The 71,260-nt window shown below is 36.4% G+C and overlaps 5 protein-coding genes across 12 annotated transcripts; 2 read left to right on the plus strand and 3 right to left on the minus strand.

Annotated features, from left to right (window-relative positions):
* Positions 1-12,781: 12,781 nt before the first annotated feature.
* Positions 12,782-15,341, plus strand: LOC112275840 (SKP1-like protein 1A). 2 transcript variants are annotated; one of them, XM_073532241.2, is made up of 4 exons: positions 12,782-12,917; positions 13,727-13,838; positions 14,103-14,414; positions 14,728-15,341. In XM_073532241.2, the coding sequence occupies exons 3-4, from the start codon at positions 14,115-14,117 to the stop codon at positions 14,899-14,901; spliced, it is 474 nt and encodes a 157-aa protein (XP_073388342.1). In that variant the 5' UTR covers positions 12,782-12,917; positions 13,727-13,838; positions 14,103-14,114; the 3' UTR covers positions 14,902-15,341. The 2 variants fall into 2 exon arrangements, with proteins under 2 accessions (XP_073388342.1, XP_024362290.1); XM_024506522.3 differs by lacking the exon at positions 13,727-13,838.
* Positions 15,342-15,583: 242 nt separating this feature from the next.
* Positions 15,584-20,070, minus strand: LOC112275829 (uncharacterized). The gene is made up of 11 exons (XM_024506510.3): positions 19,880-20,070; positions 19,282-19,550; positions 19,006-19,077; positions 18,574-18,651; positions 18,293-18,412; positions 17,928-18,004; positions 17,574-17,643; positions 17,101-17,178; positions 16,639-16,791; positions 16,277-16,385; positions 15,584-15,947 (listed from the first exon to the last, which is right to left on the minus strand). The coding sequence occupies exons 1-11, from the start codon at positions 19,932-19,934 to the stop codon at positions 15,862-15,864; spliced, it is 1,167 nt and encodes a 388-aa protein (XP_024362278.1). The 5' UTR covers positions 19,935-20,070; the 3' UTR covers positions 15,584-15,861.
* A 3,370-nt stretch (positions 20,071-23,440) lies between these two features.
* On the plus strand, positions 23,441-27,336 carry LOC112274044 (uncharacterized). Of its 3 annotated transcripts, none has more exons than XM_024503204.3 (3): positions 23,441-23,797; positions 24,950-25,828; positions 26,129-27,336. In XM_024503204.3, the coding sequence occupies exons 2-3, from the start codon at positions 25,682-25,684 to the stop codon at positions 27,248-27,250; spliced, it is 1,269 nt and encodes a 422-aa protein (XP_024358972.1). In that variant the 5' UTR covers positions 23,441-23,797; positions 24,950-25,681; the 3' UTR covers positions 27,251-27,336. The 3 variants fall into 3 exon arrangements, with proteins under 3 accessions (XP_024358972.1, XP_090100079.1, XP_090100074.1); XM_090243953.1 differs by having other exon boundaries at positions 23,468-23,820; XM_090243948.1 differs by having other exon boundaries at positions 23,539-23,931.
* An 813-nt stretch (positions 27,337-28,149) lies between these two features.
* On the minus strand, positions 28,150-34,675 carry LOC112274035 (uncharacterized). Of its 2 annotated transcripts, none has more exons than XM_024503180.3 (15): positions 34,468-34,675; positions 33,565-33,730; positions 33,228-33,470; positions 32,873-32,982; positions 32,212-32,713; positions 31,818-31,913; positions 31,342-31,535; positions 31,045-31,155; positions 30,693-30,752; positions 30,452-30,509; positions 30,127-30,185; positions 29,609-29,695; positions 29,305-29,430; positions 29,022-29,069; positions 28,150-28,790 (listed from the first exon to the last, which is right to left on the minus strand). In XM_024503180.3, exons 1-15 carry the CDS (start codon positions 34,519-34,521, stop codon positions 28,332-28,334), a joined length of 2,373 nt encoding a protein of 790 aa, XP_024358948.1. In that variant the 5' UTR covers positions 34,522-34,675; the 3' UTR covers positions 28,150-28,331. The 2 variants fall into 2 exon arrangements, with proteins under 2 accessions (XP_024358948.1, XP_024358939.1); XM_024503171.3 differs by having other exon boundaries at positions 32,873-33,057.
* A 1,581-nt stretch (positions 34,676-36,256) lies between these two features.
* Positions 36,257-57,003, minus strand: LOC112295119 (uncharacterized). Of its 4 annotated transcripts, none has more exons than XM_090243960.1 (25): positions 56,277-57,003; positions 55,269-55,985; positions 53,092-55,040; positions 51,580-52,904; positions 50,874-51,320; positions 49,751-50,691; positions 49,410-49,544; positions 47,914-49,167; positions 47,043-47,671; positions 46,625-46,849; positions 46,338-46,446; positions 46,085-46,204; positions 45,373-45,894; positions 45,052-45,200; positions 44,335-44,787; positions 43,756-43,918; positions 43,485-43,598; positions 42,931-43,256; positions 40,133-42,638; positions 39,687-39,951; positions 38,664-39,420; positions 38,184-38,478; positions 37,694-37,858; positions 36,807-37,421; positions 36,257-36,686 (listed from the first exon to the last, which is right to left on the minus strand). In XM_090243960.1, exons 2-25 carry the CDS (start codon positions 55,887-55,889, stop codon positions 36,660-36,662), a joined length of 14,112 nt encoding a protein of 4,703 aa, XP_090100086.1. In that variant the 5' UTR covers positions 55,890-55,985; positions 56,277-57,003; the 3' UTR covers positions 36,257-36,659. The 4 variants fall into 4 exon arrangements, with proteins under 4 accessions (XP_090100086.1, XP_024402103.1, XP_090100083.1 ...); XM_024546335.3 differs by having other exon boundaries at positions 36,807-37,505; XM_090243957.1 differs by having other exon boundaries at positions 42,931-43,259.
* Between the last annotated feature and the right edge of the window lie 14,257 nt (positions 57,004-71,260).

Consider the following 71,260-nt stretch of genomic DNA (forward strand, 5'->3'; position numbering starts at 1 on the left):
ATTATTTTCTTATGAAGAATTATGATTGAGAGAAGTATTGTTGACATTGTGATTAGAATATTATAGAATATGACTTTGGACTGACAGTTTTGGAGAAAATCTATGACCTTGAGAATTGAGATTATCAAATTATGTTGTGTTAAGTAAAGATATTGAATTTTGTGTGGTGAATTGAGAAACTAAATATAATAAGTAAGCTAGAGATCAGTAATTGAATATATATAAATCGCAAAGAGAGTAAGTGGGAGATGAACTGATAAGAATATGGAAGTATTGTTGAATTGATATTCGTAGAATGGATTATATATTAAATTAAGATGGAAGTAGTAAGCCTTGGTGTTTTGTAGTTTGATTATTGATTTCAGATAGCTAGAGTACAGTCAATTGTGACACTAACAGACCCAATTCATATAACCATTCTTTTTCCATGTTCGAACCCACCTCTATTAGTTCAATTGCTTTGATATATTGAAGCTTGAACACAATGAGAACAATAGTCTTTTCCACAATAAAATCTCTCAATACCTTATTCATCTCATTCATCATATGCGCAATTGAGTTGGTTGCAACTTCAGGAAGAGTATACATTTTAACTAATTTAAGTAGTATTTTCATTGTTGTCATATCTCTACTTCCTTCTGTAAGTTGAAATTGATCATAGCCTGAATATAAATCACCCATTGAATAGATTGCCCTTCCTGCAAATGCCTTAGCAAATTCATCTATTATAGGCCCAATTCTTATATTTTTGCTTCATTAGTTGCATATCTTGAATAAAATGTAATGACTCATTTTTCTTAGGCATTGTAAACCATCGACTAAAATATGGTGCAAAAGAGGGCTCCAAAATCTTCATCATTATCTTTTCTTTTAATAATTCCACCAAGCTTGGTAAATATATCCTTGGTACTAGAATTGGCCTTAGATTCCAAGGTACATATGGTACAGTGAAAATAACCATAGGTGTTATAATATTTGGATCCACACACCCAGTTTCATAAGATTCAAAGACAAATGATCTATCTTGTTTTGTCAATATCTCTTTGAAACAAGTAATTTCCTCTGGAAATAAAGAACTATCAGAACCAATCTTCAATTCTTCAAAAGTCTCTTTAGTAAACTTGTAACAAATGTTCTTTGGATCTCTGAAGTTCCTCTCTCTTGATGCTTCTTCTATTTGTTCTTTAAAATCTTTTAGCAAAGGTCCGACAACCGGTTCAACTTTTTTATCTACTGTCTTATATTTTGGCTCAACTATAACCTCCGATGCTTGAAAAGATTCAATCATATCATAAACTTTTCTTGAATGAATTGATATAACTTTATTATTATTACCTAATCCAATAGACGCAATCAATTACAAAGGATCTTCCAGTCCATTTTTTTTATAAATACTAGTAATCTTTTCATTATCTTCTAATATTCCTAACCTATGCAATTCTCTTTTAATAGTACTTAATTCTTTTTTTTATTATTTTTAAGTCATCAATCTTCTTATATATAATGCTTCTAATTTCAAAAACGCTAATAAATCTTCTATTAAAAGCACCTATATCTTGCGAGAGTACCTCTCTTTCAGTACTTCTATAATCTTGTTTTATAGCGGTACCTTCAAAAAATCCTTGAATTCTTCAACAACCCTTGGCAATGGATTTTCTCTCAATTTATCTCAATTCCGCTCATGATTTGGATGCATAATCAAAAACTGTACTACCCTCCTCCCATCCTCACTACAAATTCGTACATAAGCTAAACCATCATCAAGTATATTTGTTTCCATTCAAGTTGCAATAATATATAGTTGTCCCAAAATAAGAGGATAAGATGTTGTATTTTGAACAAAAAAATTCTACTCCATTGCAATATCACCAATCCAAATTTTTACATCCGGGTAAGTACCATATAACTCTCTACATGTATTATTGGCTGCCCGTATTGTCCACCCATGCTCCATGTCAATTAGCCACCTTTGCTTCATATAAAGATCTTTAGACATAAGCTTTACCTCTAAACCATGGTCAATCAAAGCAACAACCGATTCATCTATATTTCCAATCTTAACTAATACCTCTGTAGTTGCTCTAGCCCAATGCTTTCGAGTATAATGACTTAAAACCTCTCTATCTTTATTACCTTGATCATCAAAACGTACCCTTTGATTATAATTCCTCTTTTCACTTGTTGATTGTTTATAACAATTATCAAATACATCTTCTTCACCTTCGTATGTGTGTGCATCAATAACAAGATTTAATCCAACTTCTCCCATTAATTGCCTCTTTCATTTAATACTCTCAATAATGACATCATGGAATTCTTTCTTGATAATTTCTAAAATTTCTTTCAATATAAACTCAACCTTAGCATTGAGTACACGTTCCTCAAGCACTCCCTTTAAATCTGTTGTTGCTTCAATATGAGAGAGTAGTTTATAAGTTTTCAATTTATCTTTATCTTTCATCTCTATTACTTTTTCTTCTGATATTATTGAAGTATCCTTTGTTGAAAATTCTTATGAAGCTGATGCATGAGCCTTATCTCCTCGAGTTTGCCTTTTAGAAGAATTTTCTTCTCTTGAATCATCAAAATTTCCTCTTCTCTTTTCTTCCATTAAAGCTTCATGTTGGCTTTTAGAAAAATATGCATGTACTAACAAAGCTTCTACAAGATCCTCCCAACCCGTAGTACCACAAATTGTTGCAGTAATTTTTAATAAAGCTTCCTGTGGCATCTTTTCTTTTTGCATTGTAGAAATAGCACAAGACCAAAGTCCACTTGGTTGAACATTTCTAACAAAATTTTGTCTGCCATCATTATCCACCCTAGTTCCATAACTCACAGCTTCTATTGCTGCAATTTCATGTGTTGCCAAATAGTCTCTAACTTATGCTTTCATGCATCCTTTACCAAAGTTGGTTTAGAAAAGATCACCAGTATCTTTCAATAGAACCTTTCCATCTTTCCAATAAACAATGTCTTATTGAACCATCTCATCAAATTCACCACAATCTTTTCAAGAATGAAAATCATCATTATACCAAATACATCTTTATTCATACCCTTGTACTATAGCAAGTTCAAATAATTGAATCATCTCTTTCTCAGAAACGCAATTCAATTCCATTTCCCACACATAACATCTTAAATATTTGGAAATATCCCTCCTATCAAATTGGTCAACCTTGTTAACCACTGCTTGCAATGCTTTGGTTACCAAAGTCTCTTTGCGATCATTGCCCTGTTGCTGTTGGATAAATAATGTAAATGCTTGAAACATTTTTGCAATGTTTGGGTCAAGGTACATGCCTTGTTTACTAGTAGAAATTCTACTTGAAGTTGGGCTTGAAGATCCACTTGAAGCTCCATCCAAAGCTCCATTAAAAATTCCAAATTCAACCTTCTTCTCTTCTTGCGCCATCAATTTCAAATAACCACAAATATAATCCAATACCTTCCACCCCAAACTTTCACATCAGATTTACCACTTATGTCATATTACGTATTATATTATCGAGGAATATATTGGTATCGTATTGTAATATGACTATATAGTGAAAATATAAATAAAAAAGATTTTATTAATATTTAATCATCTTGGATGTTAGAAACAATGGCAAATTCGAGTACCAATATTCAAGGGCCAGTTAATGACATCTCATTGTAAGCTATACCATCGAACGTGATATCAGTAATATATTCCACCGGCATCATCAAACCAAGTACCCTCTGTATCAACAGGACAACCATGATCATTTTCTAATCCTACATAGAACAAGCCTAGTAGGTATATATCGATGGAGATACCCAATATGCATGATGGGGGTATAAGAAGACGACTTCGTTGTTTCCGATACAAACAAATTGGTCATTATACTAATGAATGTTCCAATCCCAGAGCCAATGATGATTACACGTCAGTGTGTGGAAATTGCAAGCAGTCGAGGCATACTTATCAGCAATGTAATGTTCCGTTCAATTTTAATAATCGAGATCAATAGATCAAAAGCCAAGAAAAAAATTGAAGAGATAAATCGAGGTCCTCAAGATTCTCTACTAAAATGGGTGGAATGTGTCCAAGCCATTCTTACAAGGAGTCGGCAAAAGGGGAAAGGACCAATTCAACATTTGGATGAGCCTGATGCGAAGGGCCAATTTGATCCAATTTCGAGGACATCCAATCTAAGTCTTGTTACGAGCTTCTTATCCAGTATGGGACCTGACTCGGTTGGGCAACCCAATGAGGTCCCGATCATAGAGGCTTCAGTTCTATTTCAAGCTATTCCGTTCTCTATGCCGTTTTGAGGAAATGTCCTTTCCGTAGAAAGATCCTCTTAGAGGCGAAATTCCAAAGAAGCACGATCTGCTATTCCAATTCAGAAGTCCAGGGCAGAAGAATAGAGGATTTGGGATCGAAGAGCTAGCTTCAAGCTCCTTTGAAAGATGTAAGACTTGGTTTCATAGAGTTTGGCAAGACTTTGCAATCATTGTTGAAAGTCAGTGTTTGTATTGGTGATTTGGGTTTTTTGCAATAAAGTTAGGGATAGTACTCTTGACTGTTTTGTAAAATTGGAGAAACATCTGCGATTGAAATTTTAGAGGTATCTAGATGGTTGAGTATGCCAAGCACATGCAAAAAATTGTGTTAATCTAATAGTATGGATAGAGGATATTTGATCGTTAGTGTAAAGAGATATCAGAAGTTGGCAGATTGGGGCTGTTTAGGATTTTTGTGATATCTGGAGATCTACTAGCTGGAATAAGGTAAATTTTAGTGTGGTAAGTTGGGGACTTAAAGGCGGAGCTGCACACAAAGTTTGAATGAGAATTAATGGTTGAGGAAGGTAAAATTACAATTCAAAGTTCGTCATCAACTTTCTGGGCGGCAGTCAAGGGACATCAGTGTGGATTTATGGCGTTTTCTTGCAATCTGGAAGTTGGATTGGATTAAAACTTCTTGAGCATTTAGAAGACTTACAAAGACACTAATGGTAGAAGTTTTACAATAATTAAATAGAGCGATTAAGAATAACAGCTTGTCGAAGCTCGCTGTCTAGAGTTAGGATTTTAAAATTAAAAAATAAAATAATAAAATAATAATAATAATAAAAATTAAATTAAATTAACAAATAAAAAAAATTTGTGCTTATAATATCTTAAAGTTATAAAAAAATAGTATTTCCAAGCACTTTGTATTGAGATTAAGCTTTTACATTGCAATCCAAAATAGTTTATATTTAGATGGTTGAAATCCACCAGACTACTTGGATACTTCCAAAATATTATTTTATCTTCCACAGCCAGACACTTGGTGCATTCTTAAACAAGATAGCATGTAATACGACACCACGCACTTAGTTGTAGAAGGTGAGATTATGTTTTACAAGTAACCAAGAAATCCTAATAGGTTTCATCCATGCGAGAAGAATATAATCTGAATTTCAATTCAAAAGTATTTAAAACACTCTTTTTAGTAGTCTTAACCATACATAAATCCCAATTACCTTCTTACTTTCATATTTAAGCAATTTAGATTTTTCTTATAAGTTCCAATCCTAATAAGTGAACTTTAACAAGCTGTAACATCCAATCCGATCGTCCACTTGATGTAGAATTTTGCATGCAATTATCAATATAAGTCTTCTAAATGCTCAAGAATTTTTAGCCCAATGCAACTTACAGATTGTGAGAAAACCTCCAAAAATTGCACCAATGTCACTCGGCTGCCAACTTAAAAAATGAAGCAGAAATCCTAGCAATGATTTCTCCCTTTTCAATTGTTAACTTTGTCTCAAAATTGGTGTGTAGCTTGATCTTCAAGTCCTACAACACCATGCCAATTTTCACTTTAATCCAATTAATAGATCTTCAAATATCATAGAAATCCTATCCAACTTCAAACTGCCACTTTCTAAAACCCTCTTAAACTAAAAACTAGATATCTCTAAACTACGCCGTTACATTATTACAAAATTTGTATATACTTAGCACATCCAATAATCCAAATAGTATCAAATTTTTAATTGTAGATGTCACACCAATTGTACGAACTAGCCAAAATTACTAGCCCTAATTATATTATGTAAAATCCAAATCACTGATACAAACCCTGATTTTGAACAAAAAATTTTAAGTCCTCTAAAACCTTGTCAAAAAAATTCTTATGTCTCTAGAGAGAACTTCAAGCTAGCTCTCAAACTCAAACCTTTGATCTTTGAATGAAACCCTATTTTTCCCTAGGCCGTCATTTTAGTAGCTAGAGGTTTGATTTCGACCTTGTCTCACAAATAGTTGACCCTCGGATATCAATCTATCATATCTTAAGGATTTTTTAGCCCAATCCTACTTTTAACTTAATCCTAGTATCAATTACACTAATTATTTATCTATTAGGATTGTTGACATGTTGTCGTGATGTAAATAATTATAACTATATCACTACATCACGACAACATGTCAACATGAAATACTTGAGATTCTTGTGATTTGTATATACTAAGACTGGACTTCAAGCATCTTCTAAATAATGAGGCCATTCTTGAAATGAATCTACAATTACAAGAAGTTCTTTGTTGTAGATTTCATAGTTAATCTTTGTTGCTAAAAATTTCTTAGAACGGAAAGCTATTAAATTGAATTTATCATTTGTTCCCATTTGTCACAATATTGCACCAAAGGCAAAGTTTGATGCATATGTTTATTCTAGTTCTCTATAAAATAAAAATCTCTACAAAGAATGCTTTGAAAAAGTCAATACAATACAAAATTGATAGAGAAGTAAATTCCTTCTTCAAAGCAAAAAATGATGCTTTGGCTTCTTTATTCCACTCAAGTTTGTCTTTACAAGTCAAACTTGTAAGTGGAGCTGCAATTTAAAAAAAATACTTGATAAAGATTTGATAATAAGTGGCAAAGCTCAAAAAGCATTACAAATCTCTTGCTGTTCTTGAGATCTTTCAATCTATGATAGTTTGAATCTTCTTTGAATCCATTATAAGGCCTTCATTAGAAATATTGTCTTTCAAGTATCTCTTAAAAAATCATAAGACAGAAAAATCAAAAACTATAATAACTGATGTTAGAAAATGAATTAATTGAGCCACTCAAAGAAATTCCAATAATGAAGGCATTGGACTTTGACCTTGACTCTATAAAATTCTTCGAATGATGTTGGTCCAAAATATAAATTGATATGCTCTAGTTAGTTATTAAAGCAATAGCCAACGGAGATCTATTACAATAATTCAATACTAGTAGAATTACTTTTGTCTCCAAATCTAAAGACCTATTTTATATCACCAATTATAAGTCAATCTCTATGATCAATATCATATACAAGATTATAGCAAAAATCTTAGTAAATTTTTAATTAAACAATCTTTAAAGATAGATACATAAATTACAAACATGCTTTGTAGGAAGATGTTGTATCTTTGATAAGCTTTACTTGGCATTCAAATCTATGGCATGGATTAAAGAAAGTAATCAAGAAATAATACTAATACTACTAGACTTTAAAAAAGCATATGATCACATTAGCTTAAGCTTTCTTAAAGCAATACTAATAAGACTTGGATTCTTAAACAACTAGATCAATATAATTATGATGTTAAATAAAGAAGCAGCTACAACAATTATTATAAATAGCGAATAAGGTCCAATGTTTAATCTAAAGCACTCAATGTGTTCTTGTATGGTAATACAATTGTATGGTGACAAATAAAAATATAGATGTTATTATAGAAGAATCTAATAAAAAGATATAATAAAAATAAAAATAAAAAATAAAAAATAAAAAGATAATAAGAACTTTAATCTTAATACTATTTTTAATAAAAGAGTTTCTATTTATTTTGTAGGGCCATAAATGAACCAAATCAAAATAAATAAGATATATAATTAATATAGACGTGCTTAAAAAAAGATTAAAAATAAGTTATAATAAAAATTATCTAAAAATATGAAGAATTGATGCGCAAAGAGGACCAGTTGTGAACCAAGATCAAAATCAGACCCTCATGCACAAAACCATGTACCTACGGTGACTCCAAGGTTCTTTGATTGATCAAAGAGTGGGATTTGAGAGCAGATAGGAAAGAGGATTTTTGAATGTTAGTTTTTAGTAATTTGAGTGCGTAACAACTTTGTAAAGGATTTGTAAAAGTAGAGTTGTTTTTAATTGACTTTGGATTTTGAAAAATTCAAAGAATTTGTACTTTTGACAATTGTTTGAAATTTGTAAATGATCTATAAGTAAAATTTTGTGATTAAGTAATAATTATTATGTATAATTTTTTTTACAAGCTTGTTCTAATAGTTTGTTTAATATTTATTGAAGCTCAAACATATTGAAGTCTCAAGAATTAGGATTTAAAAGACCAATGAGGATTTCTAACATATTTGTCAATCTACTAATTAGATTGAAATAAAGTTTTGTATATAAGTAATAAATATGACTTCCAAAAATTATGCAAAGTTTGATACCTATTAAATAGTGAAATTAAGAGATTTTGGCTTTAGAATATCAATATCAAGGTAGGAGAAAGAGATTGACTAACATCCAAGCAAGTTTTAGAGATTATCTTTTTTTTTGGTATATTTGATCTTTTTCAAATATTTTTGTTCTTATTTATAATTTAATTATTAAAAAGTATACAAATTAATAATTAAAATAAATGATTAAATTATTAATTATTGAAATTTTAATTCATTATAATATTATTAAGAATTTGTCTAAGATTTAGAATTTAATTAGGATTCACTAAGATTTTATTAGAATTTAATTAAAATTGATCTATGGTTTAAGAATTAATTAAGATTTAATTAGGATTTTATTAAGATTTATTTTATATTTATTTAATATTTATTTAAGTTTTCTATTATTTTTATTATTTCTTTTAATATTTTTTATTATTTTTTTAAATTTTATATTTATAATATTTTTAAAATATTATTGTTATTTCTTTAAGATTTTATTTTTATAAATTTTTAAGATGTTTTTTTTTAGATTAATTATGACTTCTTTATGTTTCTTTAAAATTTCTTTTAAAAAACATTTGGAGTGGATAAAGTTTAATTAAATTTTTTTAAAATTAATTGAGGTTTATTTAAGACTATTAGATTTGATAGGATTTTGCTGTTGCATTTCTACTTACCTTCCACAACTAAGTACCTGATATATTTTTAAGGAAGAATACATGTAATATGACAATATTAAGATTGCTTCTTAGTACCATATTTATTTTTATTTGCAACATATATTATATGCTATATATTATAGGAACTCAAATAAAATTTATATGAACTACAACTACCAAACAACTCAATAATGAATAACTAGATATTTGTCAATAATATTAGCTTATTTCTTACAAAAGACTTAGATAACCTTACTAAAGTAATGCTAGTACCTAATTGGTATTGTGAAGCCTCAAATATCAAAGCCAATTGATATAAGACATATGCAATTTAGACCTCTTCAAAACAATGTATATAGCAATGACATACAAACCTCAATCTAATATAAAAAATGGAGGGAGAAATGATAAAATACTTTGAATTCTTAATTAGATACAAAATAAAAGAAGAAGACCATGGCAACAAAGTTGTACAATATATCACAAGATAATAAGTAAAATAAGAATCCAAGAAACTTTTTTTAATTGAAAAACTTCTAACCATAAATCAAATGATATTGGCTTCTATATAATACATGGTTTCATGTTCAAGTATTGTTGAGAAGATCTTCAAACAAGTACAAGCCCTCATACACAACTACCTATAAAGTAGCATAATTACAAGAATAGCAAGGACTAAAATTAAATAGAATATCACTATCAAACTAACAACCTATGGAAGATTAAAGATCTTTGATTCAAAGATCTAAATCAAAGCCTTCCTAGCAAAATATGTAGCAAGGAGGCTCACTGTTGAGATGGAACTATAGAAAATCTTCCTCTAATGTAGAATAAATTCAACTCATTACTTTAAATACAAAACTTGGCACTTCAATATATATTGGATGATTAAAATTAACTTATCAATTAATTTATAACGCTCCTTATTATAGTAGAATGCAAGCAAGGCTTAGCAGAGCCTATAATTTAATCTCATCTTTATTCTTCCAAAGTATACAGTCAAATATTTGTTAATAAACATATAACAACTCATAAATATTAGACATAGAAGGCTACATGTAGAAAAAAGACAAAGCTTATTGACTTATACTCTAGTATCAAAAGGAGTTTATTCCATCTTTGGCATCTAAAACAAATACATATATGATTAGTTCACTATAGCCCAATTCAAATGCTAAATTGGAAACAATACAACAAAATTATAACTATATCAAAACTTTAATTTCATATTTTGATATCTAAATAATGCAATATCTTACTTGCCATGGAATTGGTGGAATTGGCATATTTGGTGCTATTAATGCGCAAAGAAACATAATCAAAGTGTATCACATATAAGAACTCATAAAAGGCAAATTAAATGGTACCAAATACATAGTTACATCATTAAAGAAACTTAAATCAATACATGAATGAGTCTTATACTTCAATGAAAGAAAACTACTGAGGATATAAGTAGCTTTAAAGAATGCAAAATATAAAATCATAGGTTTTAATCTAAACAAGCCACTCCTATCCCAACAACTCCTATAGTTCATAAGAAAACACCTAATTTAGCATATAACCTTTGATTTAAGAAAATAGCATTGATAGAATCAAAATAACATCAAGACCATACATATATATAACTACATAATACAAAGATGATATAGAATTGGCAGCATCAACATGAAAGTAATATTAAAAAAAGAATATAACCTTAGAGCTCATTATTTTAAAAATGAACATTATAGGTTGTTTTACAAAGTACTATGACATCCATAGCTACATCGAAAGAGTGATCCATCATATGATCACTCTAAGAGAAGATATATTAATAGATGCCTTGTGCCAAGTTATGAGAATGGACCTTTAATGTTGCCTTTGCAATACAAGAGCCATAGAAACAATTCAACATGCCTTTTGGAACTGCCATGCCATCAAGTTAGAATGGAACTTATATAACAACCTTTGCAACTCAAACTAGCTATCCCCTCTCAACAGTTAGGACAATGTGCTATACATCACCCTCCATCCTACAACTTTGATAAACCACTCAGCCCTCACATACATGGTAAGAATTACCACAGCCACCTCCTAGAACATTTTTAAGACGCTCATATTGTGGAATGTTTCGTGAGCCAAATGTAGCTTTGATAGGAACCAGGCATCCTACCACACTAGCCAGGTGCTCTACTAATTCTGAAAAATGACAGTACGAATTGGCTTCAAAGCTTGCAGGGAGCTCCACCATCATGCTAGACCCCCATTAGAACAGCACCAAAAAGTCAAACTATTTTGCGCCACATAGACCAAGTACAATACCTTTGCCAGCCCAAAACCGCTCACATACGCCCAGTTTCAGTACGATTGCAACTGGTCCAGCTCTAGCCTCTTATTCAGCGCATTTATAGGTTAACAGCGATTGCTAGAACACTGGTGTGCGTTCATATTGTGGACGCTACTGCAAGTTTGAACACCAAAGAGATGGCTGCTGCCTAATCAGAAATCCCACCATCGTGAGCGGCTCCAAAACACTTCTTCCCCGCTCGAAGAATACCCGGGCATTCTTCAACCTCTCGTCAGAGGTAGCGAGAACAACTCAGAGGGTATGTACTCAATCAGGCTCATCCTTGATTCAGAACGAGAGCACAAAATCCCATCCAGAAAACTGGAGCACCAAAAACCAGTTCCTGAGCTGTCGAACCATGTTCTGCAGAGCCTAAGGAAAGCATTTGATCAATGCACCGAAAAGCACGATTATCGCGGGCAAAAGAAGACGAAAAATATTCTAGAAGGATCTAGTGAATCAATAACGTTCGTCACAATGAACATCAGACAACTAACAGACTGAACAGAAACCTACTGTGACAAGTTGGGACTACTTCAACTCCACTCAGACACGAGTCAGTGTAGAGATGGGAAATGAAGGGTATCGAACACTCCTGTCTATGAAAAACAGACAAAGAGCATGCACCGCTGAAGTAATCGCTTATCGATCAAGCAACAATTCGAGTACTGTTGACTGGAATGGAAGACTGGTGGCATCAGAAGCAACCATCTCATCTCGTGTGCTCAGTGTCACAGACATCTCACACACTCATCATTCTGTTTGACTCTTTTTTCGTGCTGCTTCTCTACCACTTTGTTCGTCTGCAAACCACCGAATGAACGATGCTTGAAGCGGCAGCCTGCACCCCCAAAGCTCGTCTGGTTTCTTTCGGTATCAACTCTCGTGTCAACTCTGATGTTTATTATTATTATTATTATTATTATTTTGGTTTAAAGTTTTGGCGTATGGTGTTCCCTGATTTTTTTGAGGAAAAAGTAGAAGAAAAATGAAAAAGAAACAATTTGAACACAAGTATTTTTTATTTTTTTATTTTTTTTGTTGTTGTTGTATTAAGCATTATTCCACACAGATAGGCGTTTAGATTAGTCCAAGGTTTAGAAACTAACAATGTGATGAAAAGGGACCAAAGAAATCTTCATTTCAATTAGATTTTAGGATCATGCTCAAGATGGTTTTCGTGGAAGACAAAGGCACGGTTGAAGATGGGACTCAGCGACCGAAAACCGCGCCCGTGACTCAGGTGGGGGGGGGTGCAAAGCCGCAGGAGGAACGAGTCATTGCTCGAGCTTTCTCCTTCCTCGGTCTTCCTTGTCTGGTGCTTCCTTCTCCGTCTTCGGTTCAGTGATATAGAGGTCGATCTCCCTCTTCACCGCCCCCACACTTTAAGCGTGCAGGGTTTCGCCGTGAACTCCTTCAGGAAAATCATTTGACGTGCAAGGCTTCCAACTAAGGTGCGTCATCCTTCATTTTTCCGGCTTACGAGCGTGCCCTCGAAATATTGTTTGTGCGCGTGCAGGTGTGGTGTTTTATGTTGTGGTGGAGTTATATTGAAACTGTCCGGCAAAGATGAGCACGGAAAGAAGGAATAAAAAGAACTGGGCACACTGTGTACGATATGCTTGTCGGTGCTGTGAGCGTTGTGGTGCGCTGTCGGTTTGCCTGTTAGGTGCTCCTCTGTGAGGGTTTCCTTTTCGGTGACGGAGGTCGTGGTTTCAGATAGCTTGCGGAGGAGGGATCATTGTCTGATTTGAAGGATTTGGAGATTTAAGTAGAGGTTAGGGTTCCTGTTTTTGCACTTATTTCAAGTTGGAGCTAATTTCAGCTCGGGTGTATGCTCTTAGGTCACGGGAATAGTTTCACTACGTGTTCAGGTGTTCGATTTGTCGTGGCACTCTGAGTTTCGACTAAGTTGGTGCAAATGTTTGGCAATTCTGCTCCGAATTTCAGTTAGCGCTTCCATGTAGTTTTTTTGTGCGACGGACAGTTTGAGGATGTACCTCGCGTCCGTTTCTTGTTTACAACGTTGATGTGAAGGTGTCATCAGCTATCGCCTCCGTTACTTTGCTGGTGATGATTAGTGCATGTATTTTGTGTGCTATTGGCACCACTGCGTGATCCTTTCCGGATTTGTTTCGTTTCTGTCAGGAGGGACATGCCATTATTTTTTCCTTGTAACGTTGGCTCGCGTTGCTCTCAAATTCTTCTAAGTTGACTCATCAATTCGTTATGAAATATTGATATATTCCGCATTATTGCTCAGAATAAAATCACGAGGTTTGTGGAAGTGTTCCAGTTATTCAGTATCTGCTCTTAAAGATTTCAGAATAGATCATCTTGAAGGGGGTGGGGGGAAGGAGATCCTTCAAGAAAGAGTAATTATCACTCTTCACAATTCTACCCTATTTTAGGATGAACTATTTCAAATCATCGTGATTCTGTGAGCAGCATATTAGCTGGTTGTCTGTGCATGCATTATGGTTAGTATTCGCGTTTGTCCCGGTGCTCACGTGTTAGTTATGTGTAAAGTGTGCACAAGTAGATAATAAAAGAATTTTTCAGAACTAGTTTTAGACTTCTGATTTATCGACAATTTGAGTGGGTATACCTGTTACTAACCCTATGCATAACTCCATTAGTTATCTTCAAATATGGCTGAGAAGCGCGTCAAGCTGAAGAGCTCTGATGATGAGATGTTCGAGGTCGATGAGGCCGTGGCGTTCGAGTCACAAGCTGTGAAGAACATGATAGAGGACACGGGTATAGACGCTCCAATCCCTCTACCTAACGTGTCTAGCAAGATCTTAGCAAAGGTAATTGAGTATTGCAAATATCATGTTGAAAACCAGAAGCCCAGTGATGACAAGCAAGCCACCCCCGAGGAAGAGATTAAAGCATGGGATGCCGATTTTGTCAAGGTCGATCAAGCAACCTTGTTCGACCTCATACTGGTATGAAACTTATGTCCAGTCTCAATATGCGAAGTTTTACCGCTCATGCTTTGGTGCGCTTCATACTTATGATGTTTATGAGTATTATGTTAGGGAGTAAACATTTTCCTATTATTATTATTTATTTATTTATTATGGTGATTCTTACACTTATCAAGATGACGCGATTAATGTTGGTTTGTATGGCTCATTGTAGCGGCGATTTATTGATTATTTAGAGCACGTCATGGCTGTCTTTTCTTAATGCCCTAGCGCTTTTGAATTTGTATCCTTGCTACCTAAATGAGGCTTAATGTTTCTTATTTGTGAACAGGCGGCCAATTACTTGAACATCAAGAATTTGTTAGATCTGACTTGCCAGACCGTAGCGGACATGATCAAGGGTAAGACCCCTGAGGAGATCCGTAAGACATTCAACATTAAGAACGATTTTACTCCGGAGGAGGAAGAGGAAGTTCGAAGAGAAAATCAGTGGGCCTTCGAGTAGGCTCCCAGCTTTTCAGATGCTCTGGAGTCAACATGTGATCTGGAATAATTCCAAATTTGTAGCTAAGCGTTCCATTCCCACATATCTAGAAGACTACTCAGGGAACTTAACGTCTTTGAGGTTAAAAATATGTCTCAAGAAGATTACACTTGTTGTGTCAATCTACTTCAACTGTATTCACAGTTTGTTACAGCTATGTGTGGTAAAGAATTTCTGTGAAAAAGTTTAGAGTGCAGTGTAAGTATGTATACTCATAATCATAGTAGTGATCGTTTTATCTGCGCCGTTCATGCGTAAAACATTTACGAATTCTATAGGGTGAATTTAGGCTCGGCGGAATCTCGAAAATATGCTGAAATATTTCTTCAGGTGGAAGAAATGATAGTTTCGGCGCTAAAGTACCGAATCCATAATCACCGTCTGGTGAGATGTTTATGTGACCTGTGTGCATATATGTCGATCAATATTTCCTGAGAATGGCTTTCGCTTATGGATTATGGCTGCTTTCCGCAGTCAGGAAACTTCTATCAACTTCTTGCCCATCTTAACCCTTAGCGGATATTTTATTCAAGTAGAATGGGATAAATATGGCGTTTGTGCGGGATGCAACGCCTACGGTAACATCGATGATATGAGGAAGCACTCGTAATTGTAGCAGCTAGACATGATATCCTTGCAAATGTTTCTTAAAACGCTCCAATGCAATTAGAATGAAATCAGTCAAAGTTGTACATCTTTACGACCTCCGTGTTGAGCATCATACGGGATCGCCACTGCTACCAGGTCCAGGAAACAACGGATCTATCTCCGAGTATCTTGAATGACAAGGAAATTATTGAAAGGCATCTTCTGTATGCTACACTACAAATGGTTGCTGCTAAAGCCGGTAATATCTTCTTCGAGTATTACTGAATGATGAATAAATAGCTCATAATCAAGAGTTTAAGGCCTCTGTGAATCTCATGCTGACAGCAAAACTTGCTGAAGGTCAGTCTCTTTGAACTGAACCAACTCATTACAAAACTCGCACTTAACTTCGATAGCACCTGCACCTTCAAAATCAACTTTCCATGAGTAATTTTTGGTAGAAGTAGTTGCACAAGCTGGCAACCAAGCAAAGCACACTGTATGCTATTATATCGATAGAATCACATTCTACAGAAATGTAGCGACGACGGTCGTAATTCTGAATGAAAACGGAGATGCCATCACTGAATTAATGTACAATAGCAAGGACCAGCCTCGAGTGTGACAATTTTCTGTTAGACCGTGATTCAAGAGGACATATCCATCACCTCCTTCGAACAAGCGCTGCAACATCTGACATAAGTTACTAATACAATATAAAAGTGCACAAAAGTAGGGTATTTCCCACCTTGCTCATCCAAAATCTCCCGGATTTCAGCCGGTTCCATGGATGCCACAGCGCGCAGCATACGGGGTTTCAGCTCTTCTACTCCACACGGTCCATACCTCGGAATTATCTGTTTGGGTACATCCATATAAATGAACTCATATCGCCAAAAGCCCCTTAATAAAACCAGTTCGATCTAATAATTTTATGATGGCATGTGAGTTCATGCCTAGTATGACACACCTCACGTCATATATGACATAAAGCTAAACGATACCCAGTACTTAACAGAGACAAAACCACGATAAAAACCTGGGAGATCATGCAAAGGATTCTGATCTTTCTAAAACTCGTCAATATGTTGAATAAGAAATATGACTTACTGTATCATTGTAGTCACCCGCACCAATACCATCAAGTATTGCTTCCGCAATGTCAGATGCCTTAAGTTCACTAGGAGAATCGGATAAAGGCTTCATTTTGAGGATGTTTTCTTCGAGCCTAGATAAGGTCTCCTCTGAACAAAATGGTAATACCTGCATTGTTAATCAGAATAAAAGCATCTATATCTTTGTGAGTACGAAGTGGTTAGAAGGAATCATAATAACATTCAGCATTAATACATCATAATTGAACAGGATATCTTAAAAACGTCAATCGAGGAATGCTTGAGGCCGGAACTTTCGTGCTACCGCAAGTATCATGATGCCAATGCATGTAGACCCGCCCAAGGAACGCAAAAACGCACTAAGTAGTTGGCGCAAAGCGCACTAAGATTGAACTCTGCGTGAAAAGGAAAGACATGGAGATCATGTACCGAGCATGGCAAGGATATCCAATCTTACCTGAACTAAATAGCCTCCAGCAAATCTAATTCCTACTTCCTTGTCAAATCCAATGCCTAGTCCCAACGCAGTGTTCATCTGTTATAAGCAATGGCATTATAATTAGGCATATGGGCCTAAAACTACCAGAAGCACCAGACATACATACATCAGCATGAACAGAATCCTTAGTTTGACTCATGATTATGAAAATATGTTAAAACAGGACAGCGAGCTTTATAAGGCATCTAATTTGACAGTCAAAGTTCAACAAGTCCTTCACATTCTGCACGTCAAGATCAGACGTACAGTTGGTACCAGACAACGAACTACAAGCTCACGTTAAATCAATTTTTTCGCACTTGCTAACATAATTGCAATTCGGTTGATAATATTATACGTGGTCCATTCAAAACCTATTAATTGAGAATTTAGGACAAATGTTCTTATTGAAACTAAGACCTTTAAAGATTCCAAGAGCGATTGATTCTGACCTGCTCACTATCTGCTAGGTAGTGTGCTATATCTTCTGCAATTTCACCAGAATAAATAGGTACCGTCCCTCTGTAATCAAGCACAACATTGTTAGGAACATATGAAATAATGCTGTGAAAACTTCCAAAAACGCTGTAGCACTGGCTCCCGAGCCCTGTGTGGTTCTGTTTGCTGACAGTCTAGTACAAGAAATTCACTGTCTTCACAAAGATTACCATCTTTTCTCTCAAAAAGTCGTTCTGAAGTATAATCTATCAACGACAATGTCATCATGGGCATTGATAAGTAACTAGAACACCAAAAACCATAAAAAATAAATCAAGGATGAAGAAAATGTCTGATTTGAACTTTACGTGTAAGGTTGCTTCCAGTTGCGGTTGTTGCGTACAACGCTAAGTACACCAGATCCAACTGCCAACCCCACATTCAGCTGCATACGAATCGCACAAGTAGCATGATTCAATCTCCAATAAGAATAGGATGCAACAACACAAATAGCAGTATCCCGTCTAATTTAATTCATTTTCCACCAAATGCCAACGGTGTACAACTGAAAAAAAAAAAAAAAAAAACAAACAAACAAACAAACAAAACAAAACAAAACAAAACAAGCTTCACGTTACGATACGAAACCACTACATTCATCATATCTAGAAATCACTACAACTCGTATTTAAGCTTTGACTCAACGATAAAAGACAGCAACATGAAGTTGTACCTTGCCATTATCCTTCAAGGGAGGATCACATGAGGGATTGACAACAAAGCCTTTTACATGACCTTCATCAGCAGAAATTGCAGTCATATTTCCTAGAGGACCATTTCCCCTAAAAAGCACCTGCAACAGAAAGTTCCATAAGTTCTTATATAAAACTTATAAACAAGTTCCTGCTGCATATGCTGTAGGTAACGTAGAACAAGATGTTTATATCACTTCACACAACTTCACCAACTGAAGTAAAATGTAACCAAATCAAATCACTTGGCGGGTTGGCATACCTGAACGGTTTCTGCATCACCTTTGAGTGCTCCTAGGAGAAGAGTACCCATTAGCGTACGTCCTAACGCTGCACATGCCTTCCCTTGCAATACCAAATTAGCGTTACTCTGATGATAATATACGATTCTTAAATGTAAACCTGTATAAAAGAGGACCGTGCAGATACCACGAAGATCAAAATAATAATAATAATATTAATAATAATAACAACAACACCAAAGTAATACAAACAAGGAAATGCTTACGAAGTACAATAAGGATGGCCTGAAAAACAGACCATAATTTAAACATGCCTTGATACAACAAGTTTCAGTACTATTAAATGACTAGGACTGAACCTATCTGTTGTTCATCAAACAGTCTCCACGCTTTAAGAATGCGATGTAAAGTGACACGAGATGATACAAAGGTTTGAAAACACTGGCACATACAGTTGGAGAAGTATTGTGTCGTTGCTGGGCCTCCCTCACGACTTCAGTAGCCACGAGGCTTAGTACTGACACCTGTTCTCATATGGCCATTACAAAGCAAATTCGTGATCACCATGTGCAACTTCAAAACCATTCGATGACATGAATTTTAACAACACTCTAAAACCCTAGGGTTTAACTCAAGAGCATGTTAACAGCTAATCACGACTGGATGAAGTCCTGAAGCCCAAGTTTTATTCCGCATATCATCTCGGAAGTTCGATTCGAAGAACTTGCCTCGGCGTCCTTGGAAATGACGCGCACGAGTTTATCGCCACCCCCTAGTGGATCCAAGTCTGCATTGTGCTCATTTTGAGAGGATCTAACACGTACATCATTCGATATCGACCTCCCTCTCTTCGGAATTACAGCCGGCGATTGTCTAATAGATAGACGCCCCCATTTAGAAGATTCAGTGAATTCTCTGCTAACGAACCGAACCGTGAAATTCCTTGAAATAAAAGGGCTACCACAGAAAATCCCTCGCAAATCATCTTTTCTAGTGCCTTCACACACCCATAAAACTCTGCAATGTCAGGATATGACAAGAATATGGTAGAATACTTAAGACAAGCCATAACCTGTACAACATACTCAATACCATCTCATTCCTGCCAAACATCCACTATACATTTCACTACACAATCGACAGACTGTTTATAAATAACCATCCACCTCGACCTAAAAATTATCCAAATTTGTCATACATGATCAGTTCCTAAACTTTAAATTTCCAGCCACAAACGACGCGTCAAATTACCAACTATGCGCAGAATTTTCAAAAAAAAAAAACAAAAAACAAAAAACACACACTAGGAAGGTAATGAGGACGGACCAGATAGAAGGGAAGTGAAGGCCGAAAGGCGGTGTGAGAGTGAAGGGGTAGACATTGCAACTATCCTTACTCAGACGATATGCAATCCCGAATCCTTGCAAAAACGCAGAGCAACGTTGAGGAAAAACAATTGTAACAAGACTAGCGAGGTACGAGCAGTCGAGAGGACAAGGTTAGAAGGGAGGAGAGGAACAAGAAAGCTTGTTCAGGACACTAGCTCGCACTACTGAAGAACACACTAACCCCGCATTCCAGCTACTTCGACCGCCAGTTGGCGCCCCACGGCGGCCGTAGCTGGTCGCTGACGCGCGGTGGAGGCAGAAGATAACAGTCTCCCGCGTCGGTTTTCCATCCAAAGGATTCATTCGTACAGAAGGATGAAATCATGAGATTTGACCTTTGTTAGGCTGGTGATAAAAGGGCACCCAACTGAACACTATAACCTCTTGGGAACTCATACCTTCATGGCTACAATGCAATGCAGCTGGATGTCTTTTGGGGAAGGGGGGGGGGGGGGGGGGGGGGGTTGGTTGAATGCATGTAATGGCTGTGGTCTAAGCTTATGGGTGAGAACCCCTCCTCAGTCTTATCCATTCTCATCAATGACAGGAATCCAAAGTAGCCTACAAGGTCTCATGTTGAACTTCACTGCCTTCCCACCCCATGTGGCAGACCCATCATGGCTTTTGCTTTGCTTTCAATTCATTCCAGAACATGGAAGGGTGGTAAAGTGGGTCAGAGAAATCTATGGTACCTTTCCAACATGTGTTGTGTTACAACTTATTAATGCAAAAAATATTCATTTCAATCAATTGGTTTTTCAGTGTCTTCTATTATTTGAAAAAAATTGATGTGAAATGTATGATAGATTGCACAACCAGATGAAAAGAAGTTATTTGTGTGTGAGTGTGTATATATATATATATATATGTATATATTCATAAGAAAAATATTAAACTTCTGACACATTACAGTTACTTATAATGTTAAAAAGTGTTGTCACTAATATATTTTTCTATTGTATCTACAAAACAGGGTGTATTAATATTTTTATAACGATGTTTTAATATATTAAAGATAGGATTTGCTAAAGCAAGACCCCTGTATTGTTAAAGCCACACATCACATGGATACATTATGGCTCTTCCCTCAACCCCGGCTCTCCCATGCCACTCTCATCCCTTGCTGCTCACCACTTATGTATACACACTAAATCATCACTCCCAATTCTTTTCCACATGAATGCAAGTATACGAAACAAGTGAACTTTTTCCTAAGTGTCTCCAAAGGAATTGCAAAGTGCAAACTCAAAAGGAATCACAATGCATGCAACCACATCTTTTGGGGTGTTGCTTGAGCATAAGGGTCCTTTTTCCTAATTGTGTAGAAATAAAAAAATTATATAGTTTAAAATTTTAAATTATATAGACAATTACAAGTTTAAATTTTAAAAATACAATAATTTCCTATTTTAAAAAAATAAAATATTTTTGTTATAATATGCTATTTTATAATACTATGAAAATATAAAATAGTAAAAAAAATAGATTTTATGTATGTATGTATGTATGTATTACATTTAATTATTTTTCAAAGTATTTTATAATCATTGTTTAAAGCCATTAAACTGATTTTTTAATGAATAAAAAAACCAAATAATTTTGAGGATATATATATATATATATATATATATATGTACACACATAATTTATCATTACTACTAAGATTATATCTGAAGTTTCTCAAGTTTGTTTTTAAATTGTTTCTATACAAAATAGTAGATGATTATGATAAAACAATAATCATACACATGCCATGCATCTAAAAATTGGTGTCTATACATATGCATACATATAGATATACATATGTATATCTACAATTTATATTTTGCTTAAAATTAGATTTTTAAAGGCTAAGTGATTGAATTTACTCAATTTCAATGTCTACAAATAGCAAGTATCATGATGTGACCTTATTATACCAAATAATATTATCTTTGTATGATTTTTTATCTAAAATAATCTCACAATTTTATGACATCTTATAGTCTATATTAAAATCATAATAACAATAATAAAATTATTCTTTTAATGAAATCATTTAGTTTAAATTGAAACCCTAGATTCCTCACACAAGGATGTCCACTTTGCCAACTCATAGGTATGTAAAAAATGGTTGGTGGTGAAACTACAATACCAACTATGTTAGTATGTGACTTCTATTTGTATCAATCATTCATTTGTATTGCAATCCATGAAAATGATTGGAAAGAAGTATTTATTCTAAAATACCTTTTGTAAGATTCAGTGAAAAAATAAAAAATAAACAATAAATGGTAGGTGAAAACTCAATTTGTTTTATTACCTTAATAATTGAAGAAATAGAACACTTATCTATTAGTAGTCTATAATGTTTTTTGGTTTTTAAGAGACAAGTTTATATTATTACTTTACCAAATATTATAACTCAAAAACATATATATATATATATATATATATATATTGTAGAAATATAAATATGAATAAATGAACATAAAATATTTATTTGAACATCTAGAAATTTTAGGATTAATTATTATTATTATTATTATTATTATTTATTTATTTTTCTTTTACACAGTATCAAAAAATATCATGTTACATAAGAAATTAATTATCATAAAATGGTTAATAATTTTTAAATTTAAATTTTTATTATAAGATTGCTATACTCAATAACATGTTGTAAAAGCTATGTTGATGATTGATAAGATAGATAGTTATATCATCTTAGAATTTTTATTTTATTTTATTTTATTTTTTGATTTTTGGTTTGTAAAAAGGTATGGCTAATGTCACCATAGTTTTTGCTACTATTGGCACATTTTATCATCCATCACAACTTGCCACCTACTTGATATATATATATATATATATATATATATATATATTTTCAATAAAAAAAACCTGTCAATATTTATAATATGTTTTTTTTATTGAAAAAAATGTATATATATATATATATATATATATATCTTTTGTTCTCAAATTTTAAAGTAAAATGTGTTGCAAGACCAATGTACAATATACATTAGAATTAACAAGATTTTAATGATTAAAATGTGTAAATCATTGCTACTGTCTTGGAGTAGATAATGAAGTGGGCTCGCAATATTCAAATGAGTTCCCTCAGCGTTTCCAGTGGCATTACCAAATGGTTCCCAACATTGGATCCAACTCTTCTAACACCCTACATATCATGGGCCTTAAATTTCGTAACCCACACTAATTATCTACACGAGAGCACGAAGGCTCAGAAAATTGGAGTAGGCTAGTAGTAGGAAATTATCCCCGAGGAAGGTCCGCTGGATCTTCGGGGGACCTGATTTGGAGTAAGCCGGACTAAGTTTAGAGTGTAAGGAATTCTTAGGGTAGCCCGACATCGTGGTCTACGAAAGATTAAGGGAGCTTAATTCGTGGATTATGAGCTAATAATACCGCGGAGGGAGCACTAATCAGGGAGGAGAAAGGGAGGCCGGGTGGGAAATGAATGCGAGGCGAGGCCGTGAATGGCCCGGTTACCAGTCAGCTTAGCTGTCTTCTCGCAGCGGCCCCGCCCCGAAGACTCGGCAAGTCAGTCCCCAACACCAAGGGCAACTACACCACGAGCAGACTACGACCATGTTATTGCGCCTCCCCGCATTCGATCCGCTGCGTCATCGTCTCGCCTGCCGCTCTCATCTCCTGGCCTATGTCTTCTCCTCCACGGAGGTCCAAGTTGCACAGAGAATGGTCGCCTGACGCCCCTGGTCGAGTCTTGCCCACGGGAGATTGCGTTGATTTAGAGGAGCTGTTGCCGCCCGTATTGGGAGAAGGGCGCCAAGAAAGCAAGGCTCCTGCGTGGATGTGAGCGACACTGCGGCTGTTTCGGCGTCGTGTGGTGCGTTTCCGGGTTTTGCAGGGGTAGTGCGTCTTGAAGAACGCTTAATTGCAGCTTTTTTGGCGCTTGTTCGGGGTGGATTTTAGGTTAGGTTACGGTGGAGGTGAAGAAGATATGTGAGAGTTGATTTATGTGTGCGTGCCTCACCATCTAGTTATTTTATTCTTGATAAAGTCTGAAGAGTCTCTTTACTAAGGTCGGAAGTGGAGGTCTAGTTGCGGAGTTCGTGGTGATCTAGGTTTTTGGTTATTTTTAGTTCACCTCAGAGTTTGTGGTGTTGAATTGGCACATTTTGTTGCTGTGCTGGTATTTTTCGTATGCGGGATATCTTTTTTGCTTCCACATGAAATCGGATTCTTGACATGCTGAATGTAGGGTTTGAAATTTTAAAGAGAGCTACAGTGTGAGTGGAGGACCTAAAATTTTCATTTTGGCGATTTAGGCATCTTGTATTAGTTTAAAAACAAAAATTCCGATCTGAGACGGTTTTCTTGGAAGGGAGTTCAAGGCTAGCCTCTCTATTTTAGACGGTGTAGATTTATTCAAGCAGGAAGAAGCGACTGACTTCAGATCTGAAGTGCCCTGTCTTCGCATTTTCCTGTTGTTTTCGTCGATTAGCTCAACACAGATCTTTCTAAAGTGTTCCAGTTGTCAGAGGCATTTACGTGAAGAGTTCTAGCTTGCAGCAGCCCTTAGGATTCCACTGGTTTACTTCAGATTTGCTTAAGAAGTTGATTGTTTTCGGGGATAATAACTATACTAATAACAGCAATAACAATTTAGTGGCTCCAAAACTGTAGCTTTCATGGCCCCGCTATGAGTTATTTTGTATTTGAATGAGCGCCATTTTTGTCTGATATATTACCAAATTAGGTTGTGGGCTGGCCCGTGTCGGTCCGAGAGAGGTAGATAATTCTTTACAGCAATAAACAGTATTGTTTTTATTGATTTTCTTCTGCTGGTATTGGAGATGGTTGGCGACGAAGTGATGCATCGTTGTTGAATATTCGCTTCAGCTTCCAAGGTTAAGCTTAGTAATGTCCCTTGAGTTTGAAAAATTGTACTTACCCGATGCCTTTCTTTACGAATTCCTATTTATTGCATTTTTCATATTCCATCTACTGAAACTTTTTACATTTGTTTTTTTTGCAGACGGTTAAGAAATGACAGATGCTGTGACGACAGAGGCTTTTGTCGAGGAGATTATCTCAGACATCTGGAGCCCCGTCGGTTATCTCATGTCTGAGTCAAAATTTAAAATGTCGAGATAATTACTTTTAGCGCTTATATCGAAATACTCGCATATTGACATCAGTGGGATCTTCTGGATAGTTGTTTTTTGATTCTGGAAGGCGTATGATTTGTTCTAGAAATGGAAGTTGAATTCGATTTGGTGACCAGTTTTTTCAACAGCCTTTTCATTAGTCCGAGTCGAAGGAGTTGACAAAGAAAGAGATTGTAATAAAGCAGCCTGAGAGTGTGGAAGGATGCAGGTTGGACTTGATGGTTCCAAACAATGGTCAAATAGGAGCACTATTAAGACATTTCAGAGTTCGATTTGGGTAGTGGGTGGTGCCACAAGGGCGCATACTTTTACGTCAAGCAAGGAATAGCAGAGTTAGTTTTTGGGCAGATGGTCCAGCTCGAGGAGATTCGACCTGTTTATTTGAAGAGATTGGAATTGAGCCTACCCGTTCATTTCCCGTACATCAATTTCTCGAGCTCTGTAATAGAGCTGGTGGACTCAGATTGTGAAGAAGTCCGTCGTAGAAGTGTAATCTTTGTAGGTGAAATCATTTCTTATGCTGATGGCTAGTAGGGTATAGAGTAGTCTTTAACGTGGAGAAGGTACACTGATGTACGGAGAAGAGAGGAGGTTGGGTGATGCCCCTGACCGGTTCAGCCGTGGATGTGCTTGGTGTTACGACTTTGGTCCTGGTCCTCCTGCTAGTCTGTGCAGGAATAGGATGTATTGCCTACGTCCTCTACTTTCGGGCCCGAATTCAGAAAGAACGTCTATCAGCATTACAGGTGCACAACTACGACATGTATACTCATTGATGTTAATTCAAACTTAATTCTACCTTAAATTTTATTTTCTTCGCTCAAGAAACGGTTATCACAATCTGGTTTCTATTGGCAAATTCTCTTAGACCCAGACAATGGCAGATCTCGTATGGTAGCAACTTGGTTTGTAAGTAGTTTCTAACTTCTGTCTTGGAAGTTTTATGCGAATTTGGTGACTACAGTAGGGTATCTAATCACTTTTCGTAAGGTTTTATCCAGAAGGATGGTCGGAATTAATGCTTATCTGTTACTGTGTACTTCCAGGACTTCAATTCGCTATGGATAGTCCGGATCATTCTCATAGGACTGGCGATTCTGTGGAGTCTAGTCGAGCTTTTACGCCTCCCTTTACTTCGGCGACCGAATTGGGTCCTACATTCTCTGAGCTTCAAATGGCAGGCCAATCTTTGTCGGTTACATATTCTTTCTTCTCTGGGTTTTCTGGAGCCATGCTTCTTCCTTACTGCACTATTCCTTGTACACGGTTCTCTTCGCAAGGCACCATTCACTCCTCGAAAAGATTGGAACGGCAAAGTTGTCGGTCTTATTCTTCTCTGCTGCCTCCCAGTGTTCCTGCTTCAACTTTTCTTTGTTTTCATTAGCCCAAGGGTTGAATTCAAGGGAGGCTCTGGTTATATTCTAGAAAACGAGGGCTATGGTGGTAAAGTCCCGTATTATTTTACCCAAGCATTCGAGAAAGTGATGGTGGATACCCAAGAGGTTGTTATGTGCCGTTATCCTCTTTGGAGCACTTTGGTTCTAGCTGGTTTTGGTATACTTTACTCTGCTTACTTTCTCCTACTTGGCTGGAGGATGGTTGGGGTCGTTATCAACAGATACCTACAAAGGAGATTATATAGCCTTCTAGGAGCACTCTTGCTCCTGCTTCCTTTACACGTGATATTCCTTGGGCTGTCAGTTCTATCGAAACCTACTCGCTTACCATTCGAGTTGCTGAGTTTCTTTGGGTTCATTATGGTGTTGCTTTGCAGCACTATTGGTGAAGGTATCCTTGTGATCAGGCCCATTGCGGATGCACTTGCGGTTACGTGGGTGGTTTATGCTCCGTCTGAATCAGGCCGGGACACTGATTTTCCTGAAGAAGGTCCAATGTCAGTTTCCATGTCGATATTTGGTAGTGACGACGACGAAGCCTCATTGGTTGGCAACGCAAGTCTATTTGCTAAATCTCAATCTCGAACTGCCGACGTTCAGGACAACGAGTACACCTCTGCAAGGAGTTTCTTAAGGCCGTTAGAACGAACAGGGAGTTTCTCTGAAAACAATGTGACCCCTTTCTTTAATCCAGATTCATCTGCGCTACCTGGGAAACCATTGATCGCTCATCATCAACCCCAGAACCCCGCATTCTACCCTTTCTTGTAGAGCATGTTGATTCATCATCGAGAGCAGCTTGTCTGCGCAATGTTGACCCTTCTACAGTAAATGAAAATGTGCTCAAGATTCTCTCATTTTGTTGAGTGGAAGTGTGAACCATGGAACTTTGTGGACAACACGTCATATTTCTGAGAAACATGAGGCGTTCATTTGCTTCAGGGTGTTCGTAACTTTCTGTCGAAGTACAGCAGGTTTTAGGGTTTAGGGTAGCTACATTTCGGCTTGTGTCTGAGCAGGGCTGTTTCACTGTGTGTTATAATCCACAAACATTGCCATAAAACGTATTTCACTAGTTTGCATTCGGTGGCCAGTCAGTGAATTTGGGTGGAAGTAACTTCACAATGAGTAAAAACAATGTACCAACGAAACTGAAACATATTGAGATTGGATGTCGGGTAGGTAAATATATCCTGATGGCAGTAACTCATTGAAAGGTAGCGTTGAGGGAGAGAAGTTTGTGATGTGTTAACAACAAAACCAGGTCCTCAAGGTGATATATACTAGTCATAAGCTGTCATGTGCTGTCATCTACTGTTTTAAGAAGGCTGCTCGAATCTCCAGGTGGAAGTTAGCAAAAGATTCTGAGATTCGCAGATGAGGATTTGGAAAAGCTTCCCAGATTTCCCAACATTCTTGTTCATCTGGGTGATCAACATTCTGTCATCGGCTAGAAGGTTGCAACGATCAATTCCTACCCTGAACAACTGCTTCACAGGCGAAGAGTAGTGGTAAATCGGCAGAACATGTTAGGTGTAGTAGTGAAATTAACTGTTGCTATTGGAATGGTGTGAAGTGTAGCTCGTGGAGATTTTAGGATTTGAATTATTGCGTTTTGCACAAATGAGGGAGTAATATCTATCTGCTCCAGACCCCAATTAATACCGAAATTGGAGATTGATTGCGTGGTATGTCTTATTGAAAAGAAGCCAAGTAAACATTATAGATTATGTCAAAGGCTATCAGCTATTTGATCGAGATATCTCTACATACAAAACTATACAGAATGTGATGGATTATCTTTTGACAATTAGAGAAAACCAAAAGCACCACCCAAAGAGAGCTAGAGTAATCACTGATTTAAAGCTGTGGAGTTCAACGTGAGTGTCAAGCTATCCAATGCGTTCACACCAGCTTGAACACTAGTCTCGGATGTTGCTCCAGAGCCACCAGATCGCGTGTGCATGAAAAGAATGAAGAGGAACCAAGAATGCAGAAGGAAAATGTAAAGCAAAGCAAGAGCGCGAGCAGAACCACTGGTTCGCAGAATTCTGGCGCCCCCTAGGAAGACAGAGTCCACCTGTCGTGCTAAATGCATCCATGGATGGGACCCCGGTGGCTGGTTGAGAATCATGTCCGGATCTGTACCCATAAAAGAGTATTTATCCTTGGAGCTGTAAGGTTTGCTTAATCCATACTCGAGGTCATCATCACATGAGGACCAATCTGTTGCGACGTTGGCACCTTTGCTGCGCTTTGATGCTCTTGATTGTGTCGCTGATTTTTCCATTCTCAAGGTATTTGAGATAGCCTGCATGCATGATTTAGTTAGATTGCTGTATGAGAAGCGTATTTGCTTCAACTAGTTCAAAATGAAGCTTATAAATGACATCTTCAACAGAACATGAAATTTGGAAACATCAACAGCGAAGGTGAGCAGCGGTTGAACAGATCATTTTACGTTGTTAAAAACCAACAATAAATGGATGAAGTATAAAATACTAAAATAGCTCATACTTAAGCTACTGATAGTTTTATTTACCTCAAGTCTGAAATGAAGGGTGGCTTTCTCAGTAGATAAAGCTTCTACCTGCAAACAATTATGACATAAATTGCTAACACTAGTTACATATCTGTAGTTACATCCGACTTCAAAGCCAACATGGCCAACGACTTAAACCTCCATTCTAACTCTAGTTGCAACTCCATAGAACCGTTTCCATGAAGTTGAAAATATTTTCAGGATAAAATGTTACGAAATACACGAACTTTTGACATTTGATTATGGTTCTGAACTAAACACACATCCTGAGCTTGTCTTTTACCTGAGACTGCTTCTGAATAAGGTGGTCCGTGAGCTGATTTAGTCGTGTCTCCAGCTCCAGTTCCATGACAGAAGGTGTGTAATGTGCATCTCTTGCTATGAAGATTTTTTCTTCAAGCTGCTTAGCCTGTTGAACATATTTCACAATTACCAATGACGCGTTTATACAGTTCTTCACGCAAAACAAAAACCACATTAAGAGACCTGAAAGAAACCTGTTGACAAAGGCTTGTACATGTACCGGTATGGAAAAGGAAGTAACCACATAACAACTGAGCAAGTTTATTAGTCTATGCTGCCCACACCTTATTTTGGTACTGCTCAAGTCTGGCAGTTAGCGTTGCATAATGCTCTTCAGCTACTTCACGTTCAATTTTGGTATCATGTAGTTCCTACGACCATCAATGCAGAGAAAACACCTTAATTTTAAGATAAAAGCATCAAAACTATGACCTGAAGATGTCCAGAATTTTCAGTATTATTTTTATATACTTGTATCTTATATTTTATAGCTTTTTGAGATGTCATTCACTATGAATTTAGTATGGATTAGCACTAGTTAAATATCCTAAAGAATGATACCCAGGAAGTGCTATGTACTCTTAACAGTACATGTGAAGTACATAAAGTCAGTTCATCCTACCGTCTACGTCGCAATCGTCTCAATATGGTCATGAGCAAACTACGTCACAACTGTTCAAGTTGTGAAAAAAATGTAGCACTATCGAGACAAGAACTCAAAAATCATGCACGACTTCAGCTGACGAGCTTCTAGTCTAAAGCTCGAACCGATTGAATAGTAAGAATATACTGAGATAATTACCTGGGATTGAGAGGGGGGTGAAAGTCGATATTCAAGAAGTAAGATCTTCCGCTGCAGATCTGCAGAAGAGCCGAGAAAAACCAATAATCTATTTAAATCCAGTATCAAGCCATACACAAATTCAAAGAGACCGATTAGGGCCCAAATGAAAAGCTGTTTCAGTGCTGGATACCAAACCAGGTTTCCCTGATAACTTAATTTAGCGTATCGTGACTACAAGAGACATTAAATCTACAAGACTGGCCGTTGAATAGTTGCGCTCGATACATCAGCGTTTCATAACATGAATCTGAACATCTGGAATTTAATAGGCCTAAATGGTTACCAGATTGTACGATCTCCCTGGCTTCCACCTTGCTACGTGCCAATGCCACTCTTGCACTCTGTACTTTCAAACATTAAATCATTAAGTCTGAAAGTCTTACAAAAATACGCAGCAGGTCTTCAGTCGCAAAATAAACCAGGTTAGACAGCAAAACACAACACAAGTGAACTATTCAAATACAAGTACATCTTGATGGAAGTGATATTGTAATGGGCATGAATGTCGAGAGTTAAAAGCGTACCTCATCTTCCAGATTCCTTTCTGCAGCAGCAAGGGCTTTTGCCAACTCCTGGTTCTTGGCCTGAGACCAAAGCCGGGCGGCTTAGTAGAGATTATTACTGATTAACAATTGGATCCCAAAGAAAAAAAAGAACAAAAGTGACAAATCATAAAAGAATGTAAAAGACTTCCATAGTTAGTGATTTCAGTTGAAGGAAAAAGCCACCAAAACTATCCAGTGCCAAAGACATTACACAGCAACTGGTCTCAAATTTCTACAACATACGCTGAAATGATTTGCAAGTGAAATAAAACCGCAAACTACAACCATCATGCAGCCTGCAACAAAGTGATTAGCGAATATGGAAATCAACCTCAAGTTGAGCTTCTCGAGCAAGTCCTTCACGACGTGTAACTGCATGACGTTGTCTTTCAACCTCCACTGCTTCAGATACCTCCTTCATGGTAAGGTTGAGCTCCTCTGCCTAAATAAATATCCAGGAATATAAGCATTTATAGAGTAGAAAACTTCACCTATTTACATTATGTAAACCAATTGATCTTAAATGGAACTCCGATACAAGAACAATGTGGCCTCTTCGGAATCCCATCACATCCTACATTAAATCCGGTGAGTTAGCTCCAAGCTTAGCTTTCCACAATGAACTTACCTCTTTGACCTGACGTTCTTCCCACTCAGCAAGAAGTTTTTCTAAATCCTCCTTTTCCTGCTCCAACTGGGCAACCAACTCCTCACGGTGTCTTATAGCTGCCCTAGCAGCCTCAGCAGCAGCCGCCTTTGCAGCACGCCGCTCTGCTAGTTCCTTTCTCCTCTCTCTCCTGCGTCTCACTCTCTCTTCATATTCTGGAAAAACCCAATTAGACAGACCCTGTAAGCATATTGTTTAATGGCTACAAACACAATAGAATGTGCTATGCGTCCGAAGAGGAATATAAATATCAGGAAATCCGCAGTATAGAAAATGTCAGCAGAACATCTGTCACATTCTAAATTCTGTACAACTCTGAACTCATACTCAGGACGAAGAACATATAGAGTTGGCAAAATCTACTAATGTTAACATTAGGTGTCCACTGTATGAAGCAGCATGAGTAAGGGACTTCGGTAATGGGAAAATAGCAGCACCTGAATCTGATTCACTACCACTTCCGCTTCGACTCTGCTCTTCACTTCCAGATAAACTAGAATCGCCTGAACTTTCACCACTTGCTTCGTCAACATCTGAATAAAAATATCCTGTCAGTGTCTAGAAAGAAGGCCACAAAGAAGAAACATACAGCCTCTTTTTAATCGACAGTCCCATCACCCACGACCAGAGTTGAGGATGAGAATGACATAATTCGGTGTCAAAAGCATTCTAGATACAGGATGGGCAATACAAATCAGCCACAGGCGAGACAGAATGTGCTATTGTTAATGCCACCAATTCACCACATGATCATCTCGTAATACATCACCGTAAGTTCAACATTGCAGAGGTAAGGATTGATTTGATAAAACTGAAATACTAGTATCTGACCTTGAACGTTCTGATCAACATATATCGGAACTTTGATTTCCTCATCGTTGCCGCGTTTGTCAAGAGGATGCTCCTGGTCACCGCCGCTCTGGCGAATGTTATTTCCAGCCTCAATTCCGACTCCGTGATTTTCTTTCTCATCAGTGGGAGGGACATCATCACTGTTTATTAGAGTTGAATGATCCCCACTCTTAATCTCGTCAACAAGGACTGGAGATTGTCGTGGCGAGATCAAAATTGAGTCAGGGACGATCTCAACAACATTGTCTCTTCCACTTTCTTCCAGGATTGTCTCCTTGGAATTCTTTGCATCTTCGGGCATAGAAAGTTCTAATTCAGTAAATTCTCCATCTTCGTAAGTGGGCTGAACAAATGGATCTACGACAATGTCCGCCTTACTAGTATGAGAGAACGTATCCTTAAGTAATTCATTCGGGTCATTTTCAACAGTCCCTTCAACGAACTGTGCACTGTATTCAAGTCTCCAAGGTACATTATCTTCCTGAAAAAACATTAGAATTATTAAAGCCAATGCTCATAAGCAACAGAACAGAAGCTGAATAACATTAAATAGGACGGCAATACAACAAGTAACTCAAAGAGCTTGGCGCAGGACTCGTCAGACTTGCATAGAAGGAAAACCAACAAACTATTGTCTCACCTCCTGGTGATTGTTTGCATTTCGGTGCACATCTGAAGCTCTGGCTTCCGTTACAAATTTACTCGGGCCTTTAGTCCGAGAAGTTTGCACAGAAGAAGGCTTAGAGGGCCCTGCCCCACCAAGGCTCATATCAGAAATTGGCGTGGATTCATTAGCCTGATACGAATTTGCGAACAATTTTCCCGCTGGAATGCGAAAAGCGAATACTGACATTATTCACTCGATCATTTTGCTAAATCCACGAGCAAATTTAACAATGGCATAAATAATAATAATAATAACAATTCATCTGACAATATGAAGTGTAACCAAGAGACGGCTGTCGTATACCCAAAAGCTTATGATAATTAATCACCTGTGTGAAAAGCTCGTTGCGACCCGCCCCTGGAAGCACTTTGAGAGCCCCCAAAGTCGGTGCTACCCACGCTACTAGAAGATTTTGATGCGGGAAGAGCTGGGGAGAGGTCATTGGATCCCAACAGCTCTGTCCAATCGTGCTTGCCAAAGTCATCCTGCTTTGATGGCCGAGGAACATCCTCACTATTCCTTGTTCCAATAGGTGGCTGATTACGTATGGAGGGTCGGTACTTCCCATTTCCTAAATTTAAAGAAGTTTAAAGGAGCGTGAGTACAAGAAACCAATGGTATACCTAGTACGAGCCGAAAACAACGTTCAGCTGATTACGAAATACCTGCATGGGAAGGTAGATTCAAGGTCTCAGGTCTTGAAGAATTTGCATCCTGTTGGTCGTTGTTTGCACGACGACCGACTCTCAATACTTCTGGACTAAGAAAGCTGGTGAGATCCTTATCAGAATTTTGAAGTTGTTCCTTTGTTATTGCTGCTTGTTGGTCAATCTGTGAAAGGCCACAGACCATATTTCAAACACTGCTACGAAGGCATCGGAAGTTCAATACTAAAACGGTCAACACAGACCACAGCCAGCGGCACTTGATTTGTAAGGAAACAGTCATCAAGGCAAATGAAATTTGCTCCTCCAGAGCGCAATGCTACAATTCAGCTAGAAAAACATGGAGGCAGTTCCTGAAGGAACACATAATTACAGGACCTCGTGTGTATGTATGCTTCAGATCCGTAACACAACAGCACTTACGAATCGAGAGAAATTACAATGTACACCAGCCCCCAAATAAGTTCCTCACACACCGGATCGGACAAGGGTTACCCAGACCTCCGTAAGCGCCTGAAACTATTGAATGCTACCCTCACTGTTCACTCTATCCAACCAAAATCTTCATGCGAAGAGGCAAAAATCATCAATGCGATTCCGCCACATAAAGCAATGTCTTTAGAAAAGCCCGAAACAACACGAAATGCTTCTGACTTCACAACCCAATACCAGCAACACGTAAGATTTCGCAAATACAAAATGCCATGGTAACAAACTTCAAAAACCTAAACAACACCAACACGAGGCTCGGGAACAGAATCGAAACTAGAACAATTCCCGACTTCTAACCCTCATACAAAACGCAGTGCTGTAAGATCAATTCAGGATTCTCGGATGCAATCCCCTCAAATACAACCCCGAATTGCAGGACGAGAGAGAGCGTCTGTGAGAATGAGACCCCACCTGCTGGAGGAGTTGCTCAGCGGCTTTGAGACGCGAGGAAAGCCAGCCAGCCATGGCGCAAATTGGACCTCGGGTGTGGGATCGACCCTTGGTAATGGAAAAGAGCTCACATTTGAATCTCACACTTGAATCTGCGACAACAGTTTGTTGCTTCTCGACGATGAATCTATGATCTTCGCGAACTTTGCAACCCTCGCTCGCTCGCTGGGGAATGAGACTGCGGCGGAGTGAGAGCAGCAATCCCTTTACACCCCCCCCCCCCACAGCGTATTTTCACTCGTTCATTCATCCACTTCTCATTCGTTCGTATTTCATTTCGTTACTGGATGAACGGTTTTCTCTCTGTCATTCTTCATTCATCCTCTTTCATTCTGTGGAGCTTTCGAGGATGCTTCTTTTGGTTTAATTTAGGATCATTTTTACGATTGAAAAAATCGTATTTTCATTTTGGAGCGTGAAGGTTTGGAACCTCTAATTCTCATATAATTTTTTTGGATTAATTTTTTTAAAAATAAAATAAAAGACAAAGTTTTGATGATGATTTTATTATTAGGTTTTTATTGAATGAAGGTGTGTTGGTTTTCAATCCGTTTTTTATTTATAATTTTATCTGTGGTTTTGGTGAAAATTCTTTTTGATGATGGATGGATATAAGAAGTTGTGACGTGTTTAAGAATTGGTAGATTTAAACAATGTAATTTTTTTTAAAACCATTTAGAATTTTGAAATTCCTTAGATCAAATTTCTTTTTTATGTTGTCGAAGTGTTTCATTTATTTATTTTTTCCTCTAAAATATATTTCTGAAATTTTCTTGAATAGTCGACAATGTGGTGGTGACATTGTTTTGTGTTCATTTTAATGTTTATTATAATTTATATGTTACAAAAGACAATAGAAAACAAACAAACAAAAAAAATAAAGAGTTTAATGAATTGATGTAAAAAGATTTCATTAACAATTTCTGTAATATATATTACAATCTATATCATGGAAAATCTGACGAAAAAATAAAGTTTCCTAAAGTTTTTTTAAAGTACGCTTTTGTTTTCATAAACAAGTATAACAATTTTTCTCTAAATATATATCTAAATATGAACACACACCACTATTTAAACATAATTAAGCAATGAGATATCGAAGTAGTTTATTTTAAAAATATTTAGGTCCCAGAGAATTCAAATACCTCTTATGCTTTCACTTTTAAAATATCATTTCATAAAATATTCCATTCTCAAGAAACCAAAATGAATATATAAGTATGTTTGAATGTATGCACTTTCTTTTACATTTACATATATTTTGATGATTACCTTTGAAATTCTTTTGGTGTTGATGTAATTCATCTTACAAATTTAACAATAAAAGAAAAATTATAACAATATATAGAACTCTATTGTATATTTATGTAATTTCGTCTCCATGATCTCATTCATGTTTCTATAGTTGCTATTCTTGCTTGTACATCTAAAATCGACATTCTCAATTATTTCCAAAACTGTTCCAAGCACATATATATATATATATATATATATATATCCTTCAAATGCTTCAAATCCCAACATGAGATAAAATGTAGCAATATAAAATTTAGCCGCAAATCACAATTATACTGCCATCATGGTAACAGCTACTATGAGCTAATTCCCAGTTTCATGTTCATGTGAACTTGCATCTAACCAACCGTATTCCTACCCAAGCATGTTCATCAATAAACAATATTAACAAAGGGATTCATGTAGCTTTATGGAAAAAGGAATAGTTGATTAGACAAGCCATGAGCATTGACTATAGGTTCATTCTCAAGACCTTTATTCAAATCTGCACTTCTCCACACAAGGACATAAAATGAAGTGTGCTTTTCTGGTGTCTGAACCAAGTTACTGCAAACTAATTTTGTCATTCTAATGCCAGCAATGGAGGGGACAATGAAGGCTCAATCAATAGTATTTTCAACTGTCAGGACTAGTGTTTTAATGTAACAAATTGAAGCTGTCAGTAAACATGAATCATTTACAGGAGAACCGGCTGTGGTAGTGTACATGTGGGCTCCCAAGAGACCCCTCCGAGCTTCGTGTAATGATCCTTCCAAACCTGCACTGTACAAAACTGGGTACCTTTGAGTTATGGAATCAAACCACCTTCTTCAGCAAGGCTCCAGCAGCAGATGGGTCCAAGGCAAAGTTTTAAGCTGTCATGTGGCGTTTCTTACATTCACCATCTGCATGATCACGAGCGACCGTCAGAAGCACACAAGTGCACATGTGAATCGGGTGATAAGAGCAAGACTTGCCCGTCAAATACAATTGAAGGCCAGCAAAGAAACAGGGATTAAACATACCTTGGAGAGGTACAAGAATGTAGCGTGTGAGTGCTTCACAAGAAGGCTAGGTGGGAAGACGTCATCCACAACATCCACGTCAACCTCAGGCCACTTCATCAGTCTAGGATCAGTGATATATATTGAAAGAGGGACGTCCGGATTCAGCTGATCGCCAATCAAGTGGCGAAGCATGAAGCGCCTGAGAATGCCGAAGAACAGTTCTGCAGAGATTTTGGGTTCCTCTGCATCTGAAGATTGTGTAGGATGTAGCCACGATCTTTTCAACTCCACAGATGAGTTCAGCTCTTCCTCTAAGTCCGGTGATAGGGGTGTCCGATAACGGAGGTTGACTAGAGCTTGAATATCAACACCAGCGAGGTCCTCTAAACCTTCGTACAAGCTTACAACATGTTGGAGCTCAACCATTTTAAGTGTATGCATTTGAATGAGATGAAAAGCTTGGTCCCCAAGCCACCGCCGGCAATAGCTCTCGAGCTTTTCAACAGGATCACCCCCTGTTCGTCGAAGAAAACCGAGGCAAACGTCGAGTATTACTAAGCATTGTCCTGCCCCCACGCCGTCATGCTCAATCTCATTCTGTATTTGGAGGAGAATCTCGGGTCCGAGTACAATCTGCGGTATAAGATTCCCGACATCCGATAGAATTGTCATGTGCTTGTGGAACGCCTCGAACTTGTATACGAACGGCTCCCATGCCTTCACAAATGCAGCCATTGAATTGACAAGTGGTTACAAGAGCCTCCCTCACTGACTGCTACGTTGATTACATGCTAATCATCTTTTAAATGCATTCACTGAAGTGTGATACTCTACAGCGCTTATTTTAAGGGCTTGTTGAATGAATCATGCTGAAACTCATGGTCAAAACACGAGGAAGGACTTACCTCAAGACGTGGTTTCTGATCTACAAGCTGATGTTGTAGCTTTTCCGCGATGGAGTGATAGTCATAGATAGGATTTTGGCCTCGGCTGTACTGAAGGTTGGCCATTGCTGTCTGACATACAATGCTCTGTAGCCAATGCTCGTCATAAAAGACAACCTCCTCTGCCTGTGGATAAATGAAGGTGATTGTTACATCATCAATACGGCTAACTGAACTTCCGATTTTCTTGTGATATTTCTTTTGTGGTGTTTGTCACGACAACACTTCATCTGATTGTGCCCTCAGTGTAACATTGAGATTAAAGTAAATGATCTAAATGGAGTCTTACATCATATTCAACAATCCAGGAAAAAGGGATAGTTCTTATCTCAGAACGTTAATGTTTCAAACAGATCCATGCCATTCGTGAAAGATGCTTTTAAAAGGCTATATAAGAACTTTTCAACAAAACAAACAAGGATTTCTTTGATAAAATCGATTGTGAGCCAACCTTACACATCTGAACTCGCAGAGAACGATGACTGCTCTCATCAGTGATTGCCTGGTTGGGCAGAACCAATGCCATGACTTCATCCAGGAACCTATTTTGTATCGCTCTAAGGTAATCCAGGATTGCTGCCAGGTATATTCCGAGATCCCGCGGCTCCACCAAACAGAAGCCAACACTAGAATCCAAATTCATGACAGGAATGCCTTGCTTAAATTGCGTGCACTCGAATGCTTCTACTTTGAATCGCATCACATTCCACGCTCTTGCAAATTCCGGAAAATACTTCCGAATATGCCTGCACATATCGAGTAAAAGGTCAATGACTGCTGGACCCTAAGAAGACATGTTACGGAACGGGAAAATTGACATTCGAGAACAGAACATGCACATCCTTGGCGCAGTAAGAGATATAAAGTCCTTTCGTGTGTCAGATATGATTCAAGTGAAAACTTAGTAAAAAACTGAAAAAATTCGACTTACTGGTCATTGTCACCGAGACCAGATAAATATTGGCCAATAGAGATAGATGATGCCTCAGGACGGGTAATTTTGGACCAAAGTTGCTCATTGACAGCTTTGGTGAAAGGCAGAAGACCCAGGAGTTGCTTCATTTCGCTCAATCTACTCATGTGGGCGAAGAATCGTTGAATGATGGGATATTTTATTTGTCTTGCTTCATCTTGCAAGTACATCGCCTCGAAGTTCTTCAAATCCGGCAGGGTAATGGTTCGCGCAAAATAAGTTGTTGCAACTGGAAGCGGAGGAACACGGCGCTCTTCTAACAGTTCTGCCAATTCATGCTTACCCCGATGTTTTCCAACATACTCCGCTGCTGCCTGATGCGCATTGTCTACTAACAGCGTTTTCACTATACGATCAAATTTCGTTTCCCATAAATTTCGTTTCTCTGGAGTTGATAAACTTTCATGTGATATATCAACTGAAAGCGCCATAGATGCCACAACACTATGCATGAATTGACATGTCACTCCATGATTGCAATTTAGAAGCTTGCCAAGCATCGCCAGGTCTTCTTCTATCATTTTTTCCATCTCTTTGAGCACAGATGACTCGGCCACGCTAAGTGCTGCTGCCAACTTGCTCGCATTCCGTCCCATGTACAAACCTAGCAAGAGGCAGTAATTTACGACGATTCGAAGGGTGCGATAAGACTTCATCTCAAGTCTCCGAACTGTGTGGTACGGATGGGACCTTGCATCGTGATCTGGTAAATAACCTGCCAATTCAAAACGACTTTAGAAATTTAAATTATTGCTGGAATAAGGGATTTTAGTACTTTTCTTAAGTGAATGCATGTGCAAGCATAGCCTACCGTAAACTTGGGAACAAATTGAAGAAGGTCATAAACGCATTTTTGACGATTTTTCCTCTAAAATGTCAAGCTCATTTGAATATAAATTAGCTTCTTTTTGAACACTTGCTACCTGCTGTCCTCTCAGTCTGGCGCTTTTACATACGATTCTAAGTTTTTAATGAGCATACCTGTGTTCATGGTGCCAATGTCGATCGCATGCTTCATGTTGCCCCGTACTGGCGTATGGCTCGATCCGCCAATCGTACCACCACACTGGGGGCATTTAGCAGATTGCATCGGCAGTGTACATTCACCGACCTCGTATATATAGCCACAGATATGTTTGTAGGTTCCAGCGGTCGAGATCGCTCCAATAAACGAAGAAAATACGTTATTTGGTGTGGCTAAGACGAAGTCTTTAACCATGTGCTTTTCATTTAAAGTCATGTACCCCTAGATAAGAGTGAGAAAATACCAATATACAACTTCAGTACTCGTAAAATTTCATGATAGGACATCTATCAGAAGAAATTTACATATTTATCAAAGATAACTTGTGGGGACCAGAAGTACCACCGTTTAGCTAAGAAATAAGATATCTACCAAGAGCTGTTCTACTGGATTAAGAGCTCACCTGAAGTGGAGAGTTGGATGGAAACGACGTCACTACCAGAAATATGTGAGCTGCGAGTGCTTTGGATTGCAATGATTCTGCGGTGGTCGTGTTACCACCGAGGCTAAGAGGGTTTGTGTCAATGAGAAAACGGATGGCATCTTTCCACTTCTCGTTCCAGCGCTGCAGAGTTGCTTTCTGTTGGAGCCAATTCACAACGGCCAATTCTGCATCATTAAGCTCACGTGAAGCCTGGACAAGAAAAATCTTGCTTGCAATCGCGCTTGCAAATGCACTTTGCTCAGTTGGGTGCAAATTATGTATCTGCAACTTCATCTTCTCCTGATTCTCACCTTCACTGTAAACGGTTTTCCAAAGTAGCACGTCGTTCTCACCATAGTTGGAGAATATGGACATAAATGGATTAAACCCTAGTGGATTATCCACTTCCTTCAGCATTTCCCGATCAAGAATATGCGAGTAGAGTTTGAGATGCTCATTCGTTTGGCATTCACACGCCAAGTGACTCATCATTTGTAGCGAGAGACCGCAGTGGTGATAAAGTACTTTCATCAAGTACTGCTTCATGGATATAACATTAACATGACACTTAGCGAAAAATTCACCCAAGACTTCGGAGGCGGCAGGAGCCAGGCCAGGATGGAAAATTCTAGGTTCCTTCTTCTGCACAGTCACCATGTCTCGCGCGAGAACTTCCATAATGCTGCGAAGAACTGCAAAGGCGCACGCAGCACGGAAGTTCAATCTTCCTGAGGGGAGCTTCACCACGCTTGTCACAACACGCAAACACTGGAGAAATTTGTTAAACTTGAATGCTTCTGTGTCCACTCCCGACAAAAGCTCCGGGGTGATGAAGCCCCGCACAGATTCGTAAATTACATCGCTGAGAAGTATGAATGGTTCATACACATCGCTTTCCCAAGCCTGTTCCTTGATCACATTACTGCAGTTAACGAAGCAAAGTTGCAGAAAATGGGGACAATCGAGTGTTGGCGTTGGTATCAGGAGCTGCACGACCGTCTTCAGAAAACGAAGCATGACGCCCTTCATCGAGCACGTTGGTGCTTTGAGATGAAAAATCACAGCACTGATTGTGGATATCACATCTTGAGATACGCTGTTTGAATCGAGGAGCAGGGAGAAAGTAGATGCAACGAACCGAAAGTACATTTTTCGGCGTAAACCTTGTTGAGTATTCAAGTCCGGCAAAAGACTTATGATTTTGGTGACGAGTAATTTACTACAAGGTTGTAGGTTGTGACGCAGAAACCAGTGTGACAAGCTGCATAGGTGTTCGGAAGCAACAGATAATGGCAAAATGATCAACTTCGCGAAATCCCGCACCACGCGAAGCATCAACATGATGGACACGTGCGTTGGCTCTTCAATATAAATGCTAGGAACCAGGCTGATCAGAGCTTCGAGCTGGTATAGCCAACGTTGTAAGCCTCCGGCCCTATCAATAACTTCTTTCTCCGACGGCAGCATCTTCAAAATACATTTTGAGGCAAATTTGTTATCGAAGTACTCCTTGAACACTTTGTCACGCTTGAGCAGTTCCACCTCATCTGATATCTCGTTTTCAGTGAAACATGACCCGGCCACAAGAGCTTGGGTTTTTAATTTCTCCAACTTGGTCCAAAGAAGCGCATGGAGCACCAAGGGTTTGGGATCAGGAGCTTTTCCCCTTAGCAGCCATTCAAACACTAATGCCTGCGGGGCAGTGCGAATCTTTGACTGGTATGGAGCGTATAGCATACAAAAATCATGACAATAGTCATCTGGGCTTGCTTGGATACATTCTTCTATTTCCCGCATTTTTGGATTATCTAAGAGTGACACAGTGACGTCCTTGGTCATACTCAATGCAAGAGAAACAACCTCTTTGTCCTGCTTGCCCGAAATACGAGCGAGAAAGACCTCCCGCATTTGCTTGTCTATATGTTCGGCATACAAGGAGCTGAAGGGGACATACAGGCTTACGGGATCCTTGATTGTATACCCTTCCGGGTGCATGGGCTCAGGAACATTTTCGATACTGACCATTTGCTGGTCCATGAAGACCGAGCGCCACAAGTCTTTTCTGGCGTCGGTCATGTTGAAGTAAGACCCCAGGGCAGAGTGACTCTCCAACACATAAATCAATCTCGCAATAGGCTCCCGGAGCTTCTCCTCGACGTACGTTATGAGCGCAGAGTGCAGGTTCAATGCAAGAGCTAATCGACCTGGGTTGCAAACAACTGAAGTCTGCCAGAACTTCCCTATCTCCTGTTCTTTCTTGGCGACCGCATCCAACCAAATCAGTGCTCGTTGAACAAAGCATTCGCATAAATGCTTATCATTGCAAATTCTCTGAACCATTTCCAGACAGTAGTTCGCGGATTGTTTCCCACGGGGATACTTGATGCATAAAAAACTCCATGTCAGAACTTTGACCATAAGGTTGTTACCTTCACGGAACCTCTCCGATCGAACTAGGTCGGCAATGCTCTTGTCCAAGTATTGCCTGCACAATTATTACAAAATATCTCGTCAATGAATTTGTTATAAGAATCACTTGTAACTTGATCAACGCATTGATATACATTACAGTTAAGTCGTCTGTAGAAGAACATCAAGAAGAGGGATAATTTTTCTCATACTCAGGCAAATAGCATACCAGAGCGAGAATTGCACGCCTCTGAGTTGTTCTGGTTATGAAGAAAATATCAAGTGATCAATTAAGCTTCAAGAACTTGCTCTAAAAGCGCGGCAACAACCACGGATGTTTAAGGTCAATGCAAGAGAATTAAAAATACCAGTATTCTGTATTCGCTTGATGTAGCAGGTCAAGAGTGAGTTGCTTCCATCCACTTAAAAAAGTAAATGATGACGCTATCTCTTGCTCTCCCCTATGACTGTGCAAGATAAAAACCACGTGTTTTGGTCTGGTATGGCTCTGGGCCTGAGCGAACAAATCAGCTCGTGTCCTTTCAACGTGAACCTTCGCTAGAGGTAGGTGGTCTTTGTCCAAAATAGTGTCTGATTGTACAATCAATAGTTCACTGTCGCTCTTTGACCAGCTTTGAATGGCTGCTACTAACTGCCTCTCAGCCGTGAAATCAGCAAGCTTGATTATTTGCAACTGCTAGAGAGAAGGCAATCCAAAATGAGTGCTGCGTTGCAGTTGAAAAACAAGTGAATAAGAGAGGATATGACTGACAAGAGTTGCATGATCCCAAACAGTAAACCCCAGGAATCATCCATATTTTCGGTTCATTTTTAAGACGAGGTAACTTATATGAAACAGTCAGAGGTTCAAAACATTCATGCCTTATTTACTTGTGCAAGTAACTTCCAGTGAAGGCCTTACCTTTAGGCAATGGAGGTCTTTCAAAACCAACCTAATGTTAGTGTGGACGTTGCATCGCGTCGTGACGACTAACTTAAAGCCTAAACTATTGTACCATAAGGTTTCATCACCAACCTGGATCAGACGAAGCAAATTAGTGGTACGTATATGTACAGGGTGATTTGCGAAGGTGTCAGCTCAAATACTTTGAAAGCCAAGAGTAAAACCAAGCACGAAAAATTATGACTCACGCAATTTTTGAGATTAAACTCAAGATGGAATCATTTCTTACATGCTGGCGAACCGCGTATTCAAGAGATTCTTGATTTATCATCCCCTGAAAGTAGTGCTTGGTCCATGTTTTCGCGTCCGGAGCATCCCGTAGACATGTCCTAGAGTAGTGTGCTCGCATCATACCATCTATGTATGCAGTTTGTAGTAATTCCTCTTTGCACCTGTCAAGAAAAACTTCTAGTTAACAACGATTGGAACTCTGCCTCACCGCGTCCATAGGCATCTGATCTATGTGTCGATAGTTGCGTACATGAACAAGCCTAACAAAATGCCCAATCATGCAAAAAATGTCGAATCTAAGAATATGACCCCACACAGTAGCAAGTGCTTTTACATCGTTGGATCTGTAAACACGAGAGCATTGACTTCAATGATCCATAAATTGCCGTTACACATATCTAAGTATAGAAAGGCGATCCAGAATTTGACATGCGTTGGATGGACTTGAAGATGATGCAAAATACCTGAATTCTATTGCAAACCGCGTCACGTTAATCGTTTCAGAATTTTGATGTGGTCTATATAGAGTAGAATACTGATAAAATTAAAAATATGAACTAAAAGGGAGCAACTGTACCTCTCAAGGAAACAAGTTCCTCCCGATATGGAGTATGTGTCCCAATTTAGCAATATCAGGGAGGCTAATGTATCAGTGGAATAACCGGCAAATAAGTCACTTTCGCAGAAAGAGATTCCTTCAATTTCACTGTCACCTTCGGATGTGCATGCCATCGCTTTTACCCATTTCTTGAGGAACAATACATTTTCCCTTTGCTCTGGTGATAACACGCTCTCCCAGGTCAAGACTTGCTTCTCAAATCGATTCAAGAATGGTGGGTCAAGACTCTCCACTTGATCCTGATCCACGACAGCGATGCAGCGAAAATTCTCGTGCACATAACACATTGGGTTGCTAAATGCCCCAATTGCAATACGACAATTCTGGCGACCTCCCACTGTTATGTAGTGCTGGTTCAGCATGTCATACAACGATGACCATATTCTTTCGACTCCCTTCAGCACTATGTGCCTGGAAATTCATAAGGTTTCATAGCGTGTAAACATTATCACGAAATATAAATCCAAAATTATATCCTCACGTCATGACGACAGAAGCAACCCTACTGCTAATGAGCAAGACTGCAAATGTCCACTAGTTTTTTGGAGCTATCAGCAACTACTCCAACCAAGTATGTCTGATTGTGGCATTAAGATCTGTCTTCAGCTAAGACGCAATAGAATAAACTGGCAACCTTCATCCCTTAAAATTGAGAATATCTGTGAGAAAATTCACCTCCCATGTTCCATGTGCAGGATTATGTTGCTCAGCATCATGTACGCATAATCATCATTGTAGTCATTCTTGAACTTGCTGCCTTGTATAATGATAAGCTTCTCCTTTAGCGGCAGCATAGTTTCTATGATCCCAATGCAAGACTCCCCCTGAACCGTATAACAGCCATAAAATATTCATAACGTCATCATGTTGCACGATGAAAATACTTGCTTCAATACGAAATGCTGCAGTTGTTAACAAACTTCAGACGCACCTAAAAAACAGAAGGACAACAACGGTTATGCTTAAGGAGGTTCTTAGTTCAAATGGGTAACGTACATTGCCAATCAACATCAGATGGCGAGCATGTTGGTCTTCAATATTCGCTTTCACCAAGTCCAATGTAGGAGGAGGTACAAATTGCCGATGCTTGAAGTACTCACAAAGGATGGATGTGAGAAGGGGAATGTCATTGAGAGATCCTCCGAAGTTCCTCCACACAGCTTGTTTCAAGCAATCGGGACTCCATTTCTTGGGATTCTTTTCATCACCCCGCAGAGACTTGATGAGCGAGTAAAAGTCACGAAGGCCGTGGAAGTCTGGCTTTGACTGACGAACATGGTATTCGTGATAGACCTTGGCTAACCATTTCATTTCTGTCATTTGGGCAACGCCAAAGAGACTACGCATCCCATAGCTGTCTAGAATTGCCTCGGCTGTGCCCACAAGATCATTTACGGATGGGTCGGGTTGTGAGATATGGATGGCTCGGTTCATTTTCGCTGCATCCAAGGACCAGTTGCTAATACCGATGACAGCAACTCGCTGTTCACCTTCAGGCTCCAAGAGAGAGTGCAATACCTGTATAGCCACTCACAGTGTATTCACCTAATGGTTTACATACCATGGATTTGAATGCCAAATGCTAAGAAAACATGACACATCATCGACAAAACGATTGTACGTTAGCTTTCATAGTATCGTGTTCATTCTTTAACATATCTGGATTAAAATTTTCAACCATGATATTTAGTTGGAACTCGGATGTTACCTTCAAGGGATTGCTGCTTGATATTTCAGCAAGACCAACCTCATCGAGTACTACCACAACTATTGCTTTCACATTCTTTTTCTTGTTGTCTTGTACACAGCGATGTGCCTTTTCGAAGACCTGCACAACTCGTACATAATACTTTCATACAAAGATAAAATGTGCGTGTGTTGTGCAGAAGAGGGGATGTTGAATCTGCAAGCTATGATGCATTTTAATGGCTGTAAGATGAAGAGGATTGCTATAGTATTACCTTAAGAATGCCTTCAGAAGTCGAACTTTCGGAGCCTTGATAAGAGAACATGAACATTGTGGGTTTCTCGCTGAAGTACGGGTCTTTCATCCCGCTTCCTCGCAAGTTGCTGCAAAGAACTTTCTGTGTTACTTTTAACTTTTTTGACAGCGTGATCAACCATCAAATCGGCAAATCAGAAGCCGTATGGTCCACTAATCATTAGGTCACACTCAAGCTTGAAAGCTGGCTTAATATATTGTATTGAGCTGCAACAATGACAAGGATGAATTCCTCTGGACAGATACCTGAAAATAAGCTGTAACGAGAGCGTCTTGCCAGACCCAGGCTTTCCCACCACAAATAGCGGTATCTTCAGCAAAATGCATGTCAGGGTGACAAAAATGTTCTCTCGGAGTGCCTGGTTCTTAGCAACTCCAGGTGGAATCTCCATGTGATCTAACAAATTCATCTGCTCCTCAAACAACTCTTTGTCGAACTTCTCAGTGTAAGATCGCCGCGCAAACCTCTTTCTGCAACTCAATCAACCCACTTAAAATCGTGGTCCTATCATGATATATGGATTTGAATGCAACTTTATTCCTAAAGCTGGAGCATGATGCAAACGTAGTTTCTCAAACTATCCTGAATGGTCTTCATCAGTCCTCCAGGCAATGTAAATATTGGATAGGATCGAATGTGCACGATTAAAGAGTAAAATATTACCTCCAATTATTCCCATTAATAGTCGTGATGTACTTCACCTTGTACTCAGCCCGCTCTTCGTCAGATGCGAGGCGGTAGTAGTAACAGTGGGCGAATGACAATAATGCAGCCCTTTTCGCCCTACATTCTGTAGGTAGCGACTGCGGTCGCCCCTCAAGATCTTCACTGAAATAATTAAACAGATCGACACATCGTCTTGCATCCCGCAGGCTAACACTTGCTTCACCACACTTTCCCCTCACGAATGCTTGGGACATCACAAGAAGCTTCGTAAAAGGGAAGGGCACAAATTTGAGCTTGGTGAACCTCAGCACAATGGCTTCGATGTAGGCTTGTTCATCTTTGACATTAAGTATGCCAAAGTCCTGTACATTCTCGACAAGTGCTTCTGGTAGAGGATGAACCGTGTATGCCTTCTCCAAATATTCCAAATTTCTAGATTTGAGCATCTCACGTGTAGACAAGCCTGCTCGTTGTCTCTTAAATTCATGCTTCCGATAAGGGTTACACGCTGCTACAATCTTGAGATTGCAGTGAAGTGGTTTGCCATCTACAAGATGGTGACATATTACGCCAACGAGGAATCCGAGATGGTTGCATGCATTTATCTCATCTAGCAACACCCAAACCTAGTGAAGCATGAACGTTTCAGAAGTCAGTGATGCAGAGAGATTTGATATGCAACTCTAAAAAAACAAACATAAGAATACTGACAGATCTAAGCAACTGCGAATCGAATTGTATTCATGATATACTAAATTATACTCTCACTCACGATGCAAGAAGACTAGATCAATCATTGTAGTTAAAGTCCAAAATTTGTTCAACAAGAACGCAACAAGCACAAAAATTGAAGTGAAAAATTGCTCACCAAATGGTTCTGAGATTTCTTTTCAGCTTTGCTCAAAAAGCTCCGAATCTCGTCTTCGGATGTTCCTGCATGCAGAGTGATGCTAAAGAAAATAACACAGCAGTAGTCAGCCAACTGACGCAACAGGCTTGTTTTGCCACAACCCGTCTCGCCCATAATAACAACCGGAATGCCTGCTTTCACCTTTGTGAAGATCAAGGCCATTTTTAGAAAATTATCAGCAGTGAGGACGTAGTGTTTATCCCTTACAGGCGGTTGAGTTTTGTGCAAAATGGACCAAAGGTTCTCATAGAGCTGATCAGAACTCAGTGATTCGTAATTTGTCAACTTGGCTCTTTGTTTCTGAAATAAATCCACGAGAGCAGTTGGAACGTGACTTAGCTCCCTGTAGAGAATAGCAGGTTGTGAAGATAACTTAAAAAATATCATTACGTGCTTGCTGTCGGACCAGCGTTGCATGTTTTCCATCCTAGCAGCCATCAGGACTTCTGCACTGGCCGACATGGTGACCCCCTGCTGTTCATCAAGCCAAGGTTTCACTGAGCGTGCTAAGAGTTCACGAGAAACCTCAAGGATAGATCTAACAATAACCGAGCGGGTATCTGATTGGGCGCCCATGAGGACCAGATTTTCTGGATAAAAGAAAGGGCACCCAGAAAACTCCCGCAACTGCTGAGCAAAGAATTTTGTAAACGTCTGTAATAAAGAAAATGAAATTGATTGCTCGTCCTTCAAGAAGTCCACAAAATGTCGTTGCAGAAGCCCATGACCCAGTCCACTGTCAATGAGAGAAAGATGACTGCGATTGCTTTTACCATCTGGATTCCATCTGTCCAAAATACCAGCCTCCATTGCAGCGAGGTAATTCCAAACATACTGGTCATCACTATTTAAATCCTTACTAGGTTGGAATTGTGCCATATTCCAAACCAGGTGCTCCGTTCGGAACCATTTGCAAACAGAGAGTTTCGATGCCAGATAATTATGATATGTGTTTGCCACTTCAATGGCCACCTTTCTGGTCTCCAAGTGAAACAAACCAGCTCGGTCAGACTTCAAGCAGCCCAGGACTAGAAGCTCAAATAGCAGACCATTCAAAGTCTCCGGGTTGCTAACAACTGAAACATCCAGATGGAGAATAAAAGAAGAAGTTTGTGTAGGATTAACTATATTGAACAGTTTCTTCAGTTGTCGAATCAACTGGTTGCGCGAAAGTTCTCCGCAAATTGTAAGGGTTCTGATGCTGTCGTTCGGCTGCAACAATTCATACAGAAACAACCACAACAGTAGGATCAAGCCCATACTTTCAACATTCACGCTACATTCCTTTCCAATCGGCCCAGAATATGTATGAAAGATGTTCAGGCCATTAAAGACGTGACCTAACAACATCGTGAATCCATGATGTTCTATACTGGTCTTCTTTCGGACAAAAGGTGAGTATGTAAATACTATCGTAACACACAACCACACTGAATAGAGGTAATATCACTTACGTGATCTGTTTCTGCAAACTCCCGCACAAATCTTGTTTTTCCCATGCCAGGAAGATCTGAGGTAATTACCCACATCCATTTTTTCTCTTTCTTAATAGCATCAGCTGTTCCAGCTGCTGGATGACGGACTTGAATCTGTTAATTTAGGTCGAAATTCATCAGTGATTTAAGCTGCAAGGTTTTTTTTCACACACTGCTAAAAACATCTACAAACCACTAGCAAGAATCACAGAACTCCTCAATGGTACAGGCCCCAAGAAGCAAGCGGATTATCACCTAATTTCAAGGACAGGAATTTCTGGGTTAAAAAGGAACACACCAGCTAGCAGAACTAACAATACCTGCAGACGTTGGGAAAGGGTGAGCAGGAACTTGCTACGAGAACAAGACACCAACGCTAACTCACTATCACCAACTGGACGTCTCTGAGCGATTTGCTCAAGCATTGCCAGCAACTGTGCCTGGCAATCATACGACAGCCTTTCAAGATAAACAACGCAGTAGAAGTTGTATTCCGATTCTTCATTATTGAGATAGCGCAGCAGGAGGAGGTAAAGATCCTCCCAAGCAGTGGAAAACTCACAAACAATTACATTGCTTGCACTCCCGTGAAGGTAAAGATCCCGTTCCGAAAATAAAGTTACGACCACATTCAGTTCATCTTGAGGATCATCGACATCAGCCAATATAATCCCATCAGAGTTTCTGGATTTACTGCGTGCAGCTTTAGCATCTGGGTTTCTCTGGAATATGATCGATTCTATCACAGAACTGAAGTCGCGCAAGCAGCTGTATATCAAGCTTTCTTCAGCAATATGTCTCAATTTGGCAATGCGGAAGACATTCTCGAGAACACCACGACTGGCAGCCTCCTCCTTAAAACCTGTTAAGTGTACAAGAGAAACCCTTGTCCACTTGAACAAATCCAAGCAATGCTCCAGCTTTTCACCAAACGGCGCTGTTTTCTGAAGCATAAGTACCTCGAGAATAAACCGGATTTCTACTGACCGAAAGAAGTTGAGGCACTGAAAATCCTTTCGAGCCCTCAACAACGCTGCCTTCCAAGTGGAAAGCTCACACTTTAGTTGATCATTAAGAATCTGTAAACTCGCAAAGTCAGACACAACCTTTTGAAATGTGGCGTACGAAAAATGACCACAATTGTGAAGCTCTGTTAATATTTCAACAAGATTCTCTGCAACATCAATGTGACTGATAAATGTGAGAGCATTTTTGTCAGTAGTGTCAATAGATTCGGCATCCGCTCCAGCCCAATCTGCCCCTGCATTATTTTGGCAAGGTTGCGGACGTTAAGCTTCCATAGAAGAGACAAGAGGATTTGTTCCAAATGAAGACAACGAATTTTCACATCTTAAAGAAAAGAAAGTGCGAAAAGAAAAGTTCCATGCACCAAGCTAACCTCGCTTGGGACAAACTAAGGGAAGAAAAGAGGAGAAAATGTACCGTAAGATTCTGCGGTCTTGGACTTTTTGGTGAAGGTATTTGAACTGACGGTCCACCGCGCGCGGCTACGAAGCTCTTGTAACTGCGTCAGATTGAATGACACCGCTCCCAATGAGCTGTAAGCGACATTTGTCGTGACAGTCGACTTCGATGATTCACCCTCATTGCCACATTTGAGTTCCAAGAAACATCCATCTTCGTTTAAAAGGAAATGATACTTTCCAAAAGTTAAGATGTCGGCTATTTGATCCTTGTCTTTATGTGTCCGATTAGCCACTCCATCGAAGTACTGACGTAAAGTTTTAGCCTCTTCGTTACAAGCCTTCAGCTTTCGACAAAGATGGTTGGAGCTCGAGCTAGACGAATTGAGCTCTCCTAAAATGGCTGCACGTAAATCCTCGAAGCTTGTCGTTGAGCTGGGTCGACTCAAAATTGGACGAAATACTCCTACAATGGAAGTTTTGAGAAATTTGATAAGTTTACTTTCCACTTCAAAAGTAGTGGATATCCTTTTCTAAATCCACAAGATACCATGAAATCGCCCTTGTTTACCACCCAGAGATTCTTTTAAAAAAAACTGATAACTGCCATTCTCAATTGTGAATCTTCCAAGAGATGCTACATGTGAATCCTTTTATAATATACGTTAAATAATTATTAATCTATAAAAAAAACTGTGTGGGAAGTATAGAATTTCAAGACGTACTCTGAAGATCAATTAGATCGTTGATGAGGCCTTCCCAGCTTCGCATAGCAGTGGGATCCTCAACAGCATCGAGTAAATGTCGAAGATCCTCCTGAACAGTTTGTCTTAGGAACGCTATCAACCCCCCGGTGTTGGTGAGCTCCTTCAAGGTGTCCACTTCCGACGTGGAAAAGATGGATAAAACATTTTGCCCACCATTTTCAAGCACTTCTTGAAAGTGATGGAGAGAACACTGTGGTATGCATTCAGTAATGACTTTCCTAATACGAAGAACAAGGCCATCACAGTTCTCACTCATCTCAAAAACACTTGCTACTCGAGGTAAGATTGAATGCAGTTCTCGAAGAACAGTCACTCTTTTCCATGTCTGAAGATAAATCGCAATGTTTGTCTCTATGTTGTAAAAATACTTCGAGACGTTGCGCATCTTCATGGAGTTCAAACCCAATTGTTTGCATGATAACTTAAACTCGGTCTCAACAGCATTCGGAAGTATCCCATTCCACAAGGTGCACACTCGTCCCATTTGGATCTTGTCGAGGTTGACATCAATCGCTGCAAATAATCTCATATCATCCTCGTATTGATGCACTGCCTCAGGGATAATGATAGACGCAATCGTAGACAACGGTATTTCTAAACTCATTTCAAGCTTTGAATCCGTGGCCGGAATCTTTTTGATGAGCTCATCGTTGTCACTTCCACGGATTTGCACCGACTCCAGAAGGACGTTCAAAAGAATTCTGGAAGTGTTCAAGGTTATGATAGAGTCAACGTAACTAAAAAATGCCTCGTGCTCGCTAGGCCAGTGATCTGGGGCCGAATGGATTTCGCCCATGGTGAAATTCTTCCACTCCGAGCACCGCCTTGCTAACCAATTCCTCCATTCTTCATGACCCTCGACCGCAATATTGTTATCACCAAGAAATAGGCATATATTGTAAAGTAGCACCTTGTATCCATCCAATCGCTTCTCGTAGATTTGAAGATCTTTGTAAGCTTTCTCTAAAGCAACCACAAAAGATGTGTTATCGAGGATGTGAAATATCTTCTCCCAATCTTTCGTGGTTGAACCCAATTTGATGTACCGCAAGCTCACGCTTTCCGAATGTAATGAGCCACCAAGACTTACAAATGCCTTGTGGATATCCTTATATAGCACATGGGATGTGATACACTGAGGGCACTTCTCAATCTGCATCAGTAGAGTGGCAAACTTGTACTCTGCAATAGTCTCGATGGGTCGAAGGTGCAATTCATGTTGCAGGTCACCTTTCACCTTCATGACAGTGTCTAAAAGCATGACACATAAACGCTCTCCTATGCTGTTGCACAGTAACACAACCATTAACTTGATTTCCACAGCCATAATAGTTCACACTTTATAAAGCGTCCAAAAGTTGAATTCCAAAAATAGAAAAGTCCAAAACAAATATTGTGTCCACCTACAAACGTTCTTCAATAGACTTTGAGTGCACTATAGTTTTGAATAGGAGATTTTAAGGAACTGACAAATTTTGAAATTGAAACGTGTTGCGGTTGGTCTCTTGACAAATAGCTCGAAAGGAAGCACTAGCCTCCTCATCCAATTGGCTCCTCGTTTTGAACGCAACAAACACATCCTCCATCATACAACCAGCTGCACCTAGGTAGTGATCTTCCACTACATTAGATTGAAAAAGAGTAACCTTCTTCGAGTCTTGGAGGAATGCATGTAGATTGGGGCATTCGTCTACGGCCATGGAAATAGCCATACGTGTCAAGGAGGAGACAAGAGATGATTCAACACCTGCAACGAGGAGTTCCTCCAAAGCTTCCAGAAAAGAATGGGGAGGAAGGTAGACTGAGACGTCAAACCCTCCACTGCTAATTATTCTTCTGGCAGCACCTTGTAACCAAACTTTCAAAACTTCATGGTACTCGATGTACGATATCTCTCGATTAATGAGAAATATCATTACAGTTCTCCCCTGTGAATACACTTTGGGACTGATCGCTGTGGAGAGAGCCGTTATTAAGCGCACTTCACACGACCGCAGCGGAGTGATGAAAGCATGAGGAGACATGACTAGGTTTAAGATTGCCTCATTTAGTTCTTTTTCATCCTTGCCCCAAGGCTTCAAGAAGGACAGAGAACCCTTCATTGACATTGAAGTTCCTTGAGATTGATCTTCAAGATAGAGAATGTGCTGAAATAACTCAACAAGATGGTCCCGGAAACTTGGAGCCAGAAAGAGATAGCGCTCCATTACCATTCTATGGTCCACATTCAATGCAAGCTCAAACTGTCGCTGTATCCTTAGTTTTCTACTGACTGGGTTCTCATGCTGCTCGATGATTTTGGCGAAACACTTGTGAAGGGCCTCCTCCATCAGGTGCACAGCAACAGAATCGTTGGAGTTCTCAGAAAACAACCATCCTACTTCCTTTGATCTAAATATAACAGCTGCGTGAAAGAAATCTTGAATTGTAGGAGCTGCCTGCAGAGCACTTGCTACAACAGCTAATCTTTCTTCCGACGATTTACAGATGTTACTTCCGTAGAATTTCCATATCACCTCTTTGTATCTCTCTCTCGCTTCATTAACCTCACGATCCATCTGTTCTCCAAACCTGAAAGTCTCCCATCCGTTCACAAAGTTCAAAGTGGGATCAAAAAATGCCAACATGTCCACGTACCGCACCCATTTAAATGAGAATGGAGAGACGCAGCTGACAAGCTGTGCAATGGTTTCTTGCAAAACGTTTCGCAATAGTTCCTGTCGGAGAACGGGGGAATCAATTCTAATAACTCGGAAGAAAACATTTAATGATTTAAGAGCTTTGAGGCAAGCTTTGGCAAGATCCAAATTTTTGGAACCCACTTCAACCAAAAGTTCGAGAAGAGCGACACCGACAAGTCCCTGCTTCGCGACCAGTTTCTCAGAAGGTTCTCCTCGCGACTTAGAGCCGAAATCCTTGAAAAATACTTCTTGTATGTCTGACGCCCAGTTGACAACGATTTTCAAGGATTCCGAAGGATGTCGCTTGTGAAGTGCCATCATTGCCGATACGTTGGGCCGTTTATAAAAATATTCGGTGAAGACTATTTGTAAATTGTCTTCACTGACGCATTCTGTTAACGCCCTCAGTACAGCTAACCACTCAGCCAAAGTGTAATCCTGTGAATTTTTTTTTCGTCCTGCATTGTCACATACATCAATGTGGAGTCCGAGATTCGACAATTGAACTTCGTTCTTTGTTTCAGCCACTTCAGGTTCAAGTTGGAGGTTCATAGAGTTGAAGAGGTCCGCCACGACAGAGCCCAGACGATCTTTCCCTTCACTCCAAGTTTTATAGGTAGCCATTATCTTTTCACCAGGAAAAAGTGACATTTGCGCCCGGCAGATCCAGGCACGTAATTTGCTGTCTTTTCCCTTGCCTAACGAGAACCCAGCTTTGCCGCGTTCAAATTCCTGCATCTGCAAGAATTAGAAACATTAGAAGTACGATTAAGACATTTTTTGTGACATGTTTGGCCTAACTCTCAAGTAAATTGTAAATGCACGCAACGAGCTCATGGACATTCTCATGATAAGACTTGCTTCATACTGCAGCAGTTCTGATGAAACACCATAACAATTCTGCAACTTTGAACTGAATCTCTTGCTGCCAATTCACATTTGAAAGTTCAAGTTCCGCAAGATTACCCCGTGTACGTCAATTTCCACTTCGATCCACTTCGGCGCGATAACTATTACTTCGACGGACACCGTTGAAGAGTCCCATATCCGTGGCTGTCGATGAGAAGATGAATCCATGTACGATTCTTCTCCTGGAAAATGACTTGAGTGGGAAATGAGCCGATCTCCGGGATTCTCGTGAAAATGAACTTCTGAAATCGACTTTTCATGCGAGCTCCTTGTGTCTTGAGAAATGAGGTGCGGACTAGGGAGAGAAGGCCCTTCATCCTGTGCATTAGAAGGACCAATCCGTGTATTCCTTCCGTGTTCATTGGAACTAGAAGTTCCTACGTCGTTGTTGGGCACGGAGGAAGGATCAGAGATTAAGATGCTCGATGAACATCTTGAAGAATCACCATTTGTCGAATGTCCTCCCGAGCACGAGATCAAGAATTCATCAGAAACGACACTGCCAGACACTCGGTACCTATCATCCTGATCGTCAAGTCCCTCGGCGCTGGAAAAGTGACTCTTAGAATCATAATGAGTGAAAGCTGGTTCTCTGCATTTCTCTGTCATGACATTTTCGTTATCGTCACGAGCGGAATGAGACATGAATTGAACAACAGAAGAAGCCTCCAGTTCCATCAAAGGCTCATGGCGACCCTCTTGTAGACCTGAAATTTTTTCATGCTTCTGTGGTACGTAACACGCTCCCCTCACTCTCGTAACTCCACGATGATACTGCAAACAATTGCACAAATTAAAAAAAGTCAAATTCCGAGAGAGCATCCTTTCCTGGACTCGAAAAGTTCACCTAATTGATACCGAACGACTTCGCTTTCCGAAATTGTTTAATCCAAACTGAAATCCCACTTCTCAGGACAATTCACCAGAGTAGGCTTCCATTCCAAGGATAACTAGGACTTGAGGAAAGTCAGAAGAAACGTTTTCTACAAATTCCATCGACCACAATACGCCATTCAAACATATCTTTTTTGATTTCATGAAAGCGCATGGCTAAACGTCCCTCACCTCATGCTTGATATTGATATAACTTCCATTGCAAAATCTCGTCTGTCATCGATACAACTGCTCGAATTAAACGAAAGGTGCTTCACAAGTCTGGAAGCGAAGGCTCTACTCAGCGAGGTTCACCGACTCTAAGTTCCTCATCAAACCCAAACTCCGACACAGTTCCGGAGACCTAATCAAACACACAAACCCAACGTGAATGCCACGCAAAGCCCGAGCACTACTCAATTGATCGCAATCCCCCCACGCCTCACTCCAACAAGGTCTAGAACCGTCGCCTCTACCAGAACAACGAAAACAATGGTCTAAAACAATAAAACAATCCCTACCAATTAGAAGCAATAAATAAAACATTATTGCAAGTTCGTCGGTCCAAGAAACCCGTATCTGCTGATTAAAGTCACAATTTGGGGAATAAGGCTGTAAACGGGACCGCAGATTTAGAACGTTGACTACCAGACTGACAAGTCCGAATCTGAGAGCGTTTAGAAAGTCAAACTTAGAGTCCGAGTCAGCAGCACAAAAACCGCTGAAGTCGGGCGAGGAACGAAACTTAGTCGGCGAGCCATGCCTCATCGCACTTTGCGATGAAGCCAGCAACTCTATGAGCCTACAACCACACTGAACACCATTACGTGCAGCGCCTCTAACGACGAAAGCAGACATTGAAGACGAAGAAGAAGAAGAAGATGAAAGAGACAATGCCCTCGGGGCTCCTCCTCCTCCGTGTGCCCGCATCGCTACAGATTTAAATGGAAAGCTCCGTCGCGGATGGAGCGATGAAGGGCGGCAACGTGAAGGGACATGCGAGGAGCGAGTCTGTCCGTGCCAACACCTTCTTCCATGCCACGGCTTTCGGTCTCCGTGGGCTCAGCCTAAGATCGTTCGTCGGCTATTCATTCATCCATATCTGGTTCTTCGCAAATTATTAATAAAAAAAATTTGATTATTTATTTTTTTATTATCATTTAATATATCAATACTAATATTTTATTATATATATTAATATTAATTAAAAATATTGATAATAATTATTAATTTTAATATTAATTTTAAAATTAAGAGTTGACAAGTTTATAGATGGTGTTGATCTTTTTTATAATTATTGTATGAAACAGCTTGTGTATGAGATAAAGAGACAAAAATGCATTTTAATTAGCAATTGAGAAAGAAACTTTGAGTACTTGGGAAATGTAAAGTGGTTGGAGCTAAAGTATCTCCAAGAACCAAGTTATTGGAATCCAATAATGGCTCTTCATCCGCCAGACTATTTGAGGTTCTAGCACAATAGAAGAGAGAAGTGAAGAAGATTTCAATTATTGATCTATGTAAGGTTTACATTTGTTGCTTTGCATTAGATTCCTTTAAATCAGTTTTTTTTTTTTTTTTTTTTTTTTTTTTTTCTCTTTACTTCTATTTGCATTATTTACTTACACGCATATTCTAGAGCCAATTAGACAGCCTTACATGGCCTAGTATATTATTGATGTTGGAATATGCATTTTTGTAGAGCCTCAAAGCTAATTGGAGCACCATGCATGGATTGATGTTGCTCTTGATGTTGGAGTATGAGTTAGATGTATAGTAGAAAAGAGATATAAAGAAAGATTTTTAAAGCTTATCTTTTATTCTATCCTCCTATTAAAATCTTCATGACAATGTATCAATAAATCAAATAAAGCCTCTACCTAGTATTAGAATATAAATTGTTATAACATATAAAAATTAGCTTGGGATTATAAAATATATTAATATTTTACAATGTATTTTATTTATTGAATAAAATATTTAAGTAAAAATTAAGTTTTAAAAATAAATAATCAATTAAATAATAAATTTGAATAAGTGTGTAAATTTTAGTAGCAAAAAGTGCCATAGTTTTGTTGAAAATAAATTCTTTATAGAAGGGAATTAGGATCTAAGATAACTATTAGAATATCCATTTAAGTTAAAAATTGGTGTATATTTTTTTAGTAGGTTTATAAATAGATATATAATATTTTTTAAAAAAAGAGTTCTAATTTGTGAGAAATAAAGATTTAAAAAAAAAAAAATTAAGGAGAAATTTTGAAGCTTTAAACATTTAGTAGCAACTATAGAGATTGTGGTGATAGATGGATAATGAAATATTTGGATAGTATCTAAGAGGTCTTGGATTTTAATCATCATGGTATTATATGGAAAAGAAAGAAGAAAGAATATTCTCTAAAATCCTCAATTAATTTATTGAAAATATTTAGAGGATTGCTCGATGAATATCTATATGAAGAGATTATATTAGATAACAAGGGCATTTATCACCTATGAAGAAGAACAAAGAATCTCCATTAATAGTAGTAAGATGTATAATATCCACATCTTTAAAATATATTTATCTTTTTAATATATTGGTTTATAGCTTCTTTAAAATAATAAAAAAAAAAACTACAAATTCGTAGTAGTTAAAGTGAAATTGCATCAATCCTCTATAATCCTCAACTCACCTTTTTAGAAAAAATAAAAAATAAAAATCAATATGTAAACTAAAGAATTAAAATTATAAAATATAATTTAGAATTTAGGACTAAAATTAGATTTAGAACTTAAGATTTGAAAGCTATGATTTAGGATTTAGGATTACAATAAGGTCTTGGATTTAGGACTACAATAAGATTTAGGATTTTAGTAAGTAACAACCTTCTTTGGATAAATATATAAGGGCCCCAAAAAGAGATTTTTTCTCTTATTTTATTCTATTAACTTATAGGATATGGTTTGCTAATTGAGTCAAAGGCAAAAGAGGTTTTTGAGAGTTATTTTGTTGCTATTGTTGCTATTGTTGTTGTAAATGGAGAGGTTTTGGCAAAGAAAACATTAAGCTATCTTCACGGCACTGAAACATTGTACAATCCATAATTATAAGAAATCACTAAGCCTACAATTACAAAAGCTTCAAAATGATAGTTAGAACTGATTACCAAGTTCATGATTATAAAAACTTTAAAGTAATAATTAGGGCCGATTACCAAATTGTTATTATAGGGACTTTAGAGCAATGGTTATAGATAATTACCAAGCCCGTAGTTACAAGGGCTTTAGATACTATAATAATGAGTGATTACCTATCCTTAGATTATAAAGCAACTCTATAATTAGAAGAGCTCTAATGCAGCCATAGATGATTTTACGTCCATTGGATTAAATAAAGAATAATTAATTATAGACAAAAGTCTAATATTTTCTCAAAACAAGATTTTTTCTTCACAATATCATAGAATCTATTTATAAACCAATGGAAACAAATTTCCAATCAAATGGTGCTCTCCAATCAACAAAATTATTTATCATGATTAAAGAAGGTCAATTCCAATAACTTGAAGAAGAAAGTCATGAAAAAATATTTTTACTTTTAATAGTATGGAGCTATTAGTGGTGGCCACAATGGCTAAAGCTACAAATTGCACTATAAAAGAGATGCCAAAGCAACAAAGATGATTCCCATCTCTTATGCAATTGATTGCACAACTAGCTTCAAGTTATTATTCTTATATTATAATATTATAGTAGAAAAATTAAAGAGTAAGAATTGGAGCCAAAACAAAGATAAAAAGTATACTTTCAAAATACTAAAAATAGATAAATATTTTGTGATGGCAACCTACAAAGATAAGAGATTGTATTACGCATGTCGACAACCAAGCTAGCCATAGAAAGAAAGGCATTGTGATCATTTTATAGAATTTATCCAAAATTTCAAAATACAGATTTTGTTTCCATGATTTCTTTTAGAAATGTATATAAAAAAATCCAATTAATATTGTGAGTTATAAGAGCTTTAACAAGAGAGAATAGAAATATTATTTTTTTATCACAGCTAATGATTTTTTTTCTTCTACCATTTATTTTTATTAAAATGAAGAAAAATATCTTAAAAAGAAAAAGAAAAACTTATTTGAAACAAACATCATGTATAAATTTGACATTTAAAAATAAATAATCGTTTTAAAAAAATTAAATTCTATATATTTAAAAAATTTAGAAATTTTTTATTTTATTATATTTTATTTTTATGATATAGTCAATGTATTTTAAAAATATTTTAACATTAAAACATAAAAAGTAAAAATAAAATGCATTAATTTATCATATATTGTTGTTTTAATGCAATATTTTTTTTGATATCATATGTTTAAAATAATGATAAAAATAAACCTAGTTATAAAATTAACTTTACTTGTCTATGTTGTTGATATTTATAATATCAAATTAATTTATAAACAAATGAGCTTGACCATTTTTAATAAGCAAAACAAATTATTTCCACTTGATTTTGAACAATGAATTAGTGATAAGACATGTTTTATAAGACATTGATGATAAGACTGATTTTGAATAGTGAATTATAGATAATACATATTATATAAGCATAATTAATTACAACACCAACATGTTTTGAAAGTAATTATTTACATTTAACAAGAACTTATGGAATGCCCAAGAACCTACAAAAACTTAAGGAATGCAAGAGAGCACATGAGAACTTGGAGAACTCATGGAAGTGCACAAAAATCCATAAAAACTTGCAAAAATACAAAAGAATACTTTTCTATGCTCAATGGCACAGGTTTCTACTTCTCAAAATATGATCAAGATCTTATATCCTAAAAATAATAAAGATAAAAATGCCATCAATAATGTAGTTTATTACAAAATTCTTTTAACTTAGTTATTTAAGTTGTAGTAAATAAAAATTATGTTTAATCAATGACACTATAGAAATAAAAACAATTCCATTGTTATGCATATATATACATATATATATATATATATATATATATATATATAAGTTAATAAGAAAGTAATATGGAAGTTTCTCAAGAGCTATAAGATTTTCTAAACAAATTTCTAAGATTTTATTTTATTTTTTTAGTTTTATTATTTAAAAAAATTAAAATTAAAATTATGAATACATTGTTTATTTGCTAAAACTTATAGATATACTTTTTATATTCAAATTTATATTTAAATATATAAATTTTAATATATAGATATCATCTTTTTAAGATATTTATATTTATTGATTTATATTTGCTTTTATTTACTTAAAAATTAACAATGTCAATGAAAATATTTAATAAAAATAATATCATTAAATTAGAATATTTTTAAATAGTTTTTTATATTTTTATAAAATATATTAATTAATTATTTATAATATAATTTTGAAATTAATAGATTTGATATAAAAAATATAGTTTATATATTTTAAATCTTAAAATTTTTAATTATTAAAATTTTATTTAATATAATAATTAATTATTTATAATAAAGTTCTAAAAATAATACTATCTAAAAATTTATAATTACTAAGAATATTTTTAAAATAACATTTTATAAAGACTTTATATTTAAAAGACAAAGTAAGTGATTCTAATTTTTAAATGTATTGATGGATTGAAATTAAGAAGCCTCCTCAAATTAATTTTATACTTAGAAAATTTAATCTTATGGCCATAAAAGAAAAAATGGAATAAAACGATTTTTTTTTATACAGCATGAATATTATTTTTTTTCATAATTTTACTTGAGCCTATCTCAAGAGATGGTTTGTAAAAACAATTGATAAGTCATATCTATTAATGCTTTAAATTTTTATTAAAAAAATTTAAGTTTAATTTTTTATTATATTTTTTATAATTTTGATGATAAAGATGTGAGCTAGCATATTTAGACTTATAATAAAAAATGATTTGCTTCATTTTATTCCAAATATTTACTTGGTACTATATTCAAAACCTAGGACTTCTAAAAGAGGATTGTTTTTAATTATAATTCTTTAATAAGACTTTTCAATCATAATTCTTTAAAAATGGATCTTTACTTCATTTTTAGTATATCTATTATAAAAGACTTAGATAAAAATGATACTTAAGTTGGACTTGAATAAAAATTAATTTATAATATTAATTCATTGATTAATTTAGATGTATATATATATATATATATATATATATATATATTTATATGAAAACTTATGCAATGCTAATAAAATACATCATGATGTGTCGCTATCAAGAGGGCAAGCCTCTTCAAAAGAACACAAGGTCCTTGATCATAAGTAGGTTACAAGAAGGCACAATACTATTCTAAATGAAATCAAATATAAAAGGCAACCCTAAGGCTAAGTACAATTTATAGATTAATTTCTTTCTTATACTAGGATTCATCTAACTTCTAATTCTAATCTCAAATTTAAATCCCTTTTCACTAAAACATCTATAATTCACTTATTACTATATCAATTTAAGCAAATTTTAGCTCATTGAAAATAAAATAAAAATAAAATAATAAAAAATCCAATAAATGGCATAAAAAACCCCAAATTGGTCTTGAAATTTGCTGTCCAAAAATTCCAGCAATCTCTTTCCTACAAATTTGCTTATATTTCCTTCCTCACAACTCTATTTCTTGCATACTATAACTTATTAAAAAGCTCACAACCAAATCTAGCTTCTTTCCAAATATCAATACAAAAAGATAAAAATACAAGAAGTGGCATAAAAAAAACTTGAATCAATTTTGAATCTCTTTTCTTAAAAATTCCAAAAAAAAAAAAAATTCTACTTCATTTCAAAACTTTTGCCACAACCTTCTCTTAATACCAGCCTTGAACCACTATATAGTTGGGTATCTATTTTAAAAGACAATATTCTTAAGCTTGAATAATCCATTCAAGCCATCAACTTCTTATTTTAAATTCCATTCAAATTTATAAATAAATTAGCATTATGTTCTTTTTTTCCTACCAGTGAAATTAATTATCTTTAAATAATTTTAAATGACTTAAATTAAGTGCATCACAACACTCACCTCTTCCAAACCTACACATGCTTTGATATGTATTTAAAAATTAGACCATAATACTATTGTTATCAAAATCAGAGTCATTATAAGTTGTATTACTTTTGAATTATTGATCAAAATATTGAAGCTCAAAAGCCTCTAAATCTTCTATATAATTCATCTCATCTTGTTGCTTAAAGTCTTTAATTTGCTTTCCCACAATCTTAATCTTCAATGGTGTCTCATCTAACTCTTGAATTAAATAAGTTATATTATTATACACTTTAATTACTACATAGGAACTAAACCAATGCCATGCAAACTTACAAAGAATGGAATTTGGTACATCTAACTACTATCATAAATCAAAATCCAATTGTCCATTTTAATTAGCTCAGGCCTCAATTGATGAATTTTATCCAAGTTCTTTTTGTTGTTCAACCTTACTACCTTAAGCTTCTTCATAGCAATTTAATGAATTTTAGGCAATCTTTTAGTTAGTAAATTTGAAGTTCTAACAATCTCTTACTATCAATGCCATTCTCCCAAGACAAAAACAATCAAGAAGAAATAGACTCCTATGTAGGTATTAAAGACTTTTATGCCAACATCAATTCTACTCATCCCGATCTACTTTCATTCTCTCAATGCTCCTATAGCAACATATAATATCTTTCAAAATAAATCAATATACCTCCTTTATACACTTTGATCTCAATGTCCTCCCTTCTATATAAATAGAGATTTCTTCTCTTGCCAAAATTAAATACTTCATGTTCCAAAGTCCTATTGGTATTGCAACCAAATGAATCATCTATTGAAAATGAATGGCAAGTAAATAGATAGGGTATAAACCATCTCTATATCTCACTTTGGATTATAATTGGAATTCTTTACAAGAGCTCACAAATTCCTCCACATCTTTGTATAAGTCCTTTCACCAATACTGTTCCTTGATTTTGGTGTTGGTAGGTCAAATTCTTCTATGCCTAGCTCATAATGTATCATGAAACTCACTTAATATCTTGTGTTTGATCTCTTAATCATCCACTATTCTCAATAATACACCATCTCTCTTCTTTGGCCTCTTCCACAAGAATCCATCATGTAAAAGATAGTTATAAGATTGGTGCCTAATATCCTTAGAGATCTTGGTTATCAACCCTCTTGTCTCTCTATTGTACTCAAATATAAGCTAATATCTTTCAATCTCTTTTCATACAAATCAATTTTCAAGGATAGAACCTCATCTCCTTGATTTCTTCTATTTATAACAAATACAAAGCCTTTTTTCAAGTCTCCATCTTTCTCTTATGTAAGCATTTTTTTTTTTTTTTTTTTTTTTTTTTTGAATACTTAGTCTTACACAACATATCTACTATCAAGTATATATTTTTTTCTATGACATGGACCAAAATAGGATTTAGATATTTCATGAAAGTAATCTATCTAAGCATAATAATATTTGATATAATATAATTAGAAACTATTCTAAGTACAGACAAGTAATTGACCTTCAATACCACATGAGCATTTATTAAGTAATTCTTCTCAGTCTTCAATGTAGTAAGTGCATCTCAAAGCTTCTTTTTCACTTTTAAATAAGCTCTTTGCTTCTCAATGAGAATCCTTGCTCCAAATCTAATTGCAAATCAATTATCTTCTTTATCATCTTGTCCAATAGTCCATCCAATAGAACTTGTATCAATTATTACTATCAATAATCTTCTATAATTATAGTCCACTTGACTTAAAACTAGTGGTGATTTAAAAACCACCTTTAATCCATCCGTGTCCAATTCATACAAATTTCTTTTCTTTTCTCAATAACTCATATAAAAGCTCTATAATATGAGCATAATAAAAAATCTATATATGATAAAATACATAAGCATCTAAAAATCTTCTTACTTCAATGGTGCTCCTACATCCCTTCTCATTGCTATAGTGTCTACCTTATTTGAGTTTGGCTTTCTTCCATAGCTTGTGCATAAATATTTAATAATGATAATTTTAAAAATCAAAATGTAGAATTTTTTAGGAATAAAGAGAGATTTATTTCCTAAAGTCTTTTCAAAATATGCTCTACATCTTCAATATGTTTTTTTACAAATGTTTGATATCCATCCTCTTCCAAAATCAAATCCTTAATCTCATCCTTGTAATCTTTTATTAAAATATTATCCAAAAAAAGTATGGTTGTTTTTGGTATAAACTTTCTTAAAATTTGATTCATTGCATGTTGCATATCACCTATAGAATTAATTTTATCTTGTAGCAAGGTACACATGCGTATTAAATCCAAATGAATTTTTATAGTAGTTAAGTTCTTAGTCTCTTTTACTAATTAAAATTGATTAAAATCCAAGTATAAATTTCTACTAAAATAAATGGCATGTCCTACAAAAGCTTTGACTACTTCATCTACTACTGGTCTAGATCTCATATTCTTAATAATTACTTTATTGGCTAGTTGCATGTCTTGAATGAACCTAAGTATTCTAGACTTCTTTAGCATAGTAAACCATTGATTGGAATGAGATGCAATAGATGGTTCAAAGATGTCCATCTTGATTTATTTATTTATTTATTTATTTATTTTTTCTTTTAATAAATCTATCACTTTGAGAAGTAAAGTCTTTGACATCAGAATAGGCTTTAAGTTCTAAAGTAGATGTAGAATGATAAAAATAACCATAGGAGTTATAATGCTAAGATCCACACAACCAATTTCTTCATGTGTGAAGACAAAAGCCTTACTATGTTTGGAAAGCATCTCTAGAAACTTCTCATTTTCTACTTTGGTCAAAAAATCACTCCCTTTAATCTTCAACTTACTCAAAGATTCTTTAATAAATTTGTGACCAATCTTTTTCAACTCCTTCAATCTTGGCTCTATAGTAGCTTGTTTGATGTGCTCTTTGGTATCTTGAGGCAATTGAATTGCTATGGGCTTCACCTTCTTTGCTATAATTTTATACTTAATTTACACCAAAGCTTCTTGCAATATCACATAACTATCAACTATCTTAAGCTTCCTAAAAAACTTCAAAATCTCTTCATATATTTGTCTTGAATGAAGCTCTACAACAACATTAGTTCGACCTCTATCCATATGCAAAGCCAATCCTTCTAAAACCTTTACATAATCATCTTCAAATCCTTCTTCTTTAATAACACCTAAAATGCACTCACCACTTGAAATCACATCCAACCCTTTTAAATTTTTCTTATATTTCTTTATCCAACTCTTATATATATGACTTAAGTCTTTAATCTTTTAAAATTTTAAAACCCCCTAAATTAAAAAATCCAAAAATCCACACTCAAAGCTACCTATATTGAGGAGTGTATGGATAAAAGACTCACTTACACACTTGTACTTCTATGCTACAGATGTGATCTTTAAAAATATGAAAACTCCTCATTGGTCTTTAATGAAGTTTTTTTCAATTGGTATCTATTTTGTTCATGATTTGATCTTACTATAAAGAATTGTACTAACTTTTTTCTATTATAGTCTCTAATCTTTGCATAATAAAAGCCATTATCTAAAATCTTAGTCTCTATCTTCATAGCCATGATATAAGATTTTTCTAAAATAATAGGGTAAATAGCGGAGTTTTGCATAAAGAAATTTTGCTCTACTTCTACATCTCTAATACTTATTCTAACTCTCCAACATGCTCCATACAAATCACCTTGTTTATTGTTAGTGGCTCTCAACACCCATCCATGGTTAATGTCAATGGATCACTTACCCAAATTATAAATCTTTCTTGACATGATATTGATCTCTAATCCATAATCAATAAGTGCCAAGGTATGCTTCTTAAGATCTTTCAATTTCACTTGAGCCTTCATAGTAGTCCTAGCCTAAAAAAATGTACAAATTGAACACTTATCCTTTTACCTTCAAACCTCCCAAGAAAAGTATAATTAAATATATTTACTTCATTTATATCTATATCATGTTCCTTCTCTTTGTCACTTCTTGCTTCTCTCTGATTTTTGCCTCTATCATGGCCTTCAATAATTACTTCTTTTCTTTTAAGTGACATCTCTTCAAACATAGGTGTACAAAATTGGAAGAAAACTTACTTTATCTCTTGATCTTCTTCGTCTATCAAATAAAAATCCAATACCTTTACCATAACCACCTCTATCGTTATTTACCTCTTTTTCTTAATGAAATCAATGATAAGTTCATGGAAGTCCTTCTTTGCAATGTCAAATACCTTTCTCAAGGTGAAATCAATTTCTATATCAAGAATCTTCTCTTCCAAAATTCACTTCATCTTATTAGGGCTTTTAATTTTCAATTGAAGCTTATAGGAAGGACCTTTATCTATAGGCTTATGTATGCTTTTCTTTGCTTTGTCTTTTGTTCCACTTTCTTGAGTTCTAACTCTGCTCCTTGGCATTGTTTGAATTTTTGGATATAAAGGCCATTTTCTTCTTTTAATAGACTTCCTAATCCTTAATAGCCTCCTCTTATTGGAGAGCTCCACCACATCTTCTTGAAGGGACCTAGTCCTCTTTTCTTCCAAAATGGCATTTTGATCTTTTGAATCTTTATTAGTACTTAAAAAGACTTTGTTGATAATAGCATTAATTGAGTCATTTCAATTTGTTGCCCTTTTAATAGCTTTTGCACTTTTAACCAAAACTTCTCTTGATGGCCTCTAAATAGCTATCGTGCCTCTAGTGTCATGTTATGTGGCGTTTGGCTTCAGAATGTACTAAACACTTAGTTGTGAAAGATAAAAGAAAAATAACAACAACAAATCATAACAATTCTAATAGATTTTTAAACAAATTACAATTAAAGATTAACAAATATAATCAAACATCAATCAAATTCAATCAAAATTTCAAAAGAATTATATAAGAACACAAAGTATTCTTAGAGACCCTTTAAAAAATTACAAAAAAATAATATAGAAATTCAAAAATATACTAAAATAAAAACCTTAATAAAATATTAAAATAGAAATTTTAATTATATCTTAATTAAAATCTAATCAAATTCTATTAAAATCTTAATCAAATCTTAAAAATTCCTAATCAAATCCTAATCAAATCTTAAAAATATCCTTATCAAATTCTAAACAAATTCTAACCAAATCATAATTAAATCTTAATCAAACCTTAAATAAAACATAAAAAAATCCTAAAAAAATCTTAAACAAATCCTAAACAAATCATGACCAAATCCTAAACAAATCCTAACCAAATCTTAAATAAATCCTAATCAAACTCTAAACAAATCCTAACCAAATCCTAATCAAATTCTAAATAAATCTTAACCAAATCTTAAATAAATCCTAATCAAATTCTAAAAAAATTCCAATCAAATCCCAAACAAACTTTCATCAAACCCTAATCGATCCTTGAACATATCCTAATCAAATCCTAAATAATTCCAAGTAATTCCTATAGTAGATTAAAATCTCAATAACTAATGAATAAATCATTAATTTTAACTCAAAATTTATTCACCTCTAACAATTAAGTTAAAAACAAGCAATTTTTTTTTGAAGAAGATCAAACTCACCAAAAAAAAGATCAATCTTAATATTTGCTCGGATGTTGGCTAGCCTCCTTTTCCAATCTGAATGTTGAATTTTTAGCGCCTATATCTTTTTATTGAACTATTTAATTGACTTTAGAATTCTAATATATGTAGGAAAATAAGTTCACTATCCATATACACAAATTTCACTTCAATCCAACTAAAAGATTGCAAGAAATCTTAAAAACCATTATTGGATCTAAAACTCTACTTTCTAAGATCCTGACCCACTTAAATCTCAATAACCCTCAATCTAGTTCTTTGATCGAGTTCAAACTCATAGCATATATTGAGCATATATATATATATATCTACAAACTCTCAAAATTTTATTTATAGATCTACTACCAAACTTACAGAATTCTCCCATTTTATTTCACAAATCTAGAGCCACTCAAAACAAACCTTGACTTTGCAAAGCTCTTACAAAGTCAATACAAATCCAAATCACCCAAAACCAATGCTCATCGAAACCTCATCAAGTCTAATCTCTAATCCCACTCTTTAATCTACCAAAGAACCTTAGAATCATTGTTGAAGCTCAGTTTTTTGCCTTTGGATTTGATTTCGATTGTGGTTCATAATGGGTCCTCTTCAGGTATCAATATCTAGTTTTTCTAGATAATTTTTGCCGGAAACTACTCTCAACTTCTTTCCAAAGGTGCCTATGTTATTTTTTTTTCTAATCTATCTTATTTTGCTCTATTTGCAGTCCTACAAAGTAAGTAAAAGCCTGTTTTGCAAAAAAGTAGTATTCGCATCTTTAATTTTTCTACCCTTTGACTATTATTTATTTTTCCAAGATAATTTTTTACAATATATTTGAAATAAGACCTTCAAAAATATGATATTTTATTCACCATTTCACCTATTAGCTGTTTTATATCAAGACACTAATCTCTACTTCAATGAGATAAGATTCAATCTTTTTTACATACAATCCATTTATTCTCCTAACAAAGTTTTCTATGAGTATTTTTATATCTTTTCTTTCAAAATTGAGATTTAAAAGATATTTTGTTATTGTATTGTAGTTTGGCTACTATGTAAAAATAATGTGTTTATATATTTGATGTATAATTTACTTAGCAATATAGTGAGAGTGAGGCTATTGGATTTTAGTTGTTTGTAGAATGTGGTTAAATTACTACTTTAAAAAGAAGTTATTTAAAAGGATTACTATTAGAATTTACATAACTTTATTTTCTTTTGATAGTGACTTTTGAAGTTGGTTTTATTGGTAGTAATTTTATACATCTAAAGTCACCTTTGTTAAAAATTGGTGATCCTTAAAGTTTTATTTTAATTCTTTAATTTGGTGTTTAAGGCATATAATATATAAATCATAAATGAAAAGGAATTGAAGAGGGATTTTGGTAGCAAAAAAGGTAGTTAGGATATCCATATGAATGAATGGAGATGGATGATATAAATTTTCATTCCTATTGGTCAAAAACCATGACCAATGGGCTTTAAGGAGGTTGCCTAAGGCCATATTAAGGATTAAGGTTAGTCTTTTGGAGGCATTTGAATATTGGAGGCTAGAATCAATAAATTGAAATTTTTTGCTATGGTTTTGATACAAATTTTGAGTCATTTGGAGTTTTTATGAAGGAAATATAGGTGCTTGAAGTCAAGGTATCGGTTTTGTACCTATTGCCACTTTTTTGGATATAATGTATGCTTACAAAAAGCAATTAAGGATCAGCAAAAAAGGTTGGAATAAACACTTTCTTAGCTATATTTTATGTATATTATTTGATGAATTCTAAGCTAGGATAAAGAAGATATTAGAATTTGAAGTCAATGCTTGGAATTTAAGAAGTAGTAAGTGACCTAAATTGCTAGTAGTTGTGTTTTGAGCTATATCTTATGCAATTTGATAAGGTTTTGTCTAAAATTTTTTAGGAATGTGTATTTTTATGTTATTAAACTTTATACATAAGTTTTGTGGCATTTGAAATTTGGATTTGTGAGATATGAAGAAAATAGTACTCGAGTACTTGTGAATTAGAGTTTGAAGTACTTGCTAAGGTTTTTAAGATGCCATACGATCGGTAGCAAATTTATGGTTGAATTTTTTTGTAGTAATGCTCAAAGATAAATTCTACATTATCAATAGATTAGAAAAAAATTGAACCATTGGATCAAGAGATATGAATTACTAAAATTTAGGTAGAAATAACTCCTTGCGGAAAAAAAATATTTTGAACGAATTTTATTACAATTTGAAAATTTTATATAATGTAAAGGGTTTTTTGGAAGCCAAGACTTTGTATATATGTTGAAAATAGATATATAGAGCTATGGTTAAATTTTGGTATAAAGATGAATTTTTGAAAAGAGATTATGGATTTTCTTTGGAATTATTAAAAATCTAACTTACTAGCAAATGGTTAATTATGATTTGGTATAACCAAGAATGTTAGGAAATTTTTAGATATTTTAAAAAGCCTTATGTATAAAACTTCTTAAATATAAAAGATTTTATTAATATATTCTCTTTTTGATATTGTAATATTTATTTGTCTTCTACTTTAAAGGTTAAATAACGTATTAGAACTTGGCCAATAAGTTAAATCTAAAC

This window comes from Physcomitrium patens, chromosome 2 (genome assembly GCF_059467195.1).
Source record: "Physcomitrium patens ecotype Gransden chromosome 2, ASM5946719v1, whole genome shotgun sequence".
Lineage (NCBI taxonomy): Eukaryota > Viridiplantae > Streptophyta > Bryopsida > Funariales > Funariaceae > Physcomitrium > Physcomitrium patens.

Bases quoted from the DNA above. Each gene is read 5' to 3' on its own strand.
- LOC112275840 (XM_073532241.2), top strand. From the start codon at position 14,115: ATGGCTGAGAAGCGCGTCAAGCTGAAGAGCTCTGATGATGAGATGTTC. The intron at 14,415-14,727 runs GTATGAAACTTA...ATTTGTGAACAG, and splicing joins CCTTGTTCGACCTCATACTG to GCGGCCAATTACTTGAACAT.
- LOC112275829 (XM_024506510.3), bottom strand. From the start codon at position 19,934: ATGTCTACCCCTTCACTCTCACACCGCCTTTCGGCCTTCACTTCCCTT. The intron at 16,792-17,100 runs GTAAGATTGGAT...TTAACAATGCAG, and splicing joins CTGGAGGCTATTTAGTTCAG to GTATTACCATTTTGTTCAGA. The intron at 16,386-16,638 runs GTAAGTCATATT...GTACCCAAACAG, and splicing joins CGGGTGACTACAATGATACA to ATAATTCCGAGGTATGGACC.
- LOC112274044 (XM_024503204.3), top strand. From the start codon at position 25,682: ATGCCCCTGACCGGTTCAGCCGTGGATGTGCTTGGTGTTACGACTTTG. The intron at 25,829-26,128 runs GTGCACAACTAC...GTGTACTTCCAG, and splicing joins AACGTCTATCAGCATTACAG to GACTTCAATTCGCTATGGAT.
- LOC112274035 (XM_024503171.3), bottom strand. From the start codon at position 34,521: ATGGCTGGCTGGCTTTCCTCGCGTCTCAAAGCCGCTGAGCAACTCCTC. The intron at 32,714-32,872 runs GTGAGACAATAG...ATGTTTTTTCAG, and splicing joins ATGCAAACAATCACCAGGAG to GAAGATAATGTACCTTGGAG. The intron at 30,186-30,451 runs GTAACCATTTAG...GCTCTTCTGCAG, and splicing joins CAGGGAGATCGTACAATCTG to ATCTGCAGCGGAAGATCTTA.
- LOC112295119 (XM_024546328.3), bottom strand. From the start codon at position 55,889: ATGGAACTGGAGGCTTCTTCTGTTGTTCAATTCATGTCTCATTCCGCT. The intron at 43,919-44,334 runs GTACAGTTGCTC...TTTTCTTGACAG, and splicing joins GGAACTTGTTTCCTTGAGAG to GTGCAAAGAGGAATTACTAC. The intron at 37,859-38,183 runs GTTGGCTCACAA...ATTTATCCACAG, and splicing joins TGCGAGTTCAGATGTGTAAG to GCAGAGGAGGTTGTCTTTTA.